This window comes from Rattus rattus, chromosome 9, assembly GCF_011064425.1.
Source record: "Rattus rattus isolate New Zealand chromosome 9, Rrattus_CSIRO_v1, whole genome shotgun sequence".
In the NCBI taxonomy this organism is placed as follows: Eukaryota; Metazoa; Chordata; class Mammalia; order Rodentia; family Muridae; genus Rattus; species Rattus rattus.
This window is the reverse complement of record NC_046162.1, coordinates 91,488,128-91,559,100: the sequence shown is the minus strand read 5'-3', so window position 1 is coordinate 91,559,100 and position 70,973 is coordinate 91,488,128. Positions and strand designations below refer to the sequence as shown.

General features: G+C 49.1%; 1 protein-coding gene and 1 pseudogene across 1 annotated transcript; one reads left to right on the top strand and one right to left on the bottom strand.

Moving 5' to 3' along the window:
* Positions 1 to 3,229: 3,229 nt before the first annotated feature.
* LOC116910388 lies at positions 3,230 to 4,435 on the bottom strand (annotated as a pseudogene).
* A 28,069-nt stretch (positions 4,436 to 32,504) lies between these two features.
* On the top strand, positions 32,505 to 68,490 carry Nos2 (nitric oxide synthase 2). The gene is made up of 27 exons (XM_032912147.1): positions 32,505 to 32,647; positions 33,954 to 34,110; positions 40,174 to 40,249; positions 41,345 to 41,467; positions 42,843 to 42,991; positions 46,454 to 46,616; positions 47,299 to 47,390; positions 48,148 to 48,289; positions 48,387 to 48,526; positions 50,164 to 50,338; positions 50,422 to 50,523; positions 52,888 to 53,082; positions 53,447 to 53,529; positions 53,798 to 53,942; positions 54,028 to 54,132; positions 55,671 to 55,720; positions 55,977 to 56,151; positions 56,871 to 57,003; positions 58,038 to 58,116; positions 58,738 to 58,919; positions 59,877 to 60,040; positions 61,617 to 61,824; positions 62,630 to 62,717; positions 63,090 to 63,211; positions 64,655 to 64,803; positions 65,608 to 65,802; positions 67,902 to 68,490. Exons 2-27 carry the CDS (start codon positions 34,001 to 34,003, stop codon positions 67,998 to 68,000), a joined length of 3,444 nt encoding a protein of 1,147 aa, XP_032768038.1. The 5' UTR covers positions 32,505 to 32,647; positions 33,954 to 34,000; the 3' UTR covers positions 68,001 to 68,490.
* Positions 68,491 to 70,973: the final 2,483 nt, after the last annotated feature.

Sequence of the window (70,973 nt, the reverse complement as noted above, 5' to 3'; positions counted from 1 at the left end):
AAGCATGAGCCTATGGTGTCTAAGGAGACCCGTCGTCATTTCTAACTCACTGATCATCTGCACGAGGCCACAGGCTCAGATACTTTCAACATCAGTTCAGAGGTGGTACTCAACCTGACTTCCAGAAAGAGGAGCTTTGTGGAGATAACACAAGATACCCCAAAACCCCCAGGGCTTCCTTCCGCTACAGCTTGCACAATGCTGTATTTACCCTGTGTGCTAGCTACTGCGGAGAAAGAGAAAGTGAAAACACCAGCTTCGAGTGCTGGGCGGTGCCTGAACGGAGCCTTCAGCCAGAGGGAATTCCCAGGCTGCTTATTTTGGCACTCAACACAGTGCAGTCCTGCTGGGGAGTGGAAAACAGCCAGGCCTGACTCTAGTAAGAGTCATCCCGGCTCAGAGGCAAAACATCCGTTCCTTCTACCCAGAGCAGCAGACAAGCCAGCCCACTTGCAGTGTTTGATTTTGTATTCAAAGACAGTGTTTCCCCAGGCACTTTGGCTGGGATTCAATTCACTTGTTTTGTTGCCTTCTCTCCTGATTCTTTTGTAACTGCTGGTTCAGTACCACACCAACCCTTCTATCAATCCTGAAGGGCATTTGCAGGGGGTCCTCCAGCCTCTTTGGACTAAGAAACACTGCAGCTCACAAGGGAGGGGAACAGAATTCAAAACAGATATCATATCTTTTCGGCTAGCCTTGCCTCCCCCACCACTCTCATTTCTCTTCCTCCTTTAGTATATTGAGCAAGGAATTTAGTTTATAGCTTCATGCAATCATCTCTTTCAAACTAGCAGCTGGAGAAATGGCTCGGAAATTAAGATCAAGGTTTGGTTCCCATCACTCAGTGACTCACAACTGCCTGATATTCCAAATCCAGGGGATCCAAAACCCTCTTTAGACCTCCTGTCGCTGCACGTATACAGTGTGCACACATACACATTAAATAAATAATATTTAAAAAAAAAAAACAACCATGAGTATTAGCTGGGCAGTGCTTGTACACCCTTGCAATCTCAGCGTGCTCAAGAGGCAGAGGCGGTCGGATCTTTGAGTTCAAGGCCAGTCTGGTCTACAGAGTGAGTTCCAGCACAGTCTGGGCTACACAGAGAAACTCTGTCTCAAAAAAAAAAAAAAAAAAAAAAGAGTACTAATGAATAACTTGATATGTCACTGCATATCCATATAACCAGACTGATGTGGTTAATTTAATCTTCTAGTCTTCTTTGCAAATTAAAAAAAAAATAAAATTTACTGGGGAGATAGCTTAATAATTAAGAGTACTTGCTGCTATTTCAGAGGAAGAAAACCCAAGTTCAGTTTCTAACACTCATGTTGAGTGATTCACAACTGTCTGTAACTCCAGGTCCAGGGGATCCAACATCCTCATCCTCTTATGCTCTCTGTGGACACACACACACACACACACACACACACACACACACACACACACCGACACACACACACACACACACACACACACACACACACACACACACACACACACACACACACACAGACACACACACACACACACACACACACAGACACAGACACACACAGACACACAGACACACACACACACAGATACAGACACAGACACACACAGACACACACAGACACAGATACAGACACACACAGACACACACACACAGATACAGACACAGACACACACAGATACACACACACACACACACACACACACACACACACACACACACACACACACACACACACGAAGCCAATGTGGTGGTGTACACCTTTAAAATCGGCACTGGAGAGGCCAAGATGGATCTCTGTGAGTTTGAGGCCAGCCTGGTCTACAGAGTGAGGTCCAAGCTACCCAGGGCTACATAGTGAGACATGTCAAATTTTTTTTTAAATGTAATTACATTTATGTATTTATGATGTATGTGTACACATGCATAGCAACCACTGATCCATTGTCCTGGATTCATCTCCCTGTCCCTGAATTCTTATTAATTAAGTAATTAACTAGCTAGAAACAGTTTTACCATGTAGCTCTAGCTGGCCTGGAACACCTTATGTAGATTACGTTGGCCTTGAACTTGTGCCTTCCTTCTGCGCTTGCCTCCAGGGCACTGGAATTCCAAGTGCGTGCCAGCAAACCTTGCCTTCGGTGATGGGTTCTTTGTAGCAGTCACCTTGCCCGTGGGTGATGGGTTCTTTGTAGCAGTCGTGCCTTACAGGCCTGGGCTCATTCCTAGCCTGCTGAGGGAGAGGCTGGCTTGATGAGTGCTGTCTTCTACCCAAGACAGCTGGGCATCTTTACAGTCAACAGGAGGCCATGGAGGGGCAGGGGCTATGTCCTCACCGTCAACGGTAGGGAGACGTCCCCAGTTCCCCCACTTAGTTTATGGAGCTGGGACATTCTGCGGCAGCCCATGAAGCTCTGAGCATGGCGGCTCTGGGGTTTTCCCTCCCTGCGTGAGACCTATGATTCACTTTTCTGGCTCATTTCCTTTCCTTGGCTCCAAGTCTTGATTTGGTCTTAGAAAAAGAACACTTTTTGGAAACAGGAGTCACTCGACCAAAGCCACTCACAGGGAGTTGGATGTTCACGCACGCATGCATTAAATGCTTTTAAAATAAGCTCCAAGTTACCAAGGGAACACTAGTGTCACTAATTAGGAAAGAAATCTAAGCACTTCCCCTTGATGTCATTGAACCTACAGCAATCCTGGGTTTGAATTCTCTCCTTGGTACTCCCTGTCTTCTGTCCTCTTGTCTGTCTGTTGTATGAGTCAGAATCTGTGCCTGCTTGGAGGCTGTCTTGTAAATCTGTCCCTGTGTCTGTGTCTGTCCCTGTCCTTGTGTCTCTGCCTGTGTGAATGTGTCAGTCCTGTCTTTCCTTAACAAAGGGCTTTGCTCTCTGTTACACTGAATAGCACCAGAAGGGTCAGATGGGGGAAGGAATGAAGGAGATGTTACAGAATTTTTTTTTTTACCCCCTTGGAGGATTATCAGTTTCATTTAAATTTTCAGAGTATTTGAAAATAAAGAATATAATGTACCTGTGTTTTTATTGTGTAATTAAAAAATGCTTTCAATTACAATTAGCCATTAAGTGTTACCCCCAACACAGTGTGCTATTCAACAAGTGCCCCCCACCTCCCCATTGCTTTCTGATCCCACCTTCCGATAGCTGGGGGCGGGGTAGAGATAGGCTGCTGACAGCCCCGTGGGCAGGGGGCTTTTCCTGCTCACGCTAGCATTTCCTCCTGTGGCTCTGGAGTGCCCTTCTTCCTCTGGAATGAGATCCGACACTCTCACAACTATGTGGCTACAGCCAATTTTTGGCATCGGGCCTTCTTTTCTCTGCTGCCTTGCTTGAGTTCCATCCTTCCTGCTGCATTCCATCATGGGAAAAATGGCTTTTCCTTCCTAGGTGCGGCCATACATTGTTTTTTAGTGATTTCTTCATTTCCATCTGTGTTGTAGGGCAGATGAAATTGGTCTGAGTCTGGATCAAAATCGTATCCTTATCGGTTTCTTCTGTCCCATTGAAAGATAAAAGTTTTAAAGTTGCCCCCCTAGACACAAAGTTTAGAGCAGAAAAAAAAAGAAAACAGGTTAGGCCCCAGAATTGTATGTTCCAAGAAGCCTCTCCTAGGGCTATAGAATGGATAATTACATTGGCCAGCTCAACAGCTTTCTCCCAGAAGCTAGCTGATCATAAATCTTAGAGAACAATTTTGAGAAGCAGGAAACAACTTCTCCTAGGAACTAGCGGACCATGAAGTTAAACAATCTGAGAAGTAGGAGACAGCTTCTCCTAGGAAACAATCTTGGGAGACAGAGAGTTCTTCCTTGTGATTTTTCACTGTTATTCTATGACACCATCCCTGCCCCCTCAGGTTGTGGTTTCTCCCTTTAAATACCTCTTCTCCCAGCCTCTCGGGGTCGAACTCCACTGCCCCTGCCTGGGATACGAGTCTCGACCCCAGTGCACTGGTTGCTATCGATAAACCTCATGTGATTACAACAAGGACGGTCTTGTGTGAGTTCTTGGGGGGTTGCGTCATCCTGAGACTTGAGTGAGGGTCTCCCCACTCCGGGGGTTTTTCACCATCATTCTCTCTGTCTGCATACAGACCACAATGCTTCTTCAGCTGTTGCTTAACCTGCACAAACTTCTCCCTGCCGTTAAAGTTGGCATCAGAATGCTTATCCTGAAAAATCAAACCTTTCTTCTCCGCTAGTCATGTTAAATCTGATACTTTTTCTGGACATCCTTCTTTTACATGACTTATTGTAGGTTGGGCAGCCTTAACATAAGGGTTTAGTTCCCAACTCATTTTAGCAAAGTCAACCAGGGCCTTATCCATACTGTACTCACGACTCAACTTCAGTCCACTAGGTCCAAGGCATTAGAAACCGTGTCCATTTCAGAGCTGATGCAAAATTGGGAGTTTTTTTTTTTTTTTTTGGTTCTTTTTTTTCGGGCTGGGACCCGAACCCAGGGCCTTGCGCTTCCTAGGCAAGCGCTCTACCACTGAGCTAAATCCCCAACCCCCAAAATTGGGAGTTTTTAAGGAGAGAGGCAGACTGGACACCACTGAAAGATACATAATAAGTGGAACCCTAATTTCTATTGAGATGCTTGGCATCTTGAAATTGTTACATGGCTGGTCCAAGGAGCACCAGCAAAATATTAATTATGAGATGAGGATGTAGCTCACTGGTAGAATGCTTGCTTAGCATATGTACAAACCTAGGTTTAATCCCGAATGTGCATGCACACACACACACACACACACACACACACACACACACACACACGCTACATGTGCATACACATGCACTCACACATGTGCACACACATATATACACACACAAACACATACATGCTGTGTGTGCATGCACATGCACATACATGTGCACACAGACAAACACACACATGCTGTATGTACACACGCTTGTATGCATACATGCACAAACACAGAACTCTCCCTTATCTGGTACTATATCCCAGCCTCTCCCTACACACCTTCTCGTGCTTTCTGTAATTTACTCATAGAATGCTTACAGGTGATGTAGGTGAGCTAGGGGGTATAGCCCTTATCTGCAGATGAAGAAACCTGGGAAGAGAGACTTGGGGACTTGCCCAAGGTTATAAAGTGGAGGGAGATTCTTTGGACCTCCTACTTTGTTCTTCTTGATTTAAAAAATTGTTTTATTATTTTAAACATTCTGTTTTCCTATTGATTGGTACATTTTTAAAATTATTCAGGGATTTTTTTTTGGGTAGTTTTCAGTGTTGAAGTCTTTTACCTCTGCTTAAATCAGTTTCTAAGAATTTTTATTATTTATTTTCTTTTCTCTTCTTTCTTTCTTTCTTTCTTTCTTTCTTTCTTTCTTTCTTTCTTCCTTTCTTTCTTTTGTCTTGCTAGGCTGGGACTCAATTAGGGCCTCATATGTCTAGCAAGCACTTCACCACTAAGCTACATGACCAGGTTGGCATTTATCTACTTATTTGGCTATTGATTTTAAATGAAGTTATTTTTATATTTTTTCCATAATGTTCTTCCCTACATTAGAAATATAATTGATATATGAGAGTTACTGTGTATCCTAGAACTCTGCAGAATACATTGGCTAGTTTTAATGATTTTTGGATGCAACCTTTGACACTTTCTATGTATGCAACAATGTCACCTGTGAGCAGACAACTTCAATTCTTTCTTTCAGTGTAGACGGCTCTGGAAAAGAATCAAAGGGTAGAGTCTCTGGGTCAGAAGCAAGTTGGGGCAGGGGATTGATCCTGGAAATGGGTTGGGTTTCTTTTGTTCATTTTTACACTCTGTGTGTGTGTGTGTGTGAGTGTGAGTGTGTGTGTGTGTGTGTGTGTGTATGTACCAAATCACATGGATGGAGGTCAAAGGGAAGTTTTCTGGCATTTGAAAGGAAGAAAGCGCTCTTTCTACCATATAGTTTCCAGAAATTTAACTGAGGTCCCTAGGCTTGAGTCCAAGTACTTGTTCAATTGATTTTGGACACAAAACCATTTTTTTTGTATTTTATTTATGGGTGTGTGTGTGTGTGTGTGTGTGTGTGTGTGTGTGTGTGTATGCACATGTGTGTGCACAGGCAAGCCTGTATAGAACTGTGGAAATCAAAGGAAAACTTGCTGAAGTTGGTTCTTTCCTCCCACCATGCGGTTATTATCAAACTCAGGTTTTCTGGGTGGACAGTCAGCGGCTTTACCCACTGAGCCATGCCACCAATTTATGGTTTGTTCATTTAATTTTAACACCTCTCTCCCCTTTTCTTGCCTAATTGCTCTGGCTAGCAACTCCAGTGCACTTATTTTACTGTTTAATGTGGTTTGCTAGTATTTTGTTAAGCACATTTGTGCAATATTCATCAGGGATACTAAAATGTAGTTTTCTTTTCTTACAGAGCCTTTGTCTGGCTTTGACCTCAGGTAACTTGGAACTCATAGGATGTCTTAGGAACTGTTCCCTTCTCTTCAGTTTTTGGTAATTTTGGGGAGAATTAATGTTAATCTAAGTCTCTGGATTTACCAATAAAGCCTTGGTCTCTCTCGCTCTGTCTCTCTCTCTCTGTCTCTCTCTCTCTCTCTGTCTGTCTCTGTCTCTGTCTCTGTCTGTCTCTCTCTCTCTCTCTCTCTCTGTGTGTGTGTGTGTGTGTGTGTTGGCATTGTTACACAGCTTTGCCTGTGTGCGTAACTATAAGCCAACTTCCAGTGGTGTCTTCACTAGCCATCCACCTTGGTTTTGAAACAGGATCTCCCATGGCCAGGAACTCACGAAATGGCTAGGCTGGCTACCCAGCAAACTACAGAATTCCTTTTGTCTCTGCTTCTCCAGTTCTGGGATGACAAGTGTGCACACCTTCATCCCCAGCTCCTGATACGAGGGATCAAACTCAGGCTCTCACGTTCGTAGAGCCAATCCTTTACCGACTGAGCCATCCCCACAGTCCAAGGAAGCATCTGCTGTTGATTCTTTCTCTCTTTTCACCTGTGTAGGTCTGTGTAGATTTTCTGTATCTTTGTGATTTGGTCTTGGAGGTGTGTTTTCTAGGAGTTTGTCCGTTTTGTTGATGGTGCTCACCAGTAATTATTTTCCTCTGTGTAAAATTATTAGGTGCATCCCGATTTTAGTTATTTGATTCTGGTCTTCCTCCCAACCCCCTTGGTTGTCCGGTTTGTCTCTGGGAATTTGGTGGTTCTAGGGATCCCATGGACATGAATGTTGGTCCCTTTGTGTCTGGCTTAAGTTCACTCAGCATCTCGCTCCTCCCTGCAATGATGTCACATACTTTCTTAAACACACCCGATGGAAACTCAAGATTCGCAGAAGGGGCCGTAAGCCTTGTCTTTTCCATAATGACACGAGAAGAGTGGCCTATTGACTATTCAAAGTCATAAGCAGGGCAAGGGCTAGAGTTTATTTTTCTTGGCTTCGGGGTATTCTCTGAGCGGCAAGTGAGTGAGAATGGAGATGATGCAGCAGGGTCCCCAGTCCTTAGGCTCTGGTGATAAAGGGAACTGGAAAGCACAACTTCCCAGTTGCAGTTGGGAAAGAAGATAGGATGATGGTCTTCTCTGGTGTCTCAGGTGTTTCTGTTTTCTTCTTCCTACTTGAGATCCCAGAGTCTCAGGCTCCAACAGGGTCTGTCACCGTGCCTCTGAGCAACACCTTTAATCCCCATGTTCTCAAGAGCGAGAAACGCTGATAAGGATGCAGGTGCTTTTCATTGTGTTTGAGGTAATAACATAATGATATCACTTCTCTCTTCCCAGTCTTTCTCCAAATCCTCCCTTATAACTCTCCCCCCACATATCTTGTCCCTGCATACCACCACCCTGAATACCTCTCCCCAACGCACTGCTCCTTTACTTTTTTTTTTTTCTTTTTCTATTTTTTGGAGCTGGGGACTGAACTCAGGGCCTTGGGCTTGCTAGGCAAGCGCTCTACCACTGAGCTAAATCCCCAACCCCTCCTTTACTTTTCAAATGCAGGACCTCTACTTTTCATTCACACACACACACACACACACACACACACATTTATATATGTGTATACACACACAATATAGCCTGCTCTCTGTATTATTCTGCTTGTATATATATTTTTTCTGGACTGACTTCGGATATCAAGTAATCAGTCTGCCTATCCCTGGTTAAGACTATTTTCTCCTGTTCTCTACCAAAGTCATTCCGGCACCTAATAGTCAGGGAACATTGTGGAAGAGGAGGTGAGAAGATTGTAAGAACCTAAGCATGATGGAGTTTACTTTGACACATTGTCTCTTAGTAATGTCAGACCTGTAAGTCTCATCAGCATGGCTACCTTAACATGAACTGAACAAGGACAACACCAATAGACATGTTGGTATGGATGGGAAAAAGAAACATTGTTGATAGAGTTTAAGATTTGCTAAAGAAATATATTAATTGACATTATGAAACATAAACAATACATTGTTATATTTACACTGTAAAAGTGTTTGGAGTATTATTTTGGTTAGTCTAGTGGCCAAATCCCCAATCATTACTGCATTTGAAACACTAATGACTGTAAACTGGAATTTTATATATATAATAATTATTAAAATGAGAGTTGTATCATAAAAAAAGAAGGATGCAAATGCTAGGCAACCAGGGAGATGATGAAGGTAGGGCTAGGCAGTGGTTAGGACACTGGCTCCTTGGCTCCAGCTGTGACTCTATCTGTGTCAGGGAAATCTGGCCAGCAAGTCACATAGCCTTGTTTGGTCAAACCCTTTTCCCATTAGGAAATCTAAAAAAAGATAAATATGTATCCAGTGGGGCAAAACTTACAAAGTTGTTTTAAATGACTTATTCCTGTGTCAATCTTCAAGAACTGTGGGAGTCAACAGGATCAGAGGAGGCCAGGACAGTGCGGAGGGGACTGGAGAGACATGTTACTTTCGTCAGTGTGTCTTTATCTGGTTCAGACAGCCTCGAGACCATAAAGGCCTGACCTGGTCACTCTTCAGATGGTACCAAATGTTAAAAAGCAAAATACTCAAATTCTGTGCTCTGGGACCTAAGCGTTTTACTTATGAGATGACACAAATTAAGTTCATTCTGTCTTACAAGGTCTCTTTACTGTACTTGGAAGTCACTGATATGATATGACTGGCTGTCCAGGAGCCCTGGGATGCACCTTTCTGTCTGCCCAGCACTGGGACTACAGGCACAACACCCTGCATTGCTCTTATGTGGGTGCTGGGAATGAAAGTTAAATTTTTGTTTATTTTTTTATTAATTTTATTTTTTATTAATTATTTATTTACATCCCAAATTTTACCTGCCTCCTTTTCCCCCCTCACAGAATTCTTTCCCCATCCCCCTAGCCCTTCATTTCTAAGAGGGTACTCCCAGGGCATCCCCCTTCTCTGGAGCTTCAAGTGTTTAAGATTAGGCGCATCCTTTCCCACTGAGGCCTGACAGGGTAGTCCTCTGCTACATATGTGCCTGGGGCCACCAGACCAGCCCATGTATGCTCTTTGGTTAGTGGCTTAGTCTCTGGGAGCTCCCGGGGTTCCAGGTTAGTTTACAATGTTGGTCTTCCTATGTAGTTGCCCTCTCCTTCAGCTCCTTCAATCCTTCCCCTAACTCTTCCATAGGGGTCCCCAACCTCAGTCCAATGGTTGGCTGGAAGTATCTGCGTCTGTCTCAGTCAGCTGCTGGTAGAGCCTCTTTATATTATGCACCCCAGACCCACTTATCTCCCTGTCCCTTCATATCCTCCTTCTGCCCTTGCAACCCCCCCCCGCCTCCCAAAAAGAAAACAAAAAGATAGAATAAAAAAATGTTGACATGGAAACTGTAGTGTGTCACACAGTATATCTTTTCTGTTGTTCATACATCTTTACTTGCAAATGTTCATTGCGATGAGTCATTGGTCTGGTTTAAGGTCTCTGGCTTCTGTAACATAATCTATACTGGATTCTCAGAGGGACTCCTTGTGGATGATCCTGATGTTGCCCTGTGTCGTGGGATTTGCAGGACCAGCCCTTTCACGCACTCCAACAGATCATACATGGGGTAGATGTTAGGGTGGGCCAACTCAGTGCCCCGGATCTGGGCCTGAGTGGAAGCTGCCAGCTCTTCTGCACCCTTACCACCAGGACGAGCCCTGCAGCACCGCCCTGGCTAGCTCACCCATTGCTGCAGCAAGGAGCAGGGTCAACTCTCCTGCTCCCATGTCCCCAGGGCCAGCTCAGCCATGGCTTCTCTACCAGGGCCAGTTGTGCTGTGCTGCCTAGGTGATGTGCAGAGCCCACTCTCCCAAATGTTGTAGCCAGTGAGGGGCAGGGACAACTCTCCCTTGTTCAAGCTCTTGGGGTCCTGACCAGTTACTCTGCTGCAATCAAGGTCAGCTGTATGGTGCTGCCCAAGCGAGAGGTAGCGTCCACTCCAAATGTGGTGATTGGCCAGGAGCAAGGCTAGCTCAGCACAGTGTCACAGACATTTGCATGGTCTTTAGTGGAAACAGGGACCTCAAATATCACTATAGGACCATGACCCAGACATGGCTCCCCAGCATCAGCCTGGACCTGGATGCCCCTCATGGCCTCAAGCGGCAGTGCAGGCCACTCAGATCAGCATGTACTACCCTACCCCAATCCCCAGGCAGCACAGCCCTCAGATACCCACAAGGTCTCGGGTAGCAGCTCCAGCAGGCATCCTCTTGGCCTTTGGTGGTAACTTGGGCCACAGACATAGACACAGGCTCTAGCTGCAGCAGGACCATGACCCAGACATGGCCCTTGGTGGTATCCCAGGCCAGGACCTCACCATGGCTTACTCATATCTGCCTGTTTCTCATTGCTGTTAAGTCTCTAGTTCCAAATGTCTCCATGATGTACAAATCCTTTGGCTTGACCTTCTTCTCCTCCCCTCTCCACCAGGCACTCCTCTTCCCTTTGTCTCCATCGCATACTCATTCACCATAGCAGCACCCTCAGCAGCACCCTCAGCAGATGCTCGGGTGTCTTTTTTCTGGCTACTCTGGACCAACATGGCCAGCACGGGTGCTTTGTTTTGTTTTGGGGTGTGTGTGTGTGTGTGTGTGTGTGTGTGTGTGTGTGTGTGTGTGTGTTACCGTTTCTATGTGTAGCCCTAGCTGTCCTAGAACTCACTCTGTACACCAGGCTGGCCTCAGATGAAAGTTGGATTTTTATGCTGGCATTTTTATATTTTACCCCCTGAGCCATCTCTCATCCCTGTTCATGGCTGGTTGTTATGTCACAAAGGCCTAACTGAGTAATTGGGAAAAGACTACGTGGCTATAAACCTAGAATGTTTATCTGGTTATTGACAGAGTTTCCCCACTTCTGGCCTTGGCTAATCCAGGTCCCTGCATAGAGATAATGGAATTTTAATTGAGGATGCATTTCACCTCTAGAACAATGTCAGCTTATTCTATCTTTCATGGCACCAATGTGGTACCTCCAATTATTTATACCTTTAGTTGGTATCAATAATATTTGTTTGAGATAGTGTCTTATCATGTAGCCCTGGCTGGCCTGGAACTTGCTTTGTAGACCACATGAACTCAAACTATCAGAGATCTACTTGCCTCTGCCTCTCCAGTGCTGGGATTAAAGGTGTTTTATGGTTTTAATGGAGTTCATGTATATCTTCTAATAGATTTATTCCAAGGCCCATGATGCTTTGATATTACAAATTGTATCATTAAAAAAAAACTTTAACTGTATGACTGTGTTACCTGTATGTGTCTGTGAAGCAAGTGTGTGTGCCTGGTACCTGTACTGAAACTGAAACGGTTACAAATGGTTGTGAGCTTGGGTGCTGGGAATCGAACCCAGGTCCTCTGGAAGAGCATCCAGTACTCTTAACTGTTGAGTCATCTCTCCAGCTCCTACATGTTACATATTTTAACTTTTTATTTTGCGATAATTTCATCCAAGAAAAAGTTGCAAAATTAAAATGAAGAATTCTATGTGCCCTTTATTCAGTGTTGTAATTTAGATATGAAGTGTCACCCAAAGGCTCATGTGTTGGAGACATGGTCCCCAGCCAGTGGAGGGAATCATTGAAAAGTGAATTGGTGTCTTAGTGAACAGACACTATAATCATGGCAACTCTTATAAAGGGCAACACTTAATGGGTGCTGGCTTACAGTTTCAGAGGTTCAGTCCAAAATCATGGCTAGAAGCGTGGCAGACATAGTGCTGGAGAAGCCAAGAGTTCTACATCTTGATCTGAAGGCAGCTATGAGAAGACTCTCTTCTGTAGGCAGTCAGGAGGAGGCTCTCTTCATCACTGGGTGGAGTTTGAGCATTAAGATTCCTCAAAACCTGGTCTGCATAGTGAAACACTTTTTCCAACAAGGTCACACCTATTCCAACAAGGCCATACCTCCTAAAAGTGCCACCCAAAGGACCAAGCATATTCAAACCACCACAGTTGGGTAGAAGGGCTCCACCATCACTAACAGATTAATCCACAGACAGATTCGTAATTTAATGGCATTTTGGGGAGCTTGTGTGAGTCAGTGCCTGGCTATATGAGGTCACTGAATCCATGGCTTGAAGGCTACCTTGTCTCTGGGCCTTTTGTGTTTTTTCTTTCTGCTCCCCGGCCATCACAAGGTGAACAATTTTGTCTCAATATACCCTTTCCCTTCATGTTCTGCCTCATCATGGGCCAGAAAGAATGAAGGAATTCACTGTGAAACCTCAGAAACTATGAGCCAAAATGAATCTTCCATCCCCAAATTGTTTCTCTCTGGTATCTCGTATTGTATTGAGAAACTAACATTCCAGGATTCCCTAAACGTTAGCATTTAATCCCGTCTGTTTCTTTTTCTTTTTCTTTTTTTTTTTTACAAAAACACTCACACTCCATAACTAACAAGCAGTACTCAAAACATTTTCAAATATTGCTAATTATATAGAGCTTTCTTTGTATTGGACTGACAGTTAGTGGCTTTTGGAAATCCACTTGCTGATTTCACCACTGCATTTCCTTGCTTTCCTGTTTGCATACGTGTTCATGCCATCTGCAAAAGGAAAATAGAAGATCACATTTTTGCTTTCTTTTTAACTTTCATTTCTTTTTCTCCAGTTATTGCACTGGCTAGCAAGCCGGATGGAATGTTAAATAGAGAAGTAGAGAGGGCAGTTGTTTTTATCTTGTTCTCAAGTTCAGAAGAAGGTGTCTCATACCACTAAGGTGGATGCTAGTGTTTCATTGATAGTACGAGAAAAGAGATCGACAAAATATCTCTAAAACCTGAATATCTATCAAATAACGTATGCAGCAGTGGAAAGGAAGGCATCGTTACTATCGTCAGCAAAATGCTGCATCTCATCAGTTCAACAGAGTTTTAAAAAGTCCAGGAACCGGGTTAGAGAAATAGCCCAGGAATAAAGAACACTGGTTATTCTTCCAACTGATGCATTTTTAGAAGATTTGTGTGTGTGTGTGTGTGTGTGTGTGTGTGTGTGTGTGTGTGTGTGTGTGTGTGTGTGTACATGTGCCTGAGTATATGTGTGTATACACATGTCCTGGAGCATGTCCAGGGTGTGTTGGATCCCTCAGAATTGGAGTTCCAAGGGGTTATGAACAGACACGTGGGTGCTAGGAACTGAACTCAGTTGTCTTACATTCTGAGCTGTCTCTCCAGCCCCAGCAGCAGATGCATTTTAATGACAAAAAAAAAAATCATGCTTTACTGGAAGATTCCAAATTCTGTGGGTTTTACACAGAATTCTTTGGTTTCTCTCAGTAGCAGTTGTCAGCATGAGCTGCCCCCGCCCCCACTCCCAAATCCCCAGTTTACCTACAGAGCACACCTGGAAGGTGTCTTCAGAGTCCTCGGATCTACCCAGTCACAGGACATCCATGCAGTACTTCTCAAACTTTCTCATGACCCAGGCAATGATTCTTTGGTCCGGTTTCAAAAAATATCTCTGACTACCCAAAGAGCCGTGGTGGGGTTTGTTTATAGTGATTTCTATGAGTAGACAGGCATCTGGACTGTGCTCCTGCCTTGACTTGTGGAAATTCTGACAGCTTCCAGAGGTGTCTATTTACCTAGCCCAAACATCAGTGGTACACGCTGGATGTCTTCCAGAAAAGGAAGAAGGCCAGTCTGTAGATAACTCCTTGGCGAGTCTGTCGTGGTACCTACAGATTGAGGTACTTGGACAGCTGCCAGTCAGGGACCCATCTAGAAGCTTCCAGAGTTGGCATGAAGTCCCCGGTGTGAGGATTCTCACCTGTTCTGCTTGAAGGTAGTTTACTTACCTCAGCAGCCGTTCTTCCCTCTTCCTGTCTCCATCCAGGTTAATATTGGTCATCTGCTATCTGTAGTTGGAGACGCCCAACCTGATTAGGAAAGGAAGTTACATGGTGACAGCTACTTTAGAGCCTGTGGTGGGACTCTTTCCTCCAAGCATGAAAGCAATTTATATCTTCATTAGAGCAGCCTTGACTCCTTGCAAAAGTCAGCCGAGACCAGCCTGTTGATGTCCCTCAAAGAAGGAGGAGGCAGGGGGATCATTTTTAGCCTCTCAACTAAGACTCACTCACTCCCACCTACACCTTCTTCCCCCCTAACTTGTATAGCACTCTGCCCCAGCTGTACGTGCCCTTGGCAGGTGCTAGATAGAGTACAGTGTGGAACTGAAGAAGAGATGGATTCCATCTGTGCTGGTTGACTGACTTGTCAAGTTGAGATGACTTAGAACCACCTGCAAAGAGAGTCTCAATAAGGGATTGTCTACCCTGAGTTGGCTGGTGGGCAAATCTGTGAGGAATTATCTTAACTAAGCTAAGAGATGTGGAAAGACCCAGCCTACTGTGGGAGGCATCATTCCCTAGACAGAGGGTTTAAGAGTGGAGAGTTGAGCATAGCACAAGCAAGTAAGTAAGCAAGCAAGCAAGTGAGCATGCAGAAACCCATTCTTTCTGCTCTTGGTTGTGGATGTGATGTGACCAGTTAGTTGTTTGAAGCCCCTGCCTTAACAATCCCACAATGATGAACTATAGGCTATAATCATAAGCTGAAATAAACTCCTTTCTCCCCGATGTTGCTCTTTGTCATAAACGAAACTAGAATGCCCTTTATGGGGAATTCATCATCCATCCTGGAGCGAGATTTTTTGGTAGTTGTTTTCGGGGTCACCCACGCAGTCCCTCATCTATTCTGTAAGTAAGCCCAAGAAACATTGATTCCTCCATGCTGGACTTTGGTGCAATCATTATTTGGCTTTGGCTTATCACTGATGCCCTATCTAGGTGAGTAGACATTTGTTCACATCTCCACAGGAAAAGTTCATGCAACAGCCCCACTGACATGTGTACGTACCTTCAGTCAACCAATGACAGAGGATAATTACAAAGGGAATCTGATCTTCTCTCTCTGGGGCATTCAGGGGTCCAGATTCAGATCCTGCTTTTGCCTCAGGGTTCATTCTCTCCACAACTGGTGGTTTCCTTCTTAACTACCCTGCCCCAGAGTGTGCTGCACCTTTTGGTTTGAAAATGAAGACTCCTTTGTTGAAGGCCTGCTTGGAAATGGATGTTGAAGAGCTCTGCATCCTTCTCATTCTGTCTGTCCTCCTACAGTTTGGCCTTGCATCTCCAGATCCTTGACCATGCAGCCCCAATATTCCTCCAGTTGTGTCAATAGTGTTCCATTAACAGGAAATCTTTATCAAGTGGTTTAGAGAGTGTCTTCCACTTTGAATCATAGGTATATTAGTATTAAATATTTTTAGATTTGTTTTTTAATGTGTCTTTTGCCAGTTTACATGTCTGTGATCCATGTGCCTCCCCAGTGCCCAAGGCGTTCAGAAAAGGAACTCTTGGAACTAGAGTTAAGGATGGTTGTGAGTCACTACATGGGTGTTAGTAATCAAAACCAAGTCCTCTGGAAGAGCAGCCAGTACTCTTAGAACTAAACCATCTCTTTAGCCCAAAACCCCAGTATTTTAAAGTTTCTCCTTGAGGGGGATAGAAAATGGCTCAACAGTTAAGACCACTGGCTGCTGCTCTTCCAGAGGACCCAGATTCAGTTCACAGCACTCACATGTCAGCTCAAACCTGTCTATAACTCCAGTTCCAGGGAATCTGAGGGATGCAGGGGATGCCCTCTTCTGCATTCTTCAGGCACCAGGCGTGTATATAGTCCACTTACAAATGTGCAGACAAAACACTTATACATATAAAATAAAAATACTTCTTAAATAAAAGATTTATTTATTTATTTATTTTATGTGAGTACATTGTCTCTGTCTTCAGACACACCAGAAGAGGCATCAGCTCTCATTACAGATGGTTGTGAGCCACCATGTGGTTGCTGGGATTTGAACTCAGGACCTCTGGAAGAGCAGCCAGTGCTCTTAACCACTGAGCCATCTCTCCAGCCCCATAAAAATACTTTTTAAAAAAGGTTTTACTGAGCCCTGCAGTAAATAACCTAACTTCACTGAAACTCCCCAGGGACCAGCACAGGTACCTGTGTGCACATCCGTCTATACACACATGTGAGCTGGGTGAGGTAGATTTGAACCTGGACTGTATCAAAAGAACTCACTGGTTACAAACCTGGGATTATATGGTCAATATTTCAGAGGAACAGTTATGAGGAGTTTGGTGGGAAAAGAAGTGTTTCCTGGAACAGAGTTTGGAAAATTCTGACCGACATAGCACATCGACCTCTAGGCTTGAATCAAAGACTCCATTGTCTGGCCATTACAGAGTCTATTTATCTAAGCTTTGGTGTATCAAAGTAACCTTCTCACGGGGTATTATTAGAATTCAAATAAGATGCAAGTTCTTAATAGCAAAGAGTTCCGGGTGCTCCTGCACTGGGCACACAAGCCTGCCCCTCATTTGTCAACACCACCCTCGGTGTACCCCTACGTGGTGGATTCTGTCATCGTGTGTGACAGTGCTCCCCACCACCTCCACAGCCACCCAGTCCCTGCATGGAGAAGCCAGGGTTTAAACCCAGAGGGCCCAGTCTAAAGTCTAGACCTTGTCCCATTGCCCCTCCCTATTTCCTTCTTCCCTGTGCTCTTCCGGTACCAGGATGCCCTGGGAGCATGGCTCAAGCTTCTACCAATTCATTTCAGCCTTGGTTACTTTAGCCCAAAGGCAATGACGACCTCTGAGCACTTGGGCCACATCAGCGTGGCATGGAAACTCCACACTGACACAGCACAGCTTTCTGACCCTGGGTGTGGCACGACTTTAAGACAACTTGTTCCTACCACAGAATGAGGATGAAGCGGGTGAGGAGGAAGCCCACACGGCATCTGGCATCACTGTGGCTGCCCCTCCCTTCCGAGCCTGGGCTTATACCTACTCTGAACCGAACTTGCTGTCCAGAACAGACCCACCTGAGGACGCTCCGTCAGACCCTTCCTTCCCTTCCCCATCTTCTTATCTTTAAGGTTTCTAATAGATAAAATGTATGCCTGGTAAATACATCAGATGGGCTGAATGCACACTAAACACCTTGTTGCTCCCAGCCCAGTTCTCCCTCACTCATACCCTGCCTCCCTCCTTGAACCAGACAAGTGCTGGGCTATGCATTTCTGATGTGTAAGAGCGTAGAGAATTGCTTGGAGGCTGAGGCGAGAGGATCCTGAGTTCAAAGCCAGTTTAGACACCAAATTAAGACAACATTTATTTAACAGCAACTGAAGAAGACAGGCAAGGTACAGGTGTGTCACATGCCTCTCCACTTCTGCAAACCTGTGATTCTCGCCCACTTTTTTTTTTTTTTGGTTAAGGCAGAATCCCAACTACAAGGCTGACCTGAAATTCACTATGTAACTGAGGCTAACCTTGAACTTCTGACCACCCTGCCTCTCTTTCCCAAGTGCTGAAATGATAGGCTTACTCCGCCACACCCAGCTAACGCTGTGCTGGAGATGAGCCCCAGGATCCATGCATGCGAGGCAAGCATCTATCAACCGAGCTACATTCTCAGCTCTGTACCTATCTTTTAAAACGTCCCCTTTTAGTGAGTGTCATGTCTTGCTGTTCTCTGTGGGCACTCACAGAGGCCTCCAGGGGTTTCTTCTGGTACACCAGTCATTCAGCTTGGCTAGCCTCACCCACAGGGCCCAGCACTGGGACCCCTGTGTACGCCTACACGTACATATACCCGAGCTGGGTGGGGCAGTTTTGAACCTGAACCACATGATAAAATCCTGAGGTTATGCTGGGAAAGGCTGAAGGCCCAGATGTGAATATGGTAGGACCTCTCTGGACAGCCTGTTTATCTCACTCTGAAAGCGGGGCTCAGACGCCAGCAGGCTCTGGGAGAGGCATCCACAGAGCCTACTCATCAGATAGCATCTTCACCCAAACTTTGCTGGATGAGATTTTCACACCTTGCACATGGTCCAGCGTCACAGAGCCTACCTCACCCCCCTGCTACCCCTGCCTCTCTCAAATCCTCTGCCGCCGTGTCTTCCTCTGGTTCTCTTCCCTCACAGTGTGTCTGCCAGAACTGCCCATAGGACTTGTCATCGATGAGGTTTTCTGCCTCCCCCACACCCTGATCTTGAAAGCAAAGGAAGCTGGATGGAGCCCGTGAGATGGGTAAAAGCAATGCTACCAAGCCTGTGCTCCTGGGTTGGATCTCTGGGATCCGTGTGGCAGAAGGAGAATCCACTCCAGCTGTCCTCTGACCTCTCTACTCCATGTGCCATGACATATGCACATCCATGTGCACACCCCAAAATAGATGGTAAATTTAAACATTTTAAGAGGCGGGGGGAATGCCAAGCTCCCAAGAGATTTATGCCTGAAGTTGAATAACCACACTGGAAGCTCGCATAGGCACCGTCAGTTGGAGCAGGTCGACGGGGTCAAGTGGCTTTAAATGTGGTGCTGAGTGGATAAGAGAGCCACTCTACTATGCAGTGCCTTGCTGGGAGAAGGTTGGTCCCTGCTGTTGCTACAGTTACACTCAGTACAGTCACTGGGATGGAGAGGGGCTTGGCCCTTTCTCTTTCGGGAGACATTGATTTAGGGCCAGCATTTTAAGAACGGAGGGAGGTAGCTGGCTGAGAGACACTCTCTTCTCCTGTCTTCAGACCTGGGCTTCTCTAAAGTGGCCTTTGGGGCTACTGAGATGGTTCAGTGGGTAAAGGGGCTTGCTGCCAAGAAAGACAACTTGAGTTGGGTTCCCAAGACCCACATGGTCAAAGGAAGGAACCAACCCTGCAGCTTGTCCCCTGCCCTCCACATGCCCACACTGCTGTGCATCTGTGAGCACCCACGGAGTAATAGAACAGCACAAACCTTCTTTAGTTCTTAAAAATGTGCGTGGATGGAGAAGTTGCAAGCAGGCAGGTGCACACATCTAAATGGATACAATTTAATCTAATTACACATCTGGAACCACTAACTCCAAGTAGCTGCCTCTTACCCTCTGTCTCCATGAACACTATGTAAATGGAAGAAACAAGATGTAGGCTTATCTTTGGCCATTTATATATACTAGAAATAGAAGCAGTTATTGGTATTTATTTATTAAGGGAAAACAGGGCTGGAGAGAAGGCTCAGGGGCTGAGTCTGTGCTGCTTTTGCAGGGGCCTGGAGTTCTGTTCCCAGCAATGAATTCGAATGGCTCATGACGCCCGTTAACTTCAGCTCTGCACAATCTGTCTTAGTTTGGGTTTCATTGCTGTAAAGAAACATCACGACCAAGGCAACTCTTTTAAAGAACAACAATTAAGTGGGGCTGGATTAGTTGTTCTGAGGTTCAGTCCATTATCATCAAGGCAGGAGCATGGCGCTGAAGGGTCAGGGAGCATAGGCCTATGTTTCCGTTTGCACATGCGATAATAGACGGTATACAAACCCACACCAGGCTGCATGGTAGCCGTCTGTGTTATAGAGCTGAGGTCTCTGCTGTGCGGTGTCTCATTTGGAGGACAGATTACCATGTATTTAGTTGTCCGTTCTCCTGGGAAGGGCACTTGGGTTCTTTCTATTCTTGGAGGAAGGCGGTCTTGTGTGTTGATGTATGTGTGTGCCAATGCCAATTAGAAATGAACATTCGTATTTTGTAGAGTGGGAGGAGTCTGTGCTAGGTTGTGAACGGTTAATGCAGCCTTAGCTGGCACTGCCAGATTCCAAAGTGGCTGCCAGTGAGGCCGCTGCACGCTTTGTCACAGTCAGAAGCACTGGCTACTCTTATAGTTGGCTGGAAGTGCAGCACATCCACTGCTGGAACTGAGCAGAATCAAAACTGCAAAGAAAATATAATGTGCACTTGTAAAGAAGGAGAGATGCTGGGGTTGGGGATTTAGCTCAGTGGTAGAGCGTTTGCCCAGCAAGCACAAGGCCCTGGGTTCGGTCCTCAGCTGGGGGTGGGGTGGGGGGCGGCAAAATAACAAGGAGAGATGCCTCACCAGGAAGCCACAGCTCCCCTGAGCTGAGCCTAAATATGCAAAGTAAACCAAAGCCAGCCGGATCCTTCTCTTCAGTGTCCTAGCTTCCTGGAGTCTTCCTTTACCTCTAGTGTGTTACTAAGACTCTGGACGTTGCCTGGAAAATGCCACAGAAAAAGCAAGTCCCTGATTTCAGATACTTCTGCTCATCACCCTGTAACCCCACCATCACCACCCCTTCACCCCGTTTTGAAAACGAGAGGTGCTTTTCTCCAGATGTGACCTCTACCCCATTTTTCCGAAACTGGACTTGAATAAACTGTCTTTCCACCAGTTTCTGTCTCCCAGTTTGCTTGGGTAGAGGATTCAAATAGGAGGACTCCAGGCACTGGTACCAACATGGATTCTAGCTTGTAGTTTCCTGACAACTAAGAAAAGCAGCATGGCGCCTTTCGATTGACTGTTGGCCACTGTGTAGTTTTTTTTTAATGTCTTCTTCCTCTTCCTCCTTCTCCTCTTTTTCCTTCTTCTATGTGTGTGTATGATGGCGGCGGCGGCAGCGGTGGTTTTGTGTGTGTGTGTGTGTGTGTGTGTGTGTGTGTGTGTGTGTGTGTGTGTAGATAGGGTTTTATTATAATAGTCCAAGCTTATCTCAAACTCACGGCAACCCTCCTGCCTTGTCCTCCAAAGTGCTGGGATTACAGGTGTAAACCACCATACTTGGCTTGAAGTGAAAGTTTTCTCCTAGAAGTTGGACGCTTTTCAGCTCATGGCATCGTTTGTCACAATGGGGAAGGGCTGAGGCAGTGCGCGGCAGTGGCAGTGTGTGGTGGAGACTACTCACACTCCAGTGGGTCAGGAAGTTCCCTCCCACTCACCAGTAGCTGGGTGAGTAGTTAATACCCATGTACCGTATCTTCCTTCCACCTGCTTCGTCCTTCTTTCACAGAGTCCCACCGTGTAGCCCAGACTCAGCCTCCATAGTGCTAGACTTACAGACCTTCACACCACACCTACTAACCTACTAGCTACCTAGCTCAGCCTCTCTCTCTCTCTCTCTCTCTCTCTCTCTCTCTCTCTCTCTCTCCCTCTCTCTCTCCCTCCCTCCCCCTCTCTCCCCCATCCCCATCCTCCCCCCTTTCAGTGATAAGGATCAAACTCAGGATCCCACCATGGCTCTCCTTTTCCTCCCTCACTTCCTCTCTTCCGCCTCTCCTCCCCCTCCTCCTTCTCGACAGGGCCATGCTTCATAGACCTGGCCAGTCTGGAGCTTGCTGTACAGATCAGAACTGTCCTTGAGCTCGAGAGCAACCCTTTTGCTGTCTCGTGAATTCTGGACTCACAGGCATATGTGTCCACCATGGCCAGCTATTACTTTTGTGATAATATCTCTTGATGAAGTCTTTCACTAGGTCCACCATTGCAGTCTTTTCTTTTATGGCTGTGCTCTGTGCGTCCTGTCTAAAGCATCGCTAACCTGCGCTGGAGTCCTGAAGACGACTCGCCATGTTCTCTTCACAGAGCTCTCTTTGCCTTTATCTCTGTGCTTGTGATCCCTTCCAGAATGGAGTCTTGGGTTAGGTGTGAGGTAGGGGTCAAAGCTCAGGAGATTCCGTCTGGAAAGCAACCATTCTAGAACCATTTAATGAAAGGACTTTTCCTCCCGTGAATGGATACAGTGTGGAGATGTGGTTGGGATTTTTTGGTGCTGAGGCTGGAAAAGCTGGAGATTTCCAAGAAACTTCAGAAAAAAAAAAGATTCCAAATTCAAGTTAACATGTTTTCATTACTTCTTGTACTTTGCAGGCCGCACTTATGGTCATAAGGGAATCTGTAACCCACAAGAGACTCCAACCAGTGTGTGCTGGCAGTGGTGGCAACTGGGAACGTCCCGTCTAATCCCAGGCCTCACACTATTTTTGTCAGGAACAGAGAACGTGTGTGGGCTCAGGTTCCAAACACATCGCACCAAGAACTCAAATTTTCCAGACAGATGTCTTGTTACCAGGACTTTCCTGGCCTCTCCCAGGGCTTCTTGTTGCTATGAGAATCTAGGCGGCCACTCTCATCTGCAAGGGACAAGACAGCTGCTTGCTCCTGGTCCCAGGATGAAGCAGAGAGTGTGTGTGATCCCTCACCAATTCCACTACAGGAGCAATGTGTATAGGGGCGCGGACTTGGCTAACCCAGATTGGGATGAGAGACGCAGCTCTTAGAGCGGAATAAGCAGGTTACTCCTGAACGCCAGCCTTCAGACTGGCTTCACCTGGGCATAAGACACCTTCAGATCCAGCTCCATTAACCCGGGCGTATCCTTGGGGTCCAGTGACATTAACGAATTATTTCTTCTCTGCCATGTTAACTCATTCACTCAACAACTCTTTGTGAAGGTACTGAACCAAGTACATCAGTATGCGGGACAAGCTCCCTTCTCCAGGGGCTTTTGTTCTAGAGGGGCTGGGAGGAAACAGTGCACAAGAGAACAAACTATCCAAGGTGGGACGGGGCGCTCTGGGGAGGATGCACAAACAGAGTCAGGGGATGAGGAGGGTCAGGCAGAAGGGCTGGGATTTTTAAATAAGGACGGTGGTGGGGAGACCAGGGTGTGACTGGCTGGTAGCACACTTCCCCAGTGTATGTTACGTCTGCTGCTACAAAAAATGAATGAATGAGGGAAGAAGTGGGTAAGCAAATAAAAATAAATAGGGATGGCGGAGTTGGCCTCCACAGGGAGGTAATGCATAAACAAAGATGGCGTGCGGTCGAGTTGTGGGTCATTTAGAGGAAACGTGGTTCCTTCACAGGTCAACTGCAGAGGCCCCAAGCATGGGCTTACCCCAACATTAGGGTGATGCTAAAGCTTAGTGCAGTAAAATGGGGGTCTCTAGCCTTCCCTTCAACTCGCTTTAGTTGGGTACCAGTTGCAGATCAACCTCTCACGCCCACCACCTTGAGAGCCCAAAGTTTGAACTCTCCAGCTACTTAAACAGGAACTTGACATCTTTAGAAGCCCCTCCCCCACCTGCTGTGGCAGAAGAGATAGAACTGAGGATGGATTGGGCCTCTCTAGTGTCAGAACCCCAGGGGTGCCCCTGGAATGAAATTGACTTGGAACATGTTCACTCCAACTAGCTTCATTTCATCCACAACCCCTGTCTTGGCTGGTCTTTGATGGGCATTTTAATTAAGTCCTGAAGAGTCCTTTGTCTCCAAGGGGGACTACAGCCTCTTCTCCCTCCCATTTTTATCCTGCCCAGACAGGAATGTACCTCCTTCTAAGCAGAGTACCAGTCAACAAGCCCCTCCTCCCCAAGGTGCAGAGAGACTTCGTCCTCCTGGCCCCAGACATTGCTCTGTAATAGCACAGGTAGATTTGCTGCGTGGATCAGGGAGTGGGCATCAAGCCTGTTACTGAGGCCTTCAAGCCATAACCACCACAAGAGGCCATAGGTGTAGCAAGCTCCCTCGTTCCATGGTGTGAAATTTGCATGCCACATGCGACAGACAGGTAGGCTCTTGACCCTGGAGCTGCCATTCACTAAAGGCGCGTGAAGCCGGGCGAAGGCATTCTTTGCTCTTTCCCAGGGATCTTAGCCACGCTCTTGCCACCCCCTCCCCCATGCAGAAGCCCCGTGAGGCTGCTAGCAGGGCATTTCAGACCTCAAGCTCCCCTCCTTCCATTTCATTTGCTTTTGTATTTTATCATGAAACTGGAGGCTTCCACGGTAAAGCAGGAGCACCCATGTCGGACTGTACTGGGGCTGCAGACGAAGGGTTTACACTCTTGCCGCTAGTGTGCCTATTACAGACAGGGACCTCCCAAGACTCTGAGGACAAAAGGAGCCTGCACAGTTGGGAACATACAACCTGTCTACGTCGATCCATAGCCACTCAGTTCCTTTACATCATCAGGTCTAACCCTAGGCTACCTGTAGCTTTGTTCACAGCTCACATTCCAGCACCTTGCCACCACCCCGCTATCCTCTGTGTTGGAGGGCTTTTCCAAAACCATAGAAGGCAGGTCTGTCCACAGCAGGCCTTGAGGAATTAGCGGTCCCTGCATCAGCCTACGTCTATGATGCTCTAGAATGGTTGGAAACAAAGGCCAATGCCACCCTGAAGACGGGACCACTCAGTCCTGTGCACTGCATCCCTCCCTTGTGGGCTGCACTCTATCTGCCTGTTGGTAGATGGTCTACAGTGCACCCCTCCTGACTATATGTTTCCACCCCATCTCCCACTCCCCTACCATTTTTACCTTCCAGATACCCTACCTGCACCTGACCTTGAGCCTTCAAACCTCAGATGTCACCTGGTTACTAGTCCTCAACCTTGAGGGCCAGTGGAGGGCAGGCAAGAGAGCTGATTGGGGGGGGGGTGTTGATAAGAAACTGGCCCTTAGCTGGGGACAGAGCACTCACCATCTACCTGATGTGAATCTGTGAGTTTGATCACAGCACTGAAATAAAATAAAAGAAATTAGCCCTTAGAGGCATACCTGGCTGAACCCCTGCCACTAGCTGTCAGGCTGCCTGCCACATCCAGTCTGTAGCAGTTCATGCCAGCAGCACGCAACAGTCTAGGGACTTAACAAGCAAGAATTAACCACCTCCTGGTCCACCCTGGGCTGCTGAGCCCAGGATAGCTGCCTGGGCATTTCCAACAAAAACCCCACCTCTTCCACCAACGCCAAGACGTCTAAGATGACAAAAAAAGGAGACTTTGGTTGCAAAAGTTTGTGTGACTCAGGCCCGTGGCTGGTCATCCAACAGATGACACGGGCTCAGAGCTGCTGCCCAGAAAGGGAGGGCAGGTATGGGGCTCCTAAATGAGTCAGAAAGCTCCTTAAAAAGTTGCTATGCAGTGCCTTTTCCCCTTTTGACAGATGAGTAGGATGGGTTGAAGTGGGACACATGACACGCATAGGTCACACAAGTGTGGAAATGTCTCCTCTACTTCCCCCTGGCATCCTGTTTTCATAATTAGGCATTTCTGCATTTCCTTTATTTATGTGTTCCTGTGAGTACACATGTGTATGCATAGATGTGTGTGTGTGTCTTTGTGTATAGATGTGTTTGTGTGTTATAGGTGTGTGCATGTATATGTGTGTACAGGTGTATGTATGTATGTGTAGATGTGTGTATGTATAAGTGTGTGTATATGTGTATTTGTGTATATAGGTGTTTGTATGTACGTGTGTATGTGCACACATATAGGTGTGTTTGTATGTGTGAGTATAGGGGTGTGTGTGTGTGTGTGTGTGTGTGTGTGTGTGTGTGTGTGTGTGTGCACGCGCAGATAGACCACAGGGCAACCTTCTGAAGTCAATTCTTTCCTTCCACCATGGGATCTGGGGATCAAACTCAGGTTCTCAGGCTTGGCTGAAAGCACCTTTTTTTCTTAAGCCATCTTGTCAACCCCTTAGGTAACTATATCGCTGAAAAGCATTTGTCATTGTTTTTTTGAGACATTTAGCCCATCCTGGGAGAACTTCAGAGGCTCTTAACTGACAAAAAGGAAGCTCAGAGGGTTCATGCAAGACAACTAACGAGGCACAGCCACTTACGGAAAAGCCAAGGACGCATTGCCACTTACGGAAGGTTGAAGACAGCCATGACACCAACCTCTTGCCTTAGCTTCCTAGTGCTGAGATTACAGGTTTTTGCCCCCAAGCCTGGGCTAAACTGTCTTCTTCCAGAAGTGCAGAACCAGTCAATTGCCACAGACAATGATCATCACATCAAGAGATATTTCAATTATCAAAAATTAATATGCCACATGTCACTTATGTCCCCTTTGTATTGCTTTGGGCTCATTGATCATTCTGTGAGAAAGCTGTTATCTGACCACGAAGAAGCTAAGGCATGCCCCCCCATGCTGACCCCAAAATTATGTCGTCAGTCGGGGAATCTGCTGAGTGCCTACTGTGTGCAGGGGTGTTCACAGTACACAGTAGGCAGCTGTACACCACACACAGGGGATGGTAGTGCCCCCAGTTACCCATGTGGTGCAGGCATCCAGGAGGCTGAGAGAGGAAAGCAGTGGGAAGGAGCCTCTCAAGAGGATCTGGGGACAGAAACTAGGACCTGGGAGCCCTCACCTCATTTAGTCCCCGAAAGTCCCTCATGGAAGCTTGCCGGTTCTACTTTTTCAGTTGAAGAAACTGAAGCTGGGGCTGGGATGGAGGGACTCAGCCAGGTTTACCTGCAGGGCGGACTGGAACATAGGCCACAGTGAGCTCTTTGGCCATCTGCACAGAGGAGGAGCCAAATGGCAATGCTTACAGAAGTGTCAGGCAGCCAGCTGTGGCAGCACTGCTGACTGCTGTGGCTGGTCTGAGCTGGGGATACTCTGGAAGCCAGTAGGCAACCTGAGGACCATGTGACATGGCCTTCAAGGAGACCCTGCAGGTTCACAAACCCTCTTTTGTTGTTGCTGCTGCTGATGTTGTTAAGATAGGGTCTTGCTGTGTAGTTTCGGTTGGCCTTGAACTCACAGCAATCTTTCTGCATCTACCTTCCAAGTGCTGGGATTGTTCAAGATCACCCTTGGTACATAATCAGTTCCGGGCCAGCCTGGGCTACATGAGACCTTGTCTCAATAGACCAACTTACCAAAAAAACAAGTGAAGAAGAATTTCAGGTGCGGATTGTACCTGTTCTTAAGGGCATCTGAGTGATATAGCCTGAGACCAAGGGTCACAGGGGTGCAGTGCCTCACAAAGGATCATCTGTGAATGCCCTGACGTTGGAGTGTGAAATATTCATCTGTGATCTGTGAACCAGCAGACTCTCCTGCTCCCCGAGCCTCAGTGTTTCCCCCTCCTACAAAATGGGACAATAATATAACCTTACCTGTTGTCCTGAGACTGGGTATCATGCCATGGTCAAGCAGTGTGTTGATCACGGGTGTCGTTTGAGTGGAACACTGCTAGAACCATGGGAAAACTGGATGACCATGGCAGATGCTCTTCCTCTCGAGGCCTGGGTAGCATGGGCAGAAAGCCTGCACAGCCTTCCAGTTTCACCAAGAGGATTCAAAGAGATGACCATGCTGAGTGTGTCTTTACAGGCTTCCCGTAAATACACACACAGTTCTAGATTTGAATCCTGGATCTGCTCCTTCTCACCTCGGGGACTCAGTCCCCATTTGTCTAGGGGTGCAGATCCCTCTGCAAATTGAAAGTGAGGGTAGTACTTTGCCAAGGCAGGCTCTGGGAGGCAGCTCCTTTGTCCCCCGCCTGGATAAGGACTCTGCCTGCCAGCATTTCTCTTTACAGTGTCACACAGAGCTGCCACCAATGGAGGCACATTGGGCAGATCCACTTAGCTGTTACCACTCTCTCAGTCTCACCTCTACTGTGTGAACTCTTGCAGTGAAGTGGACACACAAGTCAGGGAGTCCTCTGGGCGTCAGCAAGGATCCTAGGCCTCAGATCTGAGTTAAGCCTCAACTCTACCGCTATAAGCTAAGTATGTTGGGCCAGTGGCCCACTTTCCACGTTCCTTTTATGAAATCAGGGGAACAGCAGCAGCTGTGGGTAGAGGGCTCAACAATGAGTGGAAAGCCAGGCTTAGCTATATTCCCTTGGCAGCATTCAGGACACGGAGCGTGTAAGCATTCCAACGATTGAAAATTATTACCTAGGGGTTATGCCAAGAGAGGCAGTTGAGGGGTACAGGGTGCAGGCCTTGAACCCAAGTTACCTTCAGGTCTTGTCCTGTCTCTCAGAATACATTTGAGAGGTTGGAGAGGGAAAAGAAAAGACACTAGCTATGAACTGGGACTTTGCCTGACTTCCCCAATTCTCAACATTACGTGAGACTAGTCACAGTAGCTCTGAAAGAACTGCCACGTCGAAAGGGCAGGGACCTTTAAGTGCCCTGCTCAGCAAGTCTTAGCTACGTGGCCCCTGGTTTGTTTTTGTTTTAGATTATATTTATGGGTGGGGGTATCTGTACATGAGGTCAGGTGTTCACGAAAGCTAGGGGAGTCAGATCTCCTGGAGCTGGAGTTACAGGTGGCTATGAGCTAGCTCATATGACGGCTGGAATTCGAACTTAGGTTCTCTCGTAGAGCAAATACATACTCTTAACTGCTGAGGTATCTCATCAGCCCTCTGGCTGCTGTGTGGGTTATTTTTTTTTTTAATTTTTTTCCCAGAAGGAACTTTGAAGCTGCTGATCACAGAGGGCTAGCACATGTCACCTCCAGATCCTGTCAGGGACAGATCCATTTTATTCAATAGACACCTACCCTAGGATGGAGGGGCTGAGGGACTCCACAGTTTGGGTGCTATTGGTGCCATGCCTGAGATGCCTAGGTGGTGGGGGAGGAGGGCATTTCTCTCTGGCTGTCTCCCTTGGGGCTCCTACTGCTACCCACAAGGGGCCTACCTTTCTCCACCTGCCCTTCAAAGTGCACTTGGATTTTGCCCCCGCAGAGCTCACCTGCTGTATCCATCATCAGGAGAGGCCCAGGAATGCTGCCTGTTGGGTGAGCAGCGCCAAGGGAAGGTGGCTTTTCAGGCCCAGAAGCTGTGGGCAGTTGGGAGAGGGGAACCCGTGATAATCTCCATCAGCCTTGGACCTGCTGACAGAAGCATGTGGGGGGGGGTGTAGCAGAAACTCATGGTGTCTTCTGCCTCACAGGCTGGATGCTTTGTGACTGTGCTGAGTCTCTCAGCCTCTCTGTGCCACCGTGGTCCTTATGGATACTTTTTTTACTCTCCTCCTCTTTCTGTTCAACAGTGGAATCGCGGGGCTGTCCACAGAACACCCTGAACAGAGTGTGTTCTTGCCTCCATGGCTTTTCCGTTCCCAGAATCTACCAACTGTTGACCGAAAAGAGAAAAATTTAAACTGTATCTCTAGTGAACACATAGAGACACTAATCCCTAAATACTATGGTATAGCAATATGACACATGCCATTTATTCCAAATTTGGTGTTAAAAATCATCTAGAAATGATTTAAAGTATTTGGGAGGAGGGTCTGAGCTGTGGTTCAGTAGGTAGAGGGCTTGCCTGGAGTAGATGAGGCCCTAGGATCAATCCAACGCTCCACACCAGCTGGAAATGGCCGCACACGATAATCTCAGCCCTCAGGAGGTGGGGCAGGAAGACAAAGCTTCAAGGCCGTCCTTGGCTTTGTAGTGACCACACTGGCCTGTGTATGGGTTACATAGGAGGACAGGAAGGTCAAGTCCTACCTGGGCATAGAGGGGACAGAAAAACAGACAGTACAAACACGATCTAGGGATGTCTCTCAGCGATAGAATGCTCACTTAGCATGGAGAAGACCCTGAGTTCAATTCCCAGGTCACACACACAAAAGAGAGAGGTGAACTGGTGGCCAGTGATGTGACAGGTGAGTGGTTGCTGTCACTCTTTGTCATGGGAATGGTCCAGTGTAGAGAGGAGCTTTTCTGAGCCTACACAGTTGATCTGAGGTGGAACTGTCGCTAGAATCCAGGACCCTTCAGGTTTGTCCAGACATGTCCTTAAAGCCTGGTGCTCAGGGGACACAGTCATCAGGACCCAAGTCCTGTCTCCTGCATCAGTCACCACGGTTGCTGGAAGGTGTGTTGGAAAAGCACCAGAGGAGACATTGCGGCTAGCATTCCAAAAGCTGGTACATGACCAAAATGCAAAAGAGACTGGTAAAAAGGAGAAATGGTCACCAAGCCCTTACCCTGAGCCAGCCTGTCAGAGCCCTAGTTGGCATCCGCCATTCAGGTAACAACACAGGCTCACCTAACCTCCAGGCCACTGGGTCTCATGCCTCCAGAGAGTGAAGAGTCAAAAGGCCATGGCTAGTCACCACAGGAAGGCAGCCCTAAGCACTGTGCTTTGGGTAGTGGGCTCCACACAAGCCTAGATTTCTTGTGGAGGGACACCAGCAGCACAGGACAAGGCTAGGTAAACGCCCCCCACCTCCCAGATGTACGTGTCTAAGAGGGCCAGCAGGGCACAGTGTTGAGACAAGGATACTCCACACACATCCAGGAGCCTCGCTGCTCATGGCCCCAAATCTCTTGCCACAAGAACAGATATTTTGGACCTATTAAATAACAGAATTCAGCCAAGTATTCCAAAGCAAAGTAGATGAGACTCCGGAAGGTTCTACAGATGGAGTTATAGTATCTGTTTCACAGAGTCCAGGGGTTGATTCATATAATTTGTCGCAGGCATAGCTGTAATATTTGGAAGCATTAACAGGGGCTAGGGGTTCCATTGTGGCAAACTTCTAAACCTAGTGTAGTTGCTCCTGTATGTATCCATCCTCTGAGCAGTGTGAACCAAGCTTCTTCAGGGGCAGGCCATCCACAGTGGGGGTGGGGATGGCTTTCCTGTATGAAGCCTGAAGGGAGGTCGACTTTGATATACTGAAATTCATAAGCTCTGTGTGTGCGTGAGCGTGCGTGTGTGTGTCTGTGTGTGTGTGTGTGTGTGCGCGCGCGTGCGCGTGTGCATATGTGTATATGAGAGTGTGCAAGTATTTGTAGGAGCTAGAAGACAACCTCAGCTCTCGTCTCTCAGGCCACCCACCATCTCTCACCAGTCCGAAACCTGCCTAGTAAGCTAGCTGGCTGACCAGCAAAACCCAGGCATATTCCTGTCTTTGCCTCCCTCCCTAGATCTTATTATAAGTGTGTGTCACCACACCCAGCATTTTATCACTGACCAATTGACTGGTATGTGTGGGGGGAGGGGGGCCTGTGTGTGCATGCATGCATGCATGCTCAGTGGTACACATGTGGAGGTCAGGGGACAATTTATGGGAGTTTGTTTTCTTCTTCCACCGTGTGGGTTCCAGGAATCCAACTCAGATCGCCAAACTTGCGGGTAAGTTCCTTAACCTGCTGAACTATCTCACCAACCCACGCCCAGCGTTTGAACTTAGGTCCTTGTACGTGCAAGGCAAGCACTTTAACGACTCAGCCATCTCCCCAGCCCAGCCACTTGATTTGTAACTCATTTATTCACTCAACAGTCTATTCGTTCGCTCAACTTTTGAGGCCACACACTTTTTGGGTGACTCTTACTTGGTGTACCTTAGACAAAGGCAAAATACGAGGCTGAGCTGAATCCATGGGATGATGAGTGGACCCTGGCGGGATATGCCAGGGGGATTTTCCCTCTCTCTGTTTGTTCCTTTTCCCCTAATACTGTCAATATTTCACTTTCATAATGGAAAATCCCATGCCATGTATGAATCCGTTGTAGGAAATTATAATTTGCTCGTTTTTGTTTGTTTTTCAAAACAGGGTTTTTCTATGTAGCCCTGGTTTGTCCTAGAACTCACTCTGTAGACCAGACTGGCCCAAACTCAGGGATCTGTCTTTCTCTGCCTCCTGAATCCTGGAAGTAAAGGCGTGTGCCACCACACCTGGGTAGGGTATTATAATTCTGTATATAAGAAGTCACACTTAATTCTGCTGTGGGGGGAAAAAGGGCTTCTCTCAGCACAGCCCTACCCACTATGCTGCCCAAACTAATTTACTAGTAGTGGGGAAAATGAGGGTCAGACAGCATCCCAGGGGCCCCGCTGTGCCATAGCTTGCCTTTCTAGAAAACCTCCCGCTGAATGTTTCCTGGGCGTGTTGGAATATTGGCACCATCTAACCGCACTGGTCATTTGGAACCTGGACTTTTTTTCCGGCATGATCCACACTGCCAGTATTCCACAGATTTCTGGACTTCCGCTACAAACTGCAAATGAGAGAACAGACAGAAATGAACCAGAGTGCTCCATGCCCAGAACAAAATCCCCAGCAGCTGCAAGCCAGGGTCTGTGGTGCAGCTAAGAAAAGCCTCCCTCCTAGTGAGTCCCAGTTTTCAAGACGCCACTCGCTGCCAAGGGACCATTGCCTTGGACTGGGGACCAGGAAGAGGTGGCCTCACCGAAGATACACCACAGAGTGATGTAATAATGCATACAGACTAGGAGTGTCCATCTCGAATGAGCTAACTTGCACACCCTACTGGGGACTCTCCCTTTGGGAACAGTGACTTTATGCAAAACAGCTCTGCAGAGCGTGGATGGGTATAAATACCTGATGGCTACTGTCAGGGCCACAGCTTTACAGGGAGTTGAAGACTGAGACTCTGGCCCCACGGGACACAGTGTCGCTGGTTTGAAACTTCTCAGCCACCTCGGTGAGGGGACTGGACTTTTAGAGACGCTTCTGAGGTTCCTCAGGCTTGGGTCTTGTTAGCCTAGTCAACTACAAGGTGAGTCTTGTATTGGGGACAGCTGCTCTCAGGGTCTTCCTGTTTGAGAAAGCTCAGAAAACTAGGCTTTCCTTTTGTGGCCGGACTGAGGCTAATGTGAAAGGTGTGGGAAGAGCAACCACAGGAGGGTCTGCCAGTTGAACCACCACACATGTGGTCAGATTTCTTCTCTGCAAATGTTTGCTGTGGTGATTACACTACAGAGAATAAACTTTCTAGAAAGTTCAGAACTGGGGGGAGGGGGCGCCCTGCTGAGAACTTTTAATGCACATAGCTTACTTTGCTAATCTCTGTGAGATGTACCCCTTCCCCACCCCAGGTCTGATAAGGGGGACATTGTTAATCCCATTTCAGGGGTGAAGAAATGAGTTTCGGTTAGCTAACTTGGTTTAGATGAGTAGCTAGAAAAACTCAGGGCAAGATCCAGGTCACCAGGACCTTGAGGTTCACCAGCCCCCTTATGTGTGTTCTTGTCCCCATTTCTATCTTCCAAGTGTATCTTTCCTCTGGGAGGGCATTGGCTACAGAGATGTCAGATTCCCACCCGTCCCCCAGGGAAGTTTCTCCTTCTTTTTCTTGTCATTTTCTTAAAGGATATAACCTCAACTCTTGAGAGTTCAATTCTCTCTCTCATTCTCTCTCTCTCTCTCTCTCTCTCTCTCTCTCTCTCTCTCTCTCTCTCTCTCAAATCATTGACTTCTCGAATAACAAAGAAGGAACACGTGACATAGTGTCCTTCGCTTAGGATGCATGATTACCCTCAAATCAAAGGAAAAGTGGCCAGGACTTGAGTGCCAGCCCCACGTGCAGGTCCGGAGGGAAGGTTACCAATGACTGCTTCTTGCTCCTCTCATGAGCAGGTGGCAGACAGGGTCAGGCAGATGCTTTAGTGATCCCAGCTCCTGCGGGCCCACTTTGCTGGAGGCCAAGAAGTAAATCCTGCCCAGAGTAACCGGATTCTCCTAAGGGGGCTTTTGGGTGCTTGCTGTCATTGGTAGGTGGCTGTGTGGCATCCCGAGTCATCCCTTTAGTTTGTTATATGTCGTTGCAGAACAGGAGTCTATCCCACAAGATTTCAACCCCAAATAAAAACCCAGAGTGCAAGCAAGGGGAGAGAGAGCGGCCATGCTAACCTTAGCTAGGCTTAGCTTCATGGGGACAGTAGCTGGGGACAGTGGCTGTGCAAGCCCTAGCTGAGCCTTAGCAAGGCTCTGTCTCCATTCTCTGGACGTTAGCACCTGTGAGAAGGCCCTGTTCTATTAGGCACTCCTTCAACCTCACCTCACGGCCTCCTCCCCTTCCTCAGCCCCACGGAGAACAGCAGAGTTGGAGCAGAAGCACAAAGTCACAGACATGGCTTGCCCCTGGAAGTTTCTCTTCAGAGTCAAATCCTACCAAGGTGACCTGAAAGAGGAAAAGGACATTAACAACAATGTGGAGAAAACCCCAAGTGCTATTCCCAGGTAAGCAACCTCTCTCTGGCTGTCTCCTCAGGGCTGCCAGGCCCCTGCTGCCCCAATCTGTTCCCAGTCCCCCGAGAGTCTGGTCTCCAAGGCCCCGAATTCTCTACTGAAATCTGGTGCTGCTCCTGAGAGAGTCTGGACGCTCTGGAAGAAGAAGAGAGGGGATATATGTGAGAATGGAGGCTGGAGAGGCTAGTGGTCAGCTCAGTGGTAACGTCCTGAGGTACCTCACCAGTTGTTAGATATTTTGACTATTAGACAACTGAAGGATGCCAAGATGGCTCTGTGCTTAGTGACGGTGTGACTTTGAGCAAGTTCACCTGAGTCTCAGGTAGGTCTGCAGCGTCTTAACCTGAGGGCATCCTGGGGACTGAACTAAGATATACATAAGGCACAGTGAAGTGCGTCTGTCACAGAAGGGTTTGTCACCATTTACTGAGGCTTCTTTGTCACCAGGACTACAACAAGGCATGCACCTACATTCTTTGAACTTGACCTCCATGGGGCCCTCTGCTATGATCTCATTCTGCAAATGAGGCTCTGGGAGGGCAAAGTCTGGGTTGCATGACTGCTAATGTCAGAGATGAACTCTGAAGTTGGCCTGGGGCATCTTAGAATTGAACAGCAACATAAACGGAAGAACTAGGAGAATTCTAGAGAATGCTAGGAATCTACAGTCATAGCCCAGGACTTGAGGCTAACTAAAGTAGAAAGATGACGGGCTGGCTTAATTTGCAATGTGACACACAGAATCGCGTTGAAGCCTCAGTCTGTACCTGGCTCAGACATTGGCAAGACTGCAGTGAACAGCGCCCCCTGGAGGCAGTAAGCAGGGAGGCCCTAAAATTTCCTGTCCTGGTGTTGCCAGGTTTAGAAAGGGAGTTAGGCAAAAGGAAGTGGCTTTGCCACTTCTTAATCCTGTGGTATTTGTGACGTCCCTTAGCCTCCAAACCTCCGTTTCCTCCCTTGCAGGAAAAAAGTCACTATGTTAGGAATAAAGGAGGTAGATGGCCCAGGAGTGAAAGGTAGAGTGAGTGGGAGGGGACTGGACCACCGCTGTCAGGAATCCTGGGGCTTGGGTGCCTATGCAGGGCATTGGTGGCCTCTAGCCAACTGGACAGCACTTCAGTCTCAAAATATTGTGACTTCATCCAGTTTTTCTCTGCAACCCCTGCCTTCTGTCCCCCCAGAATCCAGGTGCCCTCACAACTCTTTCCCTCCAACTTGACTTCATACAAGTCATGCCCCTGCTCCAAAATCTTGGGTAGCTGCCCATTACCTGTCACCACACTGAGACTTGACCCTGCCCAGAAGAAGGGCACACCCTCTGACAATCCAGAAGGGGACTGCGCTATCGTCCCATTTTAGGGAAAAGGACACAGAAGTCCACCATGCTTGAGTCATCTTAAGATCTCATAGCTGGCAAGTGGCAAAGCAGGCATTCAAACTGGACAGCTGGCTTACGGCCACCATCCTGGTTGCCTCACTGGAGGCCCCAAATGAGATTCCATCACATTAACAAGGACACTTGAGGCTTGCTTGCCTGGTAATATGCTGCCAGTTCACATGTCAACAAAGCCCTTCTACTTAATCAATGGACTGACTGAAGCATTTATTAATTGCATATACAGCCATGGATATTTAGAGTGCCCTTAATACTATGTCAAAAGCCAGGCAGGAACTACTTTTATCTTGTCTCAAGAGGTCAGTCTCTAGAAAGTAAAGGAGCTGAGCTTTGAGCTAACTCCAAGTTCTACAGTCTATGTGCTCTTTCTCTGAGGACCTACTATGCACTGGGCTGAGAAAGAGAACCGGCAGATCCAGTAGCTACCGTCAGGGAGGAAACTTTCGGGAGGTTGTGGAGAGGAGTGACAGCTTCCTCCCTAGTTGGGGGCAGTCTTGGCAAAGGGAAGCCTTAGAGAGGTTTATGTGTGGGGAAGGGTCAGGCAAGGGAGAGGTAATAGGAGAAGGTGTTGCTGACTCTCCTAAGGGCAAGGCCTGGCTGTGGTGTCGGAGGGGCTAATGGGCTGCAGATGGCTTTCTTAGGGGAAGGGGAGCAGCCGAAATGGGGCTGCCCAGGAAAGGTGGCAGGAGGATGTTGCTGGAAAAGGAAGCAGCTAACAAAGGGGATTTTAGTCTGAAAGCAGCGGGAGCCCGTTATTTATTTTTATTTTAAAACATAATTTTCAAATCGATGCAACCCAAAAAGCCTGTTCCTGCTGGCTTTCAACTTTGTGTAAACAAGAGATTCAGAAGTGTGCAGGGTGTGTCCATGCATGTGTACACGTGTGTTTTAGAAACAAAGGGTAAATGTGGGACCATCTAGGAGTTTAGAGCAAAGGGTTTCAGGATGTTAAAGAAAAAAAGAAACCAAAAAACAAAAACAAAAACAAAAAAACCCCTACTCCTCGCACTGTAATTGGGCTTGGGGGTTCATTTGCTGAAACATCAGCCACAAGGGTTCCCTACTCCACCTGGAACAGGGAGAAAGGACAAAACATTTCCTGGGAGTGGTCTAGTGAAGCAGAGGTGAAGGTGGCCCTACGGCTGTTGTGTTCTCTGGTCCCCCAACTTCGGCCGCCATAAAGCAGAGGTAGTAAAGAATTGCTTTCTTGCTTGGATTTCGTTAGGGAGTGAGGAAATAAGCCGGTGAAGGGGGGAGTCTAGGTCGCGATCCTTATTGTCCCTGCGAGAGGAATACCTAAACGAGGCATTCCCGCGGTCCTGCTTGTCCTGGGCCACTAGAAGCCGAGCTCTGCTCTCAGCAGGAGGGCGGGAGCTACGGGGGCGGGCACTGAGGGGTTCCGCGGCGATAAAGGGACAGCGTCAGCGAGGAGCGCTGGCCCAGCTATGCGCGAGGGTCTGAGCAGCGCTTGCGACGCCGCCCGGCCGCGGCTCTGTCGCTTCCTGCGCAGGATCTTCGGCCCGAAGGTCGCCAGTCGCGTGGGCCCAGCCAGGTACAGCGCGCGCGCGGGACCTGGGGAGGCGCCCGGGTGGCCCCCGCTGGGACGTGAGAGAAGCTAGGCAGAGCGCCCAGTGGGGGGTTCTGCACCAAGGAACTTTTGCTCTACGCTGCTTTGAGACAGGTTCTGGCTGCATCGATTAGTTGGTATCAAACCTGGAAATCCTCCTGCCTCAGCTTCTCAAATGCTGAGATAACAGGCGTTGTGCCCACCGCTTAAAGTTTGTTTTGTTTTTTGTTTGTTTGTTTGTTTGTTTGTTTGTTGGTACTGGGAACTGAACCACATTTAAGCAAGTGGTCTTCCACTTAGCCACATTCCCCTCTCCCACCTTGCTGCACTCCCCCTCCTTATTGTGCTCTAAACAAACAAGGTTAAGAGGCCAAAGCGGGTCTTTTACAATAAGACATTCTCCACTTCTCAAGAGAGGTGGTCTGGCTGCCCTAAGTCCCCTGTGAATTCTGCACTCCCCGCTCAGTACCTAGATCTGGGTGACAGCAGGTGATTCTATGGGCCTGAGCAAGCCACCGGTTCCCTTTGTCCGAAGAAAGTCCGTAATGGTCCTTCACCCCGCAATGGGCCAGCCAGGTCTCAGCAAGACTGTGTGTTTGGAACCAAGGGTCCTGAGCCTTAAAGTGCTCACCTGATATCTGGTCCCTAGATTCCCCTTTAACAGGTGGCAGAAGACATCTGCTAGCAGGACATAGTAGCTGGGGGAAAGCTCTGTTTATTTATCGCTGTGGGTTTTTCTTCCCAGCTATAAAATTACTTCAAAATTTATAAAACTTCCAATTATAACAAAGTCATCAAGATATTTAAAAGTTAAAAGAAAGATTTAAACAGCCCGTGGCTTATCATATCGGGCTAATCGGTGTGAACCTTCGCTGGCGTTTCCTCCAGTTGCTTTCAGGCTGCTGGAGGCCGCATTCGTTCACGCGCAAGCACACATTGCATACGTGCACTGAGACTGTCATCATAGCGTCAGCAGATATCCAGGCTGAGGCACAGCCTCAGGCTGTGGACCCTGAGGCCAGCATAACTGTGGCTCGTGTCAACAGTGAGATTTCAGGCAGCATTGAAAACATTTTGATGTCTAGGGGAAGCACTTGAGTAGACATTGACATGGTCTTTAATTCTATTACCCAGGGGCTGTCTTTGATACAGTTCTATCCTCCAAACTGTGAAGCCCAAGCTGGGCTGGTATGAAGGAGGGTCATAGGAAAGCAGATCTTGGCTTCCTTTTTCCCCCCTCCTTCTGGTGAGGCATACCAGTCCAGATCAGAGGAGAGTGTTAAAGAAAATATTATTCAGATGGGCGTGGTGGTGCATGCCCGCAATCCCAGCATTCAGGAGGTAACGGCAAGAGTTCCAGGGCATTGTGGGCTGAATAGTGAGTTCGAAGGCGGCGAGAGGTGCGTGAAACCCTGTTGCAAGCAAGAAGGAGAGAATTGTTCAATGATTTTGTTGGTTTGCTTTGGTGGGGGGTGGGGGGTGGGGGGTTGTCGTCTTGCTTTGTTCTTTGAGGTAACTGCTCACTCTACAGCCCAGGCTAAGCAATTCTCCTGCCTCAAGCCTTCTGACTGCTGGGGTTTCACACACCAGTCAGTGACTCCCACTTTAGTGATATCTGCTAACTTACCACAAGGAGGGCTTTACTGAGGACCGTCCCTCAGGGGAGCACAGGACCTGCTGCAGAGGGAGAGATAGGGTTCCACCCAAACATAGCAGGGGCCAGGGCAAGCCATAGCGAAGGTAACAAGGTGTAATGAAGATTCTCACTAAACTAACCTAGCAGGGTCCTTGCTGATGGTTAAGCTGAACTAACAAACCTCACTGGGGATGAGGGACCAGAGAGCGAGTTATGACTAAAAGACCAAGCAGGGTCACCGCTAAAACTGGAGTTTGAGGGTTTTTGTTTTGGTTTATTTTTAGATTTATTCATTTTATGCGTATGGATGTTTTGCCTGACTGCATGGGTAGATAGATGGCCATGGCTGTCCTGGAACTCTGTAGACCAGGCTAGCCTCAAACATAGAGCTCAGCTTGTCTCTGCCTCCTATGTGCTGAGATTAAAGGCGTATAGCACCATAGCTGGCATATTTTCCCCTCCACTAATTATTTTAATTTTATTTTTATCTTATTTTCAAAACAGGTAGCATGTAGCCCAGGCTAGCTTTGAATTCCCTACTTAGCCGAGGATGACCTTGAACTCCTGATCCTCCTGCCTCTTCTGTCCAGGTGTTAGAATCACAAGTGTGTGCTATTCATACCTGCCTGTGTTCCTTTCACTCTTTACAAGATAAATATTTGGATTAGCCAAGCACTGGGGCTTGAACCTGGAATCTCGGCACCCAAGAAGCTCTGGCAGGTGGATGCCTCAAGTTGAAAACCAGTAGGGTGTATGGCGCAAACAAACTAAATTAAGGGTTTGGGGTGCTTTGTAAGTTCTCGTGGAGCCCAACTGGCTTTGAACTTTCTTTGTAGTTAAGGTTGGCCTCAAACTCCTGACCTTTCTGTCACACCCTGCCAGATGCTGGGATTCCAGGCATGTACTTAAAATGCCCAGCTTATTAAATAAAAGAGATGAGCTGGGCCTGGTGATGCACACTTTGAACCCAAGCACTTAGGAGCCAGAGGCAGGTGGATCTCTGTAAGTTCAGGGCCAGTCTGGCCTACATAGAAAGTTCCACGCCTCAAACAAGCAATACCCACCAAAGTGAAAACTGAAATAGATAAGGTAAAGGTTGCTAAGCCAAGTGGGTGGTGAGCGGTGGGCCCTGCTGGCCTGGGAGGGCTGGGCTGTGGGAGCTTTTGCACTTGGCTTTCTGAGGCGGGCATCTCCCCAGAGCTTGTCTGTGTGCCTCTGTGTCTGAATGGTTTTGGCTGGCTCCCCTCAGACCATTTTGGCTTTGGGTGGTCAAAGCAAAGATGGAGAAGTGGGGATAAGATTCTCTAAGACTGGGTCCCTCATCCTCCCTGATTGGAAGCCGGGAACAGATCATTCCCACCTCTAGCCCTCGGTGCCCCATCTGCCGATCTCAGAGGGCACTCAGATCCCCTCCACAGCCAGACTCCTTCTCACGATGACTGTTTCCTTTCACAGCCCAACAACACAGGATGACCCTAAGAGTCACAAGCATCAAAATGGTTTCCCCCAGTTCCTCACTGGGACTGCACAGGTCAGTGGTTTGGTCACACTATGGGAAGTCCTTCATTCTTCTACTTGGTAGATTCAGGCTAAACAGCCCTTTGGAGGCTGGACAGGAAGGCACAGGAAGCCAAAGACTGGGGAGTGAGTAGAGCAATTCAGACCTGGGGTACAGAGGGAGCCAAGGGGGTTGCCGACAGAAGGACAGTCATGATGTTCAGCAGTGGATGTCTCCGGGGTTCTCTGTTACCCAGGTAACTTGCCTGGTGGGTGACAGAATAGTTCGGGGTAGTGACTTAGTTAGGGCCCCATTGCTGTGAACAGACACCATGACCAAGGCAACTCTTATAAAGGACAACATTTAACTGGAGCTAGCTTATAGGTTCAGAGATTCAGTCCTTTATCATCAAGGTGGGAGCATGGCAGCATCCAGTCAGGCATGGTGCAGGAGCTGAGAGTTCTACATCTTGTTCTGAAGGCAAACCAAAGAAGAATGTCCCTTCCAGGCAGCTATGAGAAGGGTCTCAAAGCCCACACCCAAAGTGACACAGTTCCTCCAACAAGACCACTCCTATTAGCAGTACCATTTCCTATGGGCCAAACATACTCAAACTACCACAGGTAGTTTAAGAACATTCATGGGATCAGGGGAAGGACGATTTTCTAGAGTGATCCTAGACTCAGCTGCTGAGTCCCTAGTCTCAGCCCCTAGCTTCTAGCTGTGGACCCCTTCTTCCTGAAACCCCTTCCATCCTAAGGACTGCAAAGAGGTGGCAGAGAGATGGGGTCGGGGAAAGGAAGACAGTGGAGTATCTGTTAGCCTCCCAGCTCTGTCCTTGGCAGTCCCAGCCCTAGCCCTCCCCTCATACTTGAATTCCCCTTATGAGCCAGCACTGGCCAGGCCTTGGTAAGGACAGAAGCCTGGCCTCGGTCCAACCACCTGCAGTGCTCAGCTGCCACTAGCCCAACTTCTGGGAAGGGTGGGGGACTGAGGACTGCCTCTCGCCTCATGTGCCCACACAAAGCTCTGTCCCTCACCCAAGCAGAGTACAGAGGCCCAGGGGACACTTGTATGGTTGTTGGGGTTACAGACATTTGGAAAACTCTGGTTGTTTACCTATCTTAGAATGTTCCAGAATCCCTGGACAAGCTGCACGTGACTCCATCGACCCGCCCACAGCACGTGAGGATCAAAAACTGGGGCAATGGAGAGATTTTTCACGACACCCTTCACCACAAGGCCACCTCGGTGAGCAGTCTTGGGGCTGGGGAAACCTTTGTCCCAGCTAGGGCACCATAAGGGCCCTATCGATCTGGGAATTGTCTAACAAAACTGCCCAAAGCTGGCCCGAACTGGCAGAGGAAGCTTCCTGTCGTCTCTGTAAGGACAGCAAGGTGACAGTGAGGTGACAGCAGTTCAAGCAGCCAGGGAATGAAACTAATCATCCTTCCAGGTTCCTTCCTGCCTGCCTTCATGTTCCTTACTCTGACTTAGAATTCACGCTATGAGGCTGAGCAGTGCACACCTTTAATTCCAACATTTGGAGGAGACAAGCAGATGTCTATGAGTTTGAGGCCAGCCCGGGCTACATACTGAGTTCAGGAACAAGTCAGAGCCACATTGTGAGCCCTTGTCTCAAAACAACAATAATAACAACAAAACATAAAACAAGCCAGGCGTGATACATACCTTTAATCCCAGCACTTGGGAGGCAGAGGCAGAGGCAGGTGGATCTTTGAGGGTTCAAGGCCAGTGTGGTCTATAAAGGAGTCCAGTACAGCCAGGGTTCTGAGAAACCCTGTCTCATAAAAACCAAACCAAGAGAGAGAGAGAGAGAGAGAGAGAGAGAGAGAGAGAGAGAGAGAGAGAGCAAAAGAAAGAAAGACCCATAAAAGAAAACAAAGGAGAGACAGAAAGAGAGAGAGAGACAAGAGACAGACAGACAGAGACAGAGAGAAATTCATACTGAGGTTATAAAGTGGAAAAGAACCAAAAAGCCTTTGAAGGCAGGATGATTTCTTGAACCGCACAGAAACTGTCTGTAATGCCAGCTTGGAAGACAGAGGCAGAAGGATTAGAAGTTCACAGTGACCTGCTTTATAGTGAGTTTGAGGCCAACCTGGGCCACGTATGATCTCGTCTCAAAACCTAACATCAAACCTCAGAAAGAAAGCAAAACAGAGGAGCACCACAGTCGACACGTGGACATCCATCTCTCTGGCGTTTCTATCCAAGCCTCCCCTGACTTTGAAATAATCATCCTCTCGTTCGGCTTCTCTAGGCTGACACTGGAGCCATGCTCCCTGAGGAGCTGGCTGGGTCTCTTTAGAAAGGAAAGCAGAGGTGATATCCCCTAAGAGAAGCCATGGAATTTTCTCAGAGGCTGTCACTGTTTCTTTAGCTGACTGCAGAGCAGGGACAGAGAGAAGCCAGCTCACACCCACCTGGTCTCCGGAAAGGAGAAGGGAGCTAGGCTGGGAAAAAGCTTGATGACCCCAAGGAGGAGGAGTCATTGTGAGCATATCGGTCGGAGAACGACCAGGCTTAATGACTGGCTTGGGATATGGGGGTCATGGTGGGGTGGGGAATTGGAGCCCTACTCAACCCCTGTCTCTCTTTCCAGGATATCTCTTGCAAGTCCAAATTATGCATGGGGTCCATCATGAACTCCAAGAGTTTGACCAGAGGACCCAGAGACAAGCCCACCCCAGTGGAGGAGCTTCTGCCTCAAGCCATTGAATTCATTAACCAGTATTATGGCTCCTTCAAAGAGTAAGTCTGGCTTCAGTCAGGGTGACATCCCCTGATCCACTCCCTGGGGCTAACCTGTTTCCTCCTGTTCCACTCTGACCCGTGAACTCTGCAGTCTTCAGACTTGCTGGGGCCTAAAGGAGGCTTAGGACCTGCAAAAATGTCTGAAAGTTTGGAGGAGAGTGTGACTGGCCTGGATTCTGGCTTCCCCAGACCACTGCTGAGTCCTGGAGAAGTCCATTGGGCCTCAACCTCCTCATCTGTAAAGTAGGCATCTTATAGCATGGCTCACTGGACAGCCATGAGATGTGTGCAAATTTAGAACAGTGTCTTAGCCTAGGGGCTGTAATACAGTGACTTGGAATAGATCCTTCAGTTCTGAAATAGAAGGAAGTTTAGAGGGTGTCTGGTCAGGCTGATGTTACCTTTTACAGAGCAAGATTCCCAGAGACAACCCTGACACTATCCTAGTCTAACTAGAGTCCGGGAGACTGACTTGGTGGGAGTGCTCTCATTTTACCCCATAGGGCCTCTGTGAGTTTAGGGCCCAGACCCCTTTATTCTTCAGGTCACCAGTCAGTCACCCCAAGCACCAAGTGTGTCCAGCCTGGGAAAGAAAGGACATTTTCTTCGTTGCCAGTTGCCAATTTTGTTGTCAATGCACAGAGTTGCAATCATGGAGAGGCTGTGTGGCCTGGATAAAAGTTGGGGTCCAGGTAGCCATCTACTGGGGGTTCAAGCCTGGGAAAATGCCTTGGTTTTCTTGCCTCAGACTATCTATTATAATATACCCACCTTGTAGGGGTTTATATGAAAATTAAACGGATTAGAGTCTACAAACAGCTAGGAACAGTGCCAGCCTGAAATGAATACCACTGAGATCTTGGTTATCATCGTACATATTCAGTTTTTTAAACGTCCGTTTACTTGGTGGCGAATGGGATGCCTGGGCCACAGCTAGTACGTGGACGTCAGACAACATGCTGTGGGAGTCGGACATCTCCTTCCACAGTGTGGATTCCTGGGGTTGACTGAGGACATTTGGTGGCGAATGTCTTTACCTGCTCAGCCATCTCTCTGGTCCCTCATTGTATGTTTTGGAGACAGCATCTGCCCACCACTGCTCTTCAGAGTGCCAGGGTGACAGCGATGATACCTGAGTATAGAACACTGTAGAGGGACTGAGTTACCCGTCCAGTTGTAAGAACGACAGTGAGTGTCTGCTCCGGCAGCTGGGGACAGTGTGGCAGTGTCATTTTGTGGCACAGTCTCACACAGGAGTTTCATCTGGGGCATGAGACACAGAAGGGTATCTGGGACCCAGAGCAGAAGTGGCTGTTCTCGGTGATACCCGCTCCACCCTGGAATGCCAGAGCTGGGAGGGTACTTGACAAGAGGCAAACAGAAGGAAGGAAAACAGTCAAGAAAAATGCAAAAAATCAAATCCACTGGGCACGGTGGCCCATGCCTTTAATCCCAGCATTCTGAAGGCAGAGGCAGGTGGATCTCTGTATGTTCGAAGTTACCCTGGTCCACATAGTGAACTCTAGGTCAGCAATGGCTGCTTACCGAGACTCTGTTCCAAAACAGAACAACAATGAAAAAAATTCTAAGGGAACTGAGAGAAAACATGAAAAATAATTTTAAGAGCAACCCCAGACTCAAAACAAACAAAACGCAAAGTAAAACAAAGGAGAACACTTAAAATTTTAAATTTAAAATATTCTTTTAAAAGTTCTCTCTCTCTTTTTTTTTAACGTGCTCCCACGTGTGTTGAGATTCTCTTGAATGTTGGAGGCTTCACTGTTAACTGTGGGAGTGGGTTTTTCTGAGAAACACTGCTTAAAGCTTGCATTTACAAACAAGTCACCCAACCTGTCACCAAGTTAACAACGTTCCTTGAGATCCTTTCTAACTGTATGAGAGCTTCCCTCTGTTTTCTCCCCTTTCGTCTGTGGTAACAGGGCCTGAACCTAGGGGGCCAAACCAGGCCTATTCTACCAATGAGCTACATATTCAGCCCCTGGCCTCAGCGCTTACTTTTTGAACTATTTACTTTGAGACAGGTTCTCACTATGTTGCCCAGACTGGCCTGAATTTGCCTAATCTACACAAAGCCATCTTGGAAATGACAAGTGTGTATAGTGAGATAAAGTCTGGCTATGGTTTGTTTCATGAGCTGCTCTGAGTCCAGAAGGCCAGAGAAACAATCGTCTCCCTCCTGACACTCCTGTGAAAGACAGAGGCTCCCATTGCTTCTTGCTACCATAGTTACTGTGCTGTTCATTACAGAAAGAGGATGGCTTTGCTCAGGACCAGTCCACTCCTTAGATTACAACAGGAGAGGCCAAAACTCTTCCAAAGATGTCAGGCCCACTCTTGGGTAAATGTCACCAAGTTTTCATCTTCCTTCTTTACACGGTGTTGCCATAACTGTGGACACCACTGTTTTCGTGTTTGGGTACAGAGTCAGGGGTATTTCTAGAGTCTACCTCTGACGATGAAGGACACTGACCGCACCCAGAAGTTCCCCCTTACAGGGATCACTGAAGACAAATAGCACTAAATGTTTTGTCTTCGAGTCTTTCTGTAATCAGAAAGGAGTTGCCAAGACTGTCCGCCTGCACCGAAGGCTGTTTCATTCCTAGTCCTCCTGCCGACCTTAATCCCAAGTTCATTCTTTAAATAATTTTGTTTGTTGCCGTTTCGAAAGCCTCTGCTGGTGCTGGTTGGAAATCTCAAGGTTGCTGTGTTGGGTGTGTGTGTTTCAAAGTCTTTGCGACCAAGCTCCTCTCCCTTGAAATTATTCTGAAGTATGCTTAAATCAGTGAGTGTGGCTCCGTTGGGTGGGCTCTAGGGTCCTTCAAGTTGAGTCCTGACCTCAGGTCTTGTCTGGGCCTGCCTTGCCTTTTGAGGAGCCCTCAAGGCTCTCAGTCTCCCTTTGGGTGGAAGGTGGGAGGTCCTATCCACTGCAGACAGTTTGGAGCCTGGGGTTGGCAGCAAGACCACCCGGGTCTGTGTCCTCTCTTCTCTGTTACTATGCTTGTGTTCTTGAGCCTGGTACTGTACACTCTGGAGTCTTAAGACTGCAGAGTAAACACAGCAGAGCCTCCTGTGTTACTTGTGATGGCATGCAGCTACAGTCGCAGGTATTTGAGAGAGGGAGGACAGAGGGTTAGAAGTTCTAGGCTACATAAGACCTTATCATGACTGTGACAACTGCCAGGGTCCAGTGTAGGAGTGGAAGTATGGCTTTCTCTCAACAGGACTGAGAACCTGAAGATGGAGATGTCAGGGTATTCAAAATTGGCCCCTAGTAAGCTAAGAGTGAGTCACAAAACCAACCCTAAGGAAGACAATGTCCCAGGGGGTACAATTTGCCCTTCTGGTGTCCAAAATCGGTTCTTGCTTTCTGGGGATTGAATTAATCCCCATGTAAGGTCCTGCTATTGTTGGTCTTCCTGACAATTTCCTGTCCCCCAGGGCAAAAATAGAGGAACATCTGGCCAGGCTGGAAGCCGTAACAAAGGAAATAGAAACAACAGGAACCTACCAGCTCACTCTGGATGAGCTCATCTTTGCCACCAAGATGGCCTGGAGGAACGCCCCTCGCTGCATCGGCAGGATCCAGTGGTCCAACCTGCAGGTGAGTCTTGTGGGCAGAGCAGAAGGAGGAGCAGAGGTGGGCAGGCCCAGAGACAGAGCAAGTGGCCAGCCAAATCCTGAGTGGGGTATCTAGACCCCCTCCTGGGAGTCTGCACCAGGGTCTCTAGATGACCCACCTTCATGTTAAATGCGGGGGGCCACACTCCATCATGAGACAACCAGCAACCTTGGACGTCTTACTCCTGAGGTCTTGGTGTTACAAGTGTTTGCCTCCAGTGTTTGCATTCCTGGCTCCTAGAGAGCATTTTATTTATCCTAGCCTCGTAGGCCATTGTCTCCTTGGAGGGTCATTTGGGGTGAGTGGGGTTGTGGGGGGGAAGGTTGGGTCCTATTGAGTGCACTTGGACTAAGAAAATCCAGGAGCCTCAATGGTGGTACACACTCCCATGGGGAAGATCTAGGCTGTGGGGACCCTGCCTTTTGGTTCTTTAAAGCCAGATGCTCTTGGTAATTTGGTTTTACTGGGGCCTTCTGAATGGGATTCTCTGAGCCCCTGACTCAAGAGCCAAGGGAGTAGGGCAGCTTAGAGACAGGCACAGGGATACAGGGAGGAGTATGTAACCCTGTGAGTGAGATGCCCTCTGTCCCCAAGGACTTTCAGTCAGCCCCAAGCCCCTGTCCTCACAATCTTCCATGGTGTGTTTTGGGTGGGCCCCGTGCAGGTCTTCGATGCCCGGAGCTGTAGCACTGCATCAGAAATGTTCCAGCATATCTGCAGACACATACTTTACGCCACTAACAGTGGCAACATCAGGTGAGGCACCTTTCCCAGCTGTGCTGGGCCCATCCTACCGCTCTCAGGCAGAAGAGGCTGGAGAGCACAGGAGAGGGGCCTCTGGCTCCGGGAGAAACTAAGGAGAGAGAAAAGAGGAGGGCTTAGCTTCCCTGGGTTGTGGAATGGTGAGAGCAGCCTCCTCCCCATTAGCTTCTGTCATAGGCCCAGCTCTTTCCCCATCCCCTTCTAACTTAGAACCCACGGGGCTGTTATACCCTTAGAAAGTCATTTCTAGCAGGCCTGTTATCCAAGCACTTGGAAAGGTGGAAGCAGGAGGGTCAAGAGTTCAAAGCCATCCTTGGATACATAGCACATTCAAGGCTAGCCTAGGCTCCAAAACAAAGAAAACATTTTTTTTTTTTTAAAGTTGGGCATGGTGGTACATAACAGCAATTTCAGCAGTGGATAGGCTGAGGCAGGAGGATTCAGCACAGGACTAGGCCAGGAGCTGGGGAAAAGGAGGTGACAGGGTGGGATCCAGAGGAGACTGAGACCCTAGAATCAGCTCCATCCAGCTGCAAACCTATGATGTGGAAGGGACATGAGGCTTCCTAGAGTGGTGGGCAGGCCCTTGTTGGTCTTGATGGTTAAGAAGAAGCTGGCAGGAGGAAGAGACGGATGATTTCAGGGTGATTGGGGTGCGGGGAAGAGTGGAGGTGGACTGGCTGGGAACCCCTGCCCCACTCACCCCAACCAGGGACTGTTGGTAAACGACTATGTTCTCGTTCTGGGGAAGGTCGGCCATTACTGTGTTCCCCCAGCGGAGCGATGGGAAGCATGACTTCCGGATCTGGAATTCCCAGCTCATCCGGTACGCTGGCTACCAGATGCCCGATGGCACCATCAGAGGGGATCCTGCCACCTTGGAGTTCACCCAGGTACTGATCTAGCTTCTGATGGGTCCCTCTGGGCAGGGGACCTTGAGCAAATCCAGGGCCTGGACCTGCGGACTTACTGGGCTCCTCTATCCCTCAGTTGTGCATCGACCTGGGCTGGAAGCCCCGCTATGGCCGCTTCGATGTGCTGCCTCTGGTCCTGCAGGCTCACGGTCAAGATCCAGAGGTCTTTGAAATCCCTCCTGATCTTGTGCTGGAGGTGACCATGGAGCATCCCAAGTAAGTCACAAGAGGGTACAGGTCATATGCATGCAAGCCCAGTCTCAGGCAGTGCCCAGAGGACGGATGTCGCAAGGCCTCTTTGCCCTCTGCAGCAGCCCTGGCCTTTCCTCTCCAGTCCCAGCCTTATGAGGAGGTGCTGATTACTGTGGGAGCAGCAGCCTAGCAAACAGGGTCCTGGGAGAGTGGGAGGCAGTGACTTAAGGAGAGCCCCTGAGCTTCTGTCTGAGCAGAGTCTGACTTTTTGCTCGCCTCCCAACGACTTCCTAATTCTTTTCTTTCATTTATTTAGTGTGTGTGCACAGGTGTGTATGTGAATGGGTGTACGTGAGTGTGTGCCTGCATGTGTGCACGTGTGTGGTATGTGAGGTATGCGTGGTATGTTTATGATCGTGCGTGCGTGCGTGTGTGCATGCGTGCGTGCGTGTTCAGAAGTCTGTTGCAGGAGTCAGTCAATTTACTCCTACCATATGGGTCCTAGAGATTGAGCCCAGCTTCTCAGGCATGGTAGCTAAGTCCCCTTACCTGCTAAGCCATCTCGATGGCCTCCTCCCAGCTTTCTTAGGAAAAGATCGTCCCTCCCAGACAGAGGAAATGCAGGGCCACAGTGACTTTAAGAGCACAGCTGATTGAAGCTCTGCAAAAAGCCTCCATATATGGAGATGTAGTAGCAGGTCCTGGGCTGACAGCTCTTGTCCTTTGAACACACTGAACTCAGACCTGGCTCAGGACCTCTGCTCCTCCTCTACCTGATATGTCCTTTCCTCAGAATTTTCAAGGATCCAGTTTTCCCATCTAAAGGCATTCCCTATGTCATCTGAGAACTCACCCCTGACTTACCCGTCTTCAACCCCACACCACACTTCATTTCTCATTTTCTTGCTGGTCTATTCGCTTGCCCCTCTATAGTCTATGGTCTCTAGTCTGGATGCTGGGCTGCAACTTTGGGAGTAGACTCTTACTTTTCATTAGTGTGACCCCATGATCTATAAAGTGCAGAGTACATAGTAGGTGCTTAATTATAGGTATTCGTAGAATGTCTAACTATCCAGTGAATGATACTATGTTTGCAGTAATCCCATGCGTTTGTTGTTGTTATTGGCTCTGTGTCGAGGATGGGGATGCTGAGAGGCTAAAAGCGCCCTAATCAGTGCTCGAACACCAGCTGTCTGGTGCCAGCGTCCTTAGCTGCTGCGTTGTGTTGGAGTCTCAGTAAATACCTGACCCATTTGCATGAATGACTGAGTAAAGAGATGTCTTCTATAATGAGTGCCCCTTGGTACTCCGTTATGTCTCCTGGTGGGGTGACAGAGATGCTCTCTCCAAAAGGACTCTGCTGTGGCTCAGTTGAGCATGGGTGCTTAGCATGCTTGAGCCCTAGCTTTGATCACCAGCACCGCATTAACCCGGTCTGGATGACACATGCCTATAACTCCAGCACTTGGGAGATAGAGTCAGGAGGATCAAAAGTTCAAGGCCATCCTCAGAGACATAAAATCAAGACCCTGTCTCAAAAAGCAGAGAGAAGGATTTGACTTCTTCGGTAGACCCTTTTACTGACGTTAACTAGTTTTTGACTGGGGAAAGAGGGCAAAAGTAGATGACCCTAACTGCAGCTGGCTCTGCCTCCCTGCCAGGTACGAGTGGTTCCAGGAGCTCGGGCTGAAGTGGTATGCGCTGCCTGCCGTGGCCAACATGCTCCTGGAGGTGGGTGGCCTCGAGTTCCCAGCCTGCCCCTTCAATGGTTGGTACATGGGCACCGAGATTGGAGTCCGGGACTTCTGTGACACACAGCGCTACAACATCCTGGAGGTGACGAGGGGTTACCCAGCTGGAGGGTCGGGGACGGGGATCCCCTCAAAACCTGCCTCACCCTCATCACTTGGCTTCTACAGGAAGTGGGCAGGAGGATGGGCCTGGAGACCCACACGCTGGCCTCCCTCTGGAAAGACCGGGCTGTCACCGAGATCAATGCGGCTGTGCTCCATAGTTTCCAGGTATGCCAGGAGTCTCGCTTGACACATCTACGCCTGTCGTCGTTGTCATCATCCGCTCGCTCCTGAGCTTCTCCCTGTTCAGATATCCAAGGGCATTTTATATGTGCACAGGCACTACCTGGCTTGTGATGGCTCCACTTGGGAATTTCTTACTTTACAAGGGTGTGAGGGCACTGTGAATCCAGAGCAACTCTCCTTGGGTGTTTTAAACTTTTTTTTTAACCTTTTACATATATATATATATATATACATATATATATATATATATATATATATATATATCAATATCATCAAATCCTCTAGGACTGGAATTGGAGAGGATTGTGAGCCACCATGTGGTTGCTGAGAATCAAACCCAGATTCTCCGGAAGAGCAATCAGTGTTCTTACCCACTGAGCCATCCTTCCAGCCCCCTACTTGGCTTCGTTGTTGTTTGGGATCTTGATTTCTCTCTAACCCCCCTTTTGCTTTTTATTGTGAGACAAGGTTACCCAGGTTGGCCTTCAATCACTCTGCTGTCTAGGCAGACCTTAAACCCTAGTCAGCCTCCAGAGTATCTGTGCTTATAGGCCTGAATGGCTAACTGCATAGGGATTTTTAATTTCAGTCTTTCCTCCTGGACTAACAATGGTGGCTGCTTGCTCTCTTGAAGCTGGTGGCAGCTGTGGCAGCCACAAGAACTAGAAACTGACACTGCAGTGTGTAGCCAAGCTACGCTGGTTGGGAGGCAAGGTGCTTTATCAAGAAGACTTGGGAGGGAGTCTCATGTACCCCAGGCTAGCCTCACTGTGTGACCTCTGACCTTCTTGCCTACCTCCAGAGTGCTGGGATTACAGGTGTGAGCTACCACATCTGAGTCGTTGGTTTTTGAACATGGTACTAGGCATCGGACCTCCAGGGCTCGGTGCATGCTAGGCCAGCATTCCACCCGCTAAGCTGCACCCTAGTTCCCATCCGGTGTATTCTTGACTGAGAATACTTTCATTTTGTGATGGCCCCATCAGCATGGAGCCCTGTCATAAGTCAAGGAGCAGCTGTATATGACTTTTAAAGTGTGGCTCGACTCATGAGCCTGACATCAGGGGGCAGCTGCCAACCTTGACCCCCTCTCCTCTGGGCCTATCCTAGGCATTAGGCTTTCCCCTGTGTCCCTCCCCAGCAGTTTGCCTCCCTCACACATCCCAGGAGGCCTTGTGAAAATGGCTGATTTCCTTCAACCTCCCCAAGAGGCTTGCTGTTTGCTGGCAATACATGGAGATCATCTCTCCTTTGCCCCACGGCCTTTCTCAGTACCCAACAGATAGACAGGAGCAGGTGGAAACCCATTGAGCTCATAGGATGCTTCACTGTTGGATCTCTCCTTCTACTGTGTGAATTCCTGGGATGAAACTCAGGTCGGGCCTGGTGACAAACGTCTTTACCCACTGAGCCCTCCCCGCAGGTCATAAATATATTTCTCTTAGTTGAATGAATCTCCAGACTTTAGTAGGATAGGTGCTTTGACTGGATCGTTCCAGGCTAGTTTAGACTTCATGGCCTCTAAGTTTTAGGATGTGGATGACCTGTGTCCCCTACACTCTGATCCGCATCATCCCCACGGATGACTCTGGTGGTTTTGTGTTCGCTTGTTTTGGAGACAGAATCTCGTATAGCCCAGGCTGGCCTGGAACTCTCTATGCAGCCCAGGCTGGCCTGGAACTCTCTATGTAGCTGAGGGTGGCCTTGAACTCCTGATCCTCATCCTGTACCACCAGAGCGCTGCTGAGGTTACAGCTGTGTAGGGCTTCACGCATGCCAGGCAAGCACCCCACCAAGTGAGCCTCCTTTGAGTTTGTATTTTCTTTACCTTAAACAAGATGGCGCAGTGTGAGTTGCCCACACCGGAGGCTCTCTGTCTGCTGGCAAAGCATGGAGACCGGTTGGTGTGAATTTCTGGATGCTGAGCTGTTGGCAATGGTTCTCATCCTTCCTGATGCTGTGACGCTTTAATACAGTTCCTCATGCCGCGGGGACCCCAACCAGAAAATTATTTTAGTTGCAACTTCATAACTATAATCTTGCTACTGTCTGAGTCATAGTGTAAAGGTCTGAAATGCAGGATACCTGATAAGTGACCCCCAAGGGAGTTGAAGACCCATAGGTTGAGAACCTGGGAACCTCTCATGTGATGAGGGCTGGCCACCATCTGAGTGGCTGTGGTGATGGCCTGGGTCTCTAAGTCTGTGGACTCGGACCTGTGTGCGTTTCTGCAGCAGTGAGAAGACTAACGGCAGGGGCCATTGTGTAGACCACCGGCCCTCCGGCGCAGTCACTCGCTGCTCTCCCCCGCTGCCTTATCTCAGCCCACTCCATCTTCTCCTTCAGAAGCAGAATGTGACCATCATGGACCACCACACAGCCTCAGAGTCCTTCATGAAGCACATGCAGAATGAGTACCGGTCCCGAGGAGGCTGCCCTGCAGACTGGATTTGGCTGGTCCCTCCGGTGTCCGGGAGCATCACCCCTGTGTTCCACCAGGAGATGTTGAACTACGTCCTATCTCCATTCTACTACTACCAGGTCAGGGACGACCCTCCCGCCCTCCCCATCTTGCAGCTCAGCTGTGGAGCCTCTGCAGTGTGATGACCCAGGGTTGTACACGCCAGCTGAGTGCCACCTTGTGCTCTCTAAGGTGCCCAGATTAGACTGTACATTGTCTAGTGTACCCAATAAAAAGATACTAAAAGCAGGCGGGCCTCTACCTTCTGTGACCATGACAAGTGAAGCCAAGTGCCCACTGCTTGTGACTGATGTGGGGCCCAGGAAGCACTAGCCTTGGTGGGGTGGACCTCCATGAGTGCAGTAGAGGGTCCTCCGCCTCTCCAGCATTCCCCTGCCCAAGCCCAGCCCGAACCCCACCCTCAACTCTCCTTCTTTTCTGCAGATCGAGCCCTGGAAGACCCACATCTGGCAGGATGAGAAGCTGAGGCCCAGGAGGAGAGAGATCCGGTTCACAGTCTTGGCGAAGTACGTGAAAGTGGGCGTGTCCCTCTGTCCCTGCGGTGTCCCTTTTACTGAGGCAGCCTTCCTGACTCCACCACGAAGGGCAAGGCATACGGAGGATGGCCTTTATGGTGTTGGCTACCAGAACTCTAGACACCAATTCTGAGACTGGTGTCCTGTAGTTCCGAACTTGCCAAAGAAGCCGAGTCAGGATGCACCGGGGCTGCCAGGCCAGCGTTCCATCCCTTCAGGAGGCTAACTCAGCTGGCCGCGTGTCTGTTTATTCCCACAGAGCGGTGCTCTTTGCTTCCGTGCTAATGCGGAAGGTCATGGCTTCCCGCGTCAGGGCCACAGTCCTCTTTGCTACTGAGACAGGAAAGTCGGAAGCGCTAGCCAGGGACCTGGCTGCCTTGTTCAGCTACGCCTTCAACACCAAGGTACCCGCTTAGGTGGAAGGAGCTTGGGGTGAGTGTAAGGGACCCCCTGGGAGCTGAGGGCTGACGTCCATGGTGTGCCACACAGGTTGTCTGCATGGACCAGTACAAGGCAAGCACCTTGGAAGAGGAACAACTACTGCTGGTGGTGACAAGCACATTTGGCAATGGAGACTGTCCCAGCAATGGGCAGGTAGGTAGCAGGGACACTGCTCATCTGGGGGCAGAGGGGCTTAGGAGGACCAAGAAAAGGGTCCAGGGGACTCGGTGTGACCTGGAATTACCAGGCCACTCTGGGTCCTTAAGCCATTTCCCTATTGGCACACAGGGCTTTCCTGTGACCTGACCAACTCTTATTTATATATGTCAGATTACTTGAGGTGATTAATTACATTTATTTATTTATATTTACTTTGTGTGTGTGCACACGCCCCACAGCTTGCATGTGGAGGTTAGAGGACAACCTGTAGGAGACAATTCTTACCTTCCATAATGTGAGTCCCTGAGGTTTTCAGGCTTGGTGGCACTTTTACGTCCTGAGCCATCACTGCATCCAAAACCTACTTTAAACAAAAATTCAAAAATTCTTATTTAATTGGGTATAGTGATGTGCACTTGTAATCCCAGCACTTGGCAGCAGAGGCAGGAGGATCCCAAATGTGGGCCCAGCCTGGACTCCATAGGAAATCTTGTCTCAAATTCCCCTTCAACAGGGATTCATATTTAGGGGCTGGAGAGATGGCTCAGCGGTTAAGATGGGTTGCTTCATGTCCAAAAGACCACAGTTCAGCCCCAGCACCCACATCAGATGGTTCTCAGTCTCCTGAAACTTCAGCTCCAGGGACTCCAACATCGTCTCCTGGCCTCCCTGGGCACCCACACTCCCTGCCTAGGCTCACTCTCTGACACAAATCTTTTGTTAAAGGGAATTTATATTTTTTAAAAAATGTATTTGGGCTGGACAGATGGCTCAGCAGTTAAGAGCACAGACTCTTCCAGAGGTCCTGAGTTCAATTCCCAGCAACCACATGGTGGCTCACAACCATCTGTAATGAGATCTGATGCTCTCTTCTGGTGTCTGAAGACAGCTACAGTGTACATACATATGTAAAATAATAAATTTTTAAACAACAACAACACAAAACAAACAAACAAACATTTCATTCTCACAAAGGAAAAAGGGGCCAAACATATGGATTTTGCCTAGCTGGCCTCACACAGGCCTCCTTAGCCTTGTGCTTTGAACAGAGGCGAGTATGAGCAAGGTGTTAAGGCTTGGTTAGCACCAATTTGAGTTCGTCTCCCTAGTGTTGGAGGGATGAAAAGGCCATCAAAAGAAAGACCAAGAGAAGAGATTACAAACGGCTTAGCTTCCCACAGTGTGATGGGGCCCACGCTGCCTGAGACAGTTTCCTGGAAAACCAAAGTTATTTTAGAGAATCTGTTGTTTCTAGCAACTTCCAAGCAAGAAGCAAGGGTCATATTCTTTTTGAGGAACCTTGTGTTCTTCCAGAGCTAAGTGGGAACACCAGGGTCTTCCTCTGAGGGGCAGGGCCCCCATGAACTGGTTCAGCTGGAGTGAGGGGCGATCTGGACTTGCCCAGTGGCTTTCTCCCTGGGATCTGGATTCTTTGCCTGTGAGGCCAGTATTTAGACACACCACCACAGTAAAGGAAAGCTGTGGTTTTATGGTTCCTGGCCTGAGAACTCCGGTTCCTTTGTCTTTTGTAGACGCTGAAGAAATCTCTGTTCATGATGAAAGAACTCGGGCACACCTTCAGGTAAGGCACTGTCCCCTATCCCTGCCTCCTAGGTCAGCCTGGGATCAGACCAAGGGACTGGGTATGCACAGGATGTCTCCTCAGAGATGTCCAGGGGCAGACAGAGTCCTGGTCTGAGGTTTGTCTTCTGAGAGGGTTGAGGATCAAGACATAGAAACCGAGTCCCTCCTGCAGGTTTGGGGCCTAGAGTCCATTGTTCACACCATGGGCACTGATGCCAGGTGTCCTGAGCCTCTGTGTGTGTCCTCCTTGGCAGGTATGCGGTATTTGGCCTGGGCTCCAGCATGTACCCTCAGTTCTGTGCCTTTGCTCATGACATCGACCAGAAACTGTCTCACCTGGGAGCCTCCCAGCTTGCCCCAACCGGAGAAGGGGACGAACTCAGCGGGCAGGAGGACGCCTTCCGCAGCTGGGCTGTGCAAACCTTCCGGGTCAGTTCTAGTCAGACAGGCTGTAGTGCACTCATGCCAAACTCGTGTGGGTCCGGTGTCCCGGGTGTCGTGACCTCTGCCAGGTGTAGGGTGGGGGGATGGGCCCGAATCTCAGATCAAAGCTGCTTCCCCAACCCCCATCCCCACCAAGAAGAAGGTCACTCCAGTGTGTTGCTTCATGTGGGAGAGAGTAGTGATCAGTCCCCTTGCCCTGACCTTATGTCCCCAGGGCTCTTCCTACTGATAGACTTGTCCACCTCATAACAGTGAGGTAGATCTTCCTTCACTCTCTCAGCTCTGCAGAGGAAGGGACACAGGACCCACTGCTGAGCTCTGTGACCTAATGTTATCTTCTCAAATCTTTACTCTCTGGGTTCCTCCCTGACAGTGAGGGGAGTTTTAACATTGAAGTGAGTGGACAGCAATGGGAAGCCCAGCAGACCTGGTTCCAAGACTCAGGTCTCCTCCATGAGCTTTTCTATGAGGATAGGGAAGCCCCAGACCTCCCTCGCTCAGTGAGAAGGGATAACCATATGATGACAACTTTACTATCCATTACAGTATCCATAACCACTGTGTGCCAAGCAGGGGATCCTCTGAGCTTCTCCAGCCCCTTCAGAGGACACGCTGAGGTGTTCTGTGACACATCCATTCAGTATTTGACCCATGGTGAGGGGTGGTGACGGTGATGATGAATGCCATTCTTCCTAACTTTCCAGGCAGCCTGTGAGACATTCGATGTTCGAAGCAAACATTGCATTCAGATCCCGAAACGCTACACTTCCAACGCAACATGGGAGCCAGAGCAGTACAAGCTCACCCAGAGCCCAGAGCCTCTAGACCTCAACAAAGGTACCAGCCCCTCGCACCCTACTGCTCTTTCCTGCGGGAGTTGAGGCTATTTGAGCTCTGAACCAATAGTCAAAGAATCCACCATGCCCTTCTGAACGAAGGCAGTCCCCTGCAACTCCCAGGCATCTGTCTCCCCGGCTACAGAGCCTAGGCTCTGTGGGAGAGCCCGTCAGGAGCCCTGGGAGAGTGGTAGTGAGCACAGGAAGCCAGCATCAGTGGGTGGGTGGTGGAGACAACTCTGATGGGCACTGTGCCAGCCGCTTGACCACATGAACTGGCCTGTGACACTTGTCCTGGCACTTGACCTGTGACAAATCCAGAGAAGTTAACGTTCACAGAAACAAAGCAAGTGTGACAGCATGGGTGGGGGTTGGATTCAGTCTTCCAAAGGGAGCCACAAGCCATGAAGGAGGCTTCTGAGGTGATTCAGGGCGACAGTGAGTGGCTCAGCTCTGCCCACCCTGGGAGACATACTCAGTTCCCTGAGGCCAGACATCATAAATGTGTCTATGTTTTAGGCTATGCCCAGCTCTATCCCTGTTCTCCTGTAAACCACACAGCTGTCCTGAGTCTTCTGTGTTTTAATGTCTAAGTTGACTCTCCTGGCACTTCCCAGCCACGAAGGCGCTGTTCATCGAGGGCCCTTTTGACTATCTAGTTTTAGTTACTGGTTTTTTGTTTGTTTTGTTTTGTTCTCTTCTTCTTTGTGTATATCTGAAGGCAGGCAGCTGAGACAGGGTCTCATGTAGCCCAGGCTGGTCTCAAACTTGTTATGTGGCCAAGAATGGCCTCGAACTCCTGATCTTCCTGCTTCCACCTCCGAAGTGCTGGGATTACAGACCCAAGTCACCACCTCTAGCCAGGCCCAGGGTCTTTACTTGGGATCTAAAAATAATGGGGAAAGGAAACAAACCTAGCAGGCCCTGCCCCAGGACACCAAGGGCAAAGGTAGCATGCAGGGATGCTCAGCCCAGCATACGGGGTTTCCCCCAGCACAGCATAGGGGCTCTGACCATCTCTCTCTGTCTCCTCAGCCCTCAGCAGCATCCACGCCAAGAACGTGTTCACCATGAGGCTGAAATCCCTCCAGAATCTGCAGAGTGAGAAGTCCAGGTAAGGATGGGCTGGTACCCAGGATTGCTCTGGAATGCACAAAGAACCAGAGACAGTCAGTCTGTAGGCGGGGAGGGGAGACAGGCCCCCCAGGGGATCACTGTGGGGACCACCTTCTCTGCTAGTCTGTGCCTTTGTCCGGTTTGGAAGCTGGATGTCTGCCTCACTGGCCCTTCCTCCTCTCTGAACTCTCAGACCAGGGGACACTCAGAGCATCTGAGTCTTCAGGCCTTTTGTGGTTGTTTGGCAAGGGTGGGGATTTCCCAGCCAGGTGGAGGAGGGTTGTGAGCGATCCGATCTGTGATTTTATCTGCATGGTCCCTCCTCTCCTTTCCTCCTATCCTGGGGGAAAGTAGCCTCAGTTCCAGTGAGAACAGGATTTGTTCTGGAGATAAAGAAAGGCTACCTCTGGTGCCCACACACTCTGAACGAGATGCTCCTTGTGGCAAAAGTGTGGCCAAGTGCTCCATGATACCCACCCTTCTAGGGAAGGCTGTAGCCAAACTCCTCTGGGAAACTCTGGAGCACTGAGGGGATGCCTTGTCACAAACCGGCTGGTGGCAGGAGAACACTTTTCCTGGGGAAGCCCACACTCACCCATGACTCCCTTTCCCTCTGTAGCCGCACCACCCTCCTCGTTCAACTCACCTTCGAGGGCAGCCGAGGCCCCAGCTACTTACCTGGGGAACACCTGGGGATTTTCCCAGGCAACCAGACGGCCCTGGTGCAAGGGATCTTGGAGCGAGTTGTGGATTGTTCTTCGCCAGACCAAACTGTGTACCTGGAGGTTCTAGATGAGAGTGGTGAGTTCTTGGGCCCAGACAAAACAAACCTCTATCCCCTCACTCCCATCCCTGAGGACTGGGCTCGTGTCTGTCCTGAGCTACTCCCATCCCAGCTTATGGGAAAAGCTTCCTGGCCTTCAGTGGTCGTGATGCCTCCCCCTAGCCTTGGAGGAGGCATTGGAGAAGCAAAACCTGGCACTGTCCACCACCGTCCAGGAGAAAGGGAGTCAGCCTGAAGCTTAGAGACAAAAGACCCTAGGCCTCCTTGGGGCTGTAAGAATACAGATGTGATCCAGACGAGATGCATTAATAATAAAGCCCTGTCTCTGAAGGAGGCGAGGGGAGAGGGGAGGGGTGAAGAGCAATGTGCTCACATGCACTAAATACCTGTGGACCTGGGAACGGGCACTGTGCCAGCGACTTCCCAAATGTGGCTTTTGCTCAATGCCAATGCCAGTCCAGACTGTATCATCACATCTGTTTCTCAGAGAAGCAGCTGGAGGTCACAGGATGCCAACACTCAGCTGGGAAGTGGAAGCCAGAGTTCACACGTCCTGACTCTCCCCATGCTGTCCTGAAACCAGTCACCTCAATTTACACGGATCTGTTTACCCAGAGCCTCTTGCTTCGAAACCCCAGGAGACTGTGGCCATAAACCTCTCTCTAACCAGCCCCTGGGGACTCGGTCTCCACTGGACTTAGTCACTAAGTTTGAGATTCATCTGGGGGCGTCAGAGACTCGAGTATGGGCCACAGGAGGATGTGCTTAGTCTGTCAGGACAAAGTCAGTATGGGTGGAGGGAGTTGCTCAGCTACTCTGGCAGCCCCGTCTCACTCCGCACCAGCTCCCGATCTTCACTCTCTTTGGAGCCAAGATGTCAGTCATCCCTCCCTTGCAGGTGGAGGATAGGAGTCGTCTGAGAGACCCAAGGAGGGCCTCTCCTCACCTTGACACCTTTCTTCCTTCCAATTCAGGCAGCTACTGGGTCAAAGACAAGAGGCTTCCCCCCTGCTCACTCAGGCAAGCCCTCACCTACTTCCTGGACATCACGACCCCTCCCACCCAGCTGCAGCTCCACAAGCTGGCCCGCTTTGCCACGGAAGAGACGCACAGGCAGAGGTTGGAGGCCTTGTGTCAGGTAAGGGTCTGGCTGGTGGATGACGCAGGGACATTTCATAGAGTGGAGGAAACCCAGAGCTCAGTTCACCTGTGAGACCATCCTCCTGAGTCCCTAGGTGTGCCTTGTCCGTGTCTGGTGACGGCCAGGCCTTGTCTGCTGCCTCATCTCTCGTACACAGTAGTACTGGGTGAATGAGTCTCTCTGGAGTCAGCATGACGTAACCTGTGTTCGTTACGTGTCCCGATTCTGTGACTTAATGCAAGACAGAAGAAACTTAAGGAAAGGAGGGTTCATTTTGGTTCATGAGAGTCGAGTCCATCATGGTGGGGTGTCAGGACAGCAGGAGTGTGAGTGGCAGGTCACATTGCTTGTGGAATGAGGAGGCAAGAAAGGTGGACGCTAGTGTCCCCCTCATTTCCCCTTGTCATTTAGTCTAAAGTCCCACCCATAGGAATTCAGGGTGCATCTTTCCCAGTTAAACCTTTAGAAACACCTTCAGTGAGGTGTGTTTCCATGGTGATCCTAAATCCAGTCAAGTTCACAGGGAAGAGTAGCCATCAGTAGCCAAAGTACACTTCCTTGGAATCTGACTAGAGGGGCCAGGCTCTATGGATGGCCTTTGTCCTCCCAAGTGTGGAAAAACTTGATGGTTGGTAAATGGGTGTACAGGCAGGTGGGGAGTTGAGGTAGTGAGTTACTGGGGTGATGCATTAAGTCCTTTGCAACTTCCAAGTCTGTGTCTTCGTAAGAGGTACTGGATACCAAGTCACGGGACACAGTGTCACTGTCTCCACAATCCTGTGTGAATGGCTGCATCTGCCTCACTCCACAAGGACTAGGGTTAAGCTAGGAGGGACACCTGGCTGTGATCTCAACCCAGATCCAACTGGTTCCAATTCACAGTTTAATAGAGAATTTAGCCCAGCTGGATAGGGTGGCCATACCTGTGATCCCAGCACACAGGAGACTGAAGGCAGGAGGATAGTGAGTTAGAGACCAGTCTGGGCCAGCAAAGAGTTCAAGGCCAACCTGGGCTATGCAGCAAGACCATGGCTATACATCCTATGTCCAAGAAAGAGGGTATGGAGCCCTGCCTGTGAGCTGCTGGTGTTGGGGATGTTTTTGTGTTTTGCCTTTTGTCTCTGTTTTGTGGGTATTCGGGGTTTCCCTCAGACCTCCACACATGCCAGGCAAGTGCTCTACCACTGAGACAAACTCTTGTCTCTTCTCTTATTTTTATTCAGATTCTTGGTCCCACCAAGTTAGCTAAGCTAGTTCTCAATTCCATCTGTAACCCCTGCTGGCCTTAAACTAGGAATCCTCCTGCCTCAGCCTTTCAACTGTTGGGGCTGCAATCCTGCACCACTGTCATCTTAATCCCACCCATAGTAGAGTTCTAGGAACAAATGAGAAATTCCACTAGCTGCCCTGGATCCTAGCTTCCCACCCAATGTAGTGCCCTCAGCACCCTGGACAGCGCCCAATGGCCACATTTGTTGAAGGAATGAATGGATGGATATTGGGTGGCTTGGAGGGGTTCCTTCTCCCACACATGGCAGGTCTCCCAATCTCTCACACTGCCCTTGCCTTTCAGCCCTCAGAGTACAACGATTGGAAGTTCAGCAACAACCCCACGTTCCTGGAGGTGCTGGAAGAGTTCCCATCGTTGCGTGTGCCTGCTGCCTTCCTGCTGTCGCAGCTCCCCATTCTGAAGCCCCGCTACTACTCCATCAGCTCCTCCCAGGACCACACCCCCTCGGAGGTCCACCTCACTGTGGCTGTGGTCACCTATCGCACCCAAGGTGAGACAGGCAGACTCCGGTGTTCTAACCGCTGTAGCTGAGCTCTGTTTGAGGTGGAAGGGCTGGGAAGGCTCCACATCTCCAAGATCTCTCTCCTTGGTAAATACTGGACAGAGCCTATGTCTGTCCATCCTCACTGGCCATACCTCACCACTGAATGAGAGAGGGGATGTGGGTGAACCCTGAGAAGGCTGGTTCATGCAGAACAAAACCAAAGAACTATTCCAGTTGCTAAAGGCCTCCGTACAAGTCAGGCCATGGGGAAGTGAATGTAACCCAGAGGAAACTGGTGTACCCACAAGCCCAGGAAAGGCTTCTGGGGAAGACTGGGATGCCAGAGCAGACAGGGGGCGGGGAAGACCATCCCTCACCTAGAGTCCTTGTTGAATGGTCTCTTTCATGAGGACACTCAGCAATGGTTGGCCCTGGGGGATCATTTCATGTTGCTGTGGGCTTCTGTGGGCAGAGCCTTAGTTTGGAGAGGGGATGCTGGGAGGGTCCCTAGACAAACACTTGCGAGATGCTCTAGCTTAAGATTGGGGAGCCTGAGCAGGAACTGAGTCCACCATGACTTAAGTCACCTGCTCCATTATGTCTCTGTGACTCAGTTTCTACAATGGTAAAGGGGCTATTGCTCACCAGGTCCCCTACTGCCTTCCCTGATCCATGTAGACAGTTGGGAGAGAAGGTAACTCCTCATTCAGGAACCAACCACCCAACAGGGCTTGGCACTGTAGGAAGAGCACCCAGCTGGGTTGCATGAAGGCCACAGGGCTTGTTAGTCAGGCCTGTGTTATCCTTGCAGATGGTCAGGGTCCCCTGCACCATGGTGTCTGCAGCACTTGGATCAATAACCTGAAGCCCGACGACCCAGTGCCCTGCTTTGTGCGGAGGTAAGCACCCACCCGGGGCCCTTCAGAGCCCCTCCACCTGGGATTCTGCAGTGCAAGTGAAGGGTCTAAGACTGAGTCTTCCCTTGGCCTGTGAAGGTTTGGGGTAATTCCTCGTCTCCTCATTTTGCCATCTGGCTGTAAGGTGTAGTGGAGTCCATGGCAAGGGTACAGTGATGCTGTGGTGGGATCCAGAGACTGGCCTGGTGTGGAGAGGTGCTATGCCATGGACAGGAGGATAAAGCTGTACACAGGCCTTGGGAATCAGCGTTTCCCTCCACCACCACCCCACAGGCACCCGGGTCCCCGGTCCTATCCTGCATGTGCTTCTGGCTTTGTATCTAAAGACCAGAGTCTTCTTTTGTCTCCCTGCAGTGTCAGTGGCTTCCAGCTCCCTGAGGACCCCTCCCAGCCGTGCATCCTCATTGGGCCTGGTACGGGCATTGCCCCCTTCCGAAGTTTCTGGCAGCAGCGGCTCCATGACTCTCAGCACAGAGGTACAGTTCTCAATAGGAAGGGGGTGTGCCCGTCACCGCAATCGATCTGATTATTACATGGGCACATCAGATTATTATGCCATATCCCATAATTAGGTACACAGATTTGGAGTGTTTGTGCCCGTCTCCATGTCTCCTTGTTAATTTTTAATGACTCTAGAGAGCCATGTGTGTCCTGGTGCATGTGTGGAGGTCACAGGCCAACTTGCTTCTCTTCTTCCAGGAATCACATTCAGCTTGTCAGGCATGACGGCCAGCACCTCTCCCTGCTGAGCCCATTTCACTGTGTTTTGAATGTTTACCTCATTGTTGGTGTCATCCATTAAATAACAAGAGTAATAAGCCCGTGTAGAGGTCCCCGGAATTAAGGGGGATGAGAGTAACAGATTTTAGATGAAGACATTTTCTTTTCCTTTGAGAAATAGCTGAGAAGGACGGACAGCTCTGTCTGGAATCCTCCGGATGAGGCTTTTCTGGAAGGAACTTAGCAATGTTTGACCTTCAAGACCCTGAACGTGAAGTCCAGCACAGCCAATAGCATCAGGACGTTGTTGTGATTTCCTGGATGCCTGAGGCCTCAGCACCTGCATTTAGTGTAGCAGCTGGGTCAGGGGAGATGATTTTCACAAAAGAAGGCCACACGTGTCTGATATTTCACTAAAAGAATGTCCTTAACATGTTACACACACACACACACACACACACACACACACACACACACACACACACACACACCCCTATATGTATTTGGGACAAAGCCTTGCTCTTGTAGCCCTGGCTGGACTGAAAGCTCCCCATATAGACAAGGCTGGCCTCTAATTTGCAGCAATCAATCCTCCTGCCTCTGCTTCCCAAGAACTGGCTGTAATGCTATTTTAAAATGAAAAGCAAGGGGTTGGGGATTTAGCTCAGTAGAGCGCTTGCCTAGGAAGCGCAAGGCCCTGGGTTCGATCCCAGCTCGAAAAAAAGAACCAAAAAAAAAAAAAAAAAAAAAAATGAAAAGTAAAATTGAAATGCTATATGCCAAATAAAAGAAAGAGTAATGGTAGGCATAATCAGAACTGTTACTGAACCTTTTTTCCCCCCTGAACCGTGTTTTTTTTTGTTTGTTTGTTTTATATATTCTTTTTTAAGATTTATTTTATGTATATGAGCACACTAGCTGTCTCCACTCACACCAGCAGAGGGCATCAGATCCCATTAGAGATGATTGTGAGCCACCATTGTGGTTGCTGAGAATTGAACTCAGGACCTCTGGAAAAACAATCAGTGCTCTTAACTACTGAGTCATCTCCCCAGCCCCTGAACTGTGTTTTCTAAGAGTGCCTCCATTAGCTTTAAAATGGGGACAATGCCAGAACAGAACCTACTCATTGGGTACCTGGTGGTCACGGGGTACCCTCTAGTGGCCATTTTGGTAACTGCACCCTTCTGGTTTTCAAGGGCTCAAAGGAGGCCGCATGACCTTGGTGTTTGGGTGCAGGCACCCAGAGGAGGACCACCTCTATCAGGAAGAAATGCAGGAGATGGTCCGCAAGGGAGTGTTGTTCCAGGTGCACACAGGCTACTCCCGGCTGCCCGGAAAACCCAAGGTAAGAGCAAGCTGGCAGAGTGTGCCTGATGGCCACTGCCCAGGCCTATACGGCCCTTCCTCTTCAGGCCTTCCCCTCTGTTCCACAGTGAAGACAGATGCACAGCATCAGGGAGATAGGAAGAGCACTAAGATAATATACCAAACTCACTGTAGTTTAATCTTCACAGCGCAGCCACCGCAGGTGCCCAGCAGCTCTGGGATGCAGGGCTGTGCCAGGAGGTGTGATGTAGGCTGGCTTTACATTAGCTCACTCAGCAAGACTGGAAGGTGGTGCTGATCCCACCAGGGCCCTCCTGTGGGCACCCTCCTCCAGGTGCATGAACAATGCATTCAGACTCTCCATTCAGAACCGTGTGAACATTCCCGGAAGACCCCTTTACATCCTATGACTGGACCACTGGTCACCTTATGTGTAAACAAAAACTGAAAAACAAAAACAAACAAAAAATCCAGACTCCCAACCGACTGCAGGACCGTCTTTATAAGGGGGAGCCTAGGAGCCTATATCCAAGCCACAAATCAGACCTGGGACTGATACACACTGGGAAGCCTCCTCTTTCTGGGATGTAGGTGGGCAGACCTCAGAGCTCTGGGCAGAGCTGCAAGTTTGATGTCTCTGAAGTGTGGTGAACTCAGGGAAGTTCTGTGGGTCCCATTGGTCAGGAGGACAGGATACTTGTGTATCCTGAGCTGAGTTCCTAACGGAACCCCTCAATGGTCCTCTTACCTCCCCATGGCCAGTGTGCCCGACCACAGTGACATCAGCATCCAGGGCTGGTCCCACCACGTCCTCTGCTTACAGGTCTACGTTCAAGACATCCTGCAGAAGGAGCTGGCCGACGAGGTGTTCAGCGTGCTCCACGGGGAGCAGGGCCACCTCTATGTTTGTGGCGATGTGCGCATGGCTCGGGATGTGGCTACCACTTTGAAGAAGCTGGTGGCCGCCAAGCTGAACTTGAGTGAGGAGCAGGTTGAGGATTACTTCTTCCAGCTCAAGGTATGGGAGCTGGGGTGAGACCCTCAAGAGGGGAGTAGGCCAAGGTCACATGCCATTGGAACCAGGACCAGAGCAGCAGAACCGGGGGGTGTCCTGAGACCCTCCGCACCACTGCGGAAACAGGGGGCTAGCTGGGCTCCTGGGGTCTATACTTTGCGTCCCACAGTGGTTGCCAGCTAGCTGAGAAGTCAGGCCAGTGTGCTCCACTTCCCTGTCTGTGGAACGAAAGTCGCAGTGTCTGCCCCTCACACTCCTGCACAAATGCCCAGAGATAGAGCAGGCTGCGGAGGCCTGTCCCCACGGGGAACACGGTTATTTATAACTGACTGCTGGCTGGGTGCCTTCAGTTCTCCCAGGAAGGACTCTAGCTAGCAGGGCCTGCCTTGTGTCAGGTGCTCACCAATGATTGACCTGTGACCTCTCCTTCTGCCCTTCTGAGGGCTGTATGAGGGATGGGTGACTGTTAGGTCATTGTTGCAGATGGAAGGGGCCCTGGTGCCCCAACAGTGGATGTGAGAGACCAGACAGATGGCCTCTCTCTCCTTCTCCCTCTCTCTGTCTCTCTGGTTCCTAAACCTGCCTTTATGGCTTGCAGTTATGCTCCACATTTATATCAAGCGCCTACTATGTGTTAGAGGTAAGAAGCAGTTAACACAACGGGTGGGCAGTGTGTCAGTATCACGATAGATTCCCGAGCACACCTGCAATGTCAGCACTGGTAAGGCTGAGTCCCAAGGGTCCTGAGTTGGAGGTTGTCCCTTGGTTTCATAGTCGGTCCAAGGCTGGCCTGGGTTCCATGAGATCCTGTCTCAAAAGTTCAAAAGCAAAAGGCCTACCTAAGCGGAGCTTACATTCTGGCAGAGTTGATTAAAATCAAGCACATGGGATGTGCTGCTTTGGGTAAGAATTACGGAGAGCAGCAGCTCAGAGCTGGGGTCGTTCGTGGTTTAATAAAGACATTTGGGGAAGGGGTCACTGGGCTGTGACATTTGAGAAAATAGCTGAAGGTAAGGAAGAAGCCTTGTGCACACTGGAGACAGAGGTCCAGACTATCCTGCAGGGCAGCAGCATGTACAAAAGTCCTGGGGTGTAGACTGTTCAGACACCTGTGGTGCAAGGGCAGCGTGGGTGCGTCCCAAAATATGTTCAGTCCTTGCCAGGTGTGATCATGGGTGTTTGACATCACTACCAAAGGGCTGTTAGGAGCAGGTGCGGCAGAGGCAGTGCACACCTGTCAGTCCTAAGGCTTGGGGAAGCTGAGGCAGGAGAGTAGTAAGTTCAAGTCAGTATGGACTACCTAGGGCTGCCGAAATGCAGAAATGCATACCTGTAACTTCAGCTCCAGGGGGTCTGCTACCCCAGGGTACAGCACTCATGTATGCATATAAACACACATGCACATGCACACGTACACACACATGAAAACTAGCACTCAGGAGGCAGTGGCAGGAAATAAACCCCTTTATTTTTTATTTATTTTAAGAGAGAATAAGTGCCAGGGGTATAGCTCAGGCCTTGTCAGATTTTTTTTTCTCTTTTTTTTTTTTTTTTTTTTTTTCCGGAGCTGGGGACCGAACCCAGGGCCTTGCGCTCCCTAGGCAAGCGCTCTACCACTGAGCTAAATCCCCAACCCCGCCTTGTTAGATTTTATTTCTAGTACTAAGGGGGAAAAGATTCCGAGGCCAGGTCATTTGATACCCATGTCGGCTCCACAAATAGCAGCAGGTGTCTTTACTGTAAGATTTCTCTCGGAGCCCTCAGCCCGCTGCTGTGTGCTCTGATTTCAAGACCCGGAGAGAGGGAGGCATGCACAGCCCGCCCTGCACATGCTGATGTCAAAGCTCACATCGGATGTGGGATGAGCTCTAGGCAGGCAGTGGGACCGCCGACCACCCATGAAGAGGCTGAGGTGGGCCACACACAGGGGATTGGAGAAACCAAACACGGGCATAGTGGCAGCAATCCAGACACAAGGCTAGGGAGCGCCTGTGTCACCAGGAAGCTGTTGCAGCCCCAGGGTTTTGTCCCAGCCTAGACATGATAACTGGGAGGTGGCTGGGCCAGCAGGGTGACACTGTGACCTCTGTTTCCCCTCATAGAGCCAGAAACGTTATCATGAGGATATCTTCGGTGCGGTCTTTTCCTATGGAGTGAAAAAGGGCAACGCCTTGGAGGAGCCCAAAGGCACAAGACTCTGACACCCAGAAGAGTTTCAGCATCTGGCCCTAAATAAAATGACAGTGAGGGGTTTGGAAAGACAGACGTGCGATTCCCCCCAAACCCCTCACATCACCTCCCATCCTCTACCCTACCAAGTAGTATTGTACTATTGTGGACTACTGAATCTCTCTCCTCTCGCCTGTCCCCTATTCTCCCTTCCCTCCCGTTTTCTCTGCCCCTCCCCCACCTTCTCCTTCCTTTACCTCATACTTCCTCAGAGCTGAGAGCAGAGGAAAGTGAACCACCTGACTGAAGCACTTTGGGTGACCACCAGGAGGCGCCATCCCGCTGCTCTAATATTTAGCTGCATTGTGTACAGATATTTATACTTTGTATTTAAGAAAACAGATACCTTCGTCTACTCCCAGTGACCGCTTGGCCCTTCCCTGTATAATTCCTTGATGAAGATATTTATATAAAATGCATTTTATTTTAATAAAATGAGTGTTTGATCAAGTTTTGTAGCGACAGCATTCTCGAGTCCTCTATGGGCTGGGGTTGGTGGGTGCCACAGTCTGGACAGCGATGCTCCCACGAGGGAGCATGCTCACCAGGTCCCCAGGGGACAGCAGATGAAGTTTGCGTTTGTCGGAAGCCATGTAGTCATGCAAGGTGGCCCAGATCAGAAGCCGGAGCTGCGCTTCACACGCAAGGCACCTTCTGCAGGGCGTGGTCAGACCTGGACTTCTTTGTGAGAGCCAGGGTTGCCTGAAGACCTCGCCCCTCACCCTATCCTGTGAAGTGATGTGCTTGGGCGCTGAGGATGCAGCTCAGTTGGCAGTGTTTGCCTAGCGTACTCAAAGCCCTGAGTTGGATCCCACACACTGCGTAACCATAGGCAACAGTGGCACGCGCCTGTGATGCCAGCACTTAGGAGGTGAAGGCAGGAGGATTTAAAGTCTAAGATCATAGACCTCAAATACAGCTACGTAATGACTTTGAGACCATCTGAAAAAGAGAGAAAGTGTTGGCTGTGTCCCGTGACCTGTTTGATGAGAGTTTAGCCAGTCATGATCTGGTACCTTGGTAGGACAGGTTTAGTTCTCTGCAGGTGACACCTTGCTGTGGTGGGCACCACCATCCTCACCTGCTGTGGGGGCCGTGAGCTCCTGTTTGCACCAGCCAGCCCAGCTCCGTACCAGACAGCCCCATCGCTGGTCTCTGCCCTGTGCCAGCATAAGCTAGTTCTCTCTTCCCAGCTGCAACAGATGGGGCAGAAGAGGCAGGGCCAAGGGGTCTAACAGCCTCTCATTGCCCATGGAAACCCCCTGCCCCTGGCAGTAATGCATCAACAGTGTGACCTGTCCAGTCACTTGGGTCAGGGTTTCCCATGTGCTTAGGTACCCAGAGTCACCTGGGCAATCTTATTAAAATGTAGACTGGAGGCTGGGGGCTGGGGGGATGGCTCAGTTGATGAAGTATCTGTTATGTGTTTGGGTTCCCAGCACCCACACTAACAAAGCTAGTTGTGGTGTGTGTGTGTGTGTGTGTGTGTGTGTGTGTGTGTGTGTGTGTGTGTGTGTGCGTGATCCCAGGGTTGAGAGGTAAAGATAGGCCCTGGAGCCACAAGCCAAGTCAATCAGTGAGAGCTGGGTTCAATGAGAGTCCCTGTCTCAAAAGATAAGGTTGACAGAGATAAAGGAAGACACTCATCAGGGGTTGGGGGGATGGGATAGCGGGGTTTCTAGAGGGGAATCTGGGAAAGGGGGTAACATTTGAAATGTAAATTAAAAAATAAGACAAAAACCAAACAAACAAACCAAAAAGGAAGACACTCAGGCTGGGTGGTGGTGACACACACCTTCAATCCCAGCATTCTGGAGGCAGAAACAGGCCGATCTCAGAGTTTGTGGCCAGCTTGATCTACAGTGTGAGTTCCAGGGCAGCGGGGGCTACAGAGAGAAACCCTGTCTGGAAAAACCAAAGATTCTTCTTCTCCATCTCTTCTCTCTGCCCTTTCTCCCCCCAACCCCTCCATGGCAACTCCCCTGGCCTCAATCTTTGGGGCCAGTGAACTTGCCTGAGAGCAGCTTCCCAATAAACCTGCCTTTAATAAAATCTAAGAGAGAGAGAGAGAGAGAGAGAGAGAGAGAGAGAGAGAGAGAGAACTGGCCTATGACTACACAACTTCACACACATATACCCATACATACACACCACACATACATACAAACTACACACATACATACTACACACATAATTCCACATACACATACATACCACACATAAGAAGACACCACACCCTCAAATACATACACTATACATATACCCATATATACATATCATACATTCATACATACCATACACATACATACCACACACAAACACCACATACATATATATACATACCCACATACATACACATCATGTATACATACATACATATCACACACACACCATACATAAACATGCCACACAAACATCTCTCCTTCATTCACACACACACACACACACACACACACACACACACCATACATAAACACACCACAAAAAACTCTCTCTCTCTCTCTCTCTCTCTCTCTCTCTCTCTCTCTCTCTCTTTACACACACACACACACACACACACACACACACACACACCACAGACATACAGAGACTCTGGCTTAGTAGGTCTGGAAGGACCCACTGCTGCTTTTTCCTTCACTTGTGTTTATTTGTGTTTTGTGAGACAAGGTCACACTGTGTAACCCAGGCTGGTCTTGAACTTGCCATCCTCCTCCCTCAGCCTGCCAGGTGAACGACTGCATTTCTGACAAGCTCCCAGGTGTTGCTGATGATCTGAGGCCCTCACCCTGGTTCCTGAGGGATGGGAACCTCAATGAGTAACAGCATTCAGGGGTTCGTCATAGGTCAGGTCTTCACCCCAATCTCCTCTGCTGGGGAGCCCGCAGCAGGCCAGCTTCTCCTTACCCCATTACCTCACCTCCCACCCAGCACAAGTTGCCAAGGCT

Bases quoted from the DNA above. Each gene is read 5' to 3' on its own strand.
- Nos2 (XM_032912147.1), top strand. From the start codon at position 34,001: ATGGCTTGCCCCTGGAAGTTTCTCTTCAGAGTCAAATCCTACCAAGGT. The intron at 54,133-55,670 runs GTAGGTAGCAGG...TGTCTTTTGTAG, and splicing joins ACTGTCCCAGCAATGGGCAG to ACGCTGAAGAAATCTCTGTT. The intron at 57,004-58,037 runs GTACCAGCCCCT...CTGTCTCCTCAG, and splicing joins GCCTCTAGACCTCAACAAAG to CCCTCAGCAGCATCCACGCC.